We start from the raw sequence: 61,348 nt of genomic DNA, 5'->3' as shown, positions 1-61,348 counted from the left end.
CATTTCCCTATCTCTCTTACCTCTTTCTCCAGGGGTAGGGAGCTAGGCGTTGGTATCCTCCAAGGATCTTTAGGTTCAGGTTGAAATCGATCTGGTTCTTACTTTGCAAGTTTAATGGCGGATGCAGATTTTAAATTATAAAAAAGAAAAGAACAGAACGTTTCTCTCACTCTTACAAAGTCAAATTTTAACAAATCTATGGTATATTAAGGCATTACCTGAGAGGGGGCTCTGTAATAGCTTTCGTATCCTGCATGCTTTTTAAAAAATTATCATTAGCATACATTTACGGCTAATCTCGACCTGAGGGAGAAATCACTTTTTGTAGAAAATTCCAGAAAATATCCAAAACTGTTAGAGGAATCATTCTAAATGTACACTGTTACCCCAAACTCCCCCCCACCCCACAGTACAATATGCAAGACAACACTTTAAAAAGTAAATACTCAAAACTCTTTCGGCAGTATGAAGGGAGAACCACTTTGAAATTGCTCGATTACTGGCCACTCTGCCCCCCCCCCACGCAAATTTTAAAAAGCTTAAAATGTGCAGTATCCTAGAAATTGTTCCGGTAGTGTGGAAAGGGGCATATTCGGTCTGCGCCGTTATTAAATACGAAAATTAGCTTGCGCAGTGCGCACACCTGATGTTTAAAATATGCGATATGTTTGTCTTCATTAGAAGAATCTTTGGTTAACAAAATATCTCTATAAAGGCCGTCGCGCACATACACGCGGCGCTTTTTTCGCGCAGTTTTTGAAATAGGACACTCACTTGAGCCAAGCGCGGCGTATTAAAATCAATGTGAGCGAAAAAAGCAGTTCGCGACGCCGCGTGTGGGTGTGCGACGACCTTAAATAAGTTGACATTGCGCATGCGCACATCTCACTTTTACAATATGCGATATGCTTGTCTTTACCAAAGCATCTGTGGTTACAACTTCAACCCTGCCCAAACCTGTTTCTGCTATCCCTCCACTCCCCAAGTTTTGGGTATTTCTAGTGACTTCCCCCTTGGCTCAGTAGCTCCGCGGAACTTACCTGTGATCCTAAATAGTTGGGGTAATCCTCTGGAAGCGTTGCCCGTCTAAGCTCGCTGTAGCTCGAGCTGACCGGGGATGGGGGCGGCGGTAGGTCGTCGGGTGGGGGCGGCAGGTTGGTGTTAACTGTACATGGTGCGTAATCGTTCATGACCTCCAGAGGTGGGGGTGGTGGAGGTAAATCGTCGGCTGTCAAAAGTGACGAGCTGAGTGCACTTGTAGCGTCTCGGCGAATACTTACTTCCATTCGTGTAGACGTTGCTGTAGACTGTCTCACGAGTCGAGTGAGGCAAGTTGTTGTAGATGAGGTTGTCGTTGTTCCGCGGCGCCACCTGAATGTTGCTGTAGAGCACGTGCTGGTCCGGTTTCGTGTACGCTTTCGGAACGAAATTTGAGCTAATCGGAATGGTCGAGTTGGTCAGGGGTTCGTTTATGGTATTCGGGACGTTCGCGTACGTATTGTAGTTCTGTCCCATCGGCAAAGTCGACGCGTTAAAGTAGGAGTGCGACGGCGGGGGCACATTAGAGTACAAGAGTGAGGAATTTGCACTCGGCAACCTGGAGGAGTACAGCGGCTCGGCTGCTTGTTTGACTGTGTGCGAGTAGGGTACCTGCGGTTGAGGTTTTTTGGGCTTGGGTGGGACCGCGGGGCCGATTTTCTTTCCAAAGTTCGGATTGGGTAACAAATCGGCATTGTTCATCAGCTGGAGCTCCGCCAATTGTTTATCGAGATCGTCCATTGTTTCCTACAAAAAAAAGGTAAGGTTAGATTACGCCAAAATCATAACAAAGCCTTATTTTACCTGACTGACGGAATTCCTGGGGGATTATTTTGATGTAGACGAATGATATTCAGCGGGACAAAAGGAAGTATGAGTAAAGGACATTGCGGTATGACAAATAGGACAATCGTCCAAGTGAATAATCGATTAAATACATTGGAAACTGCGCGCTCACCTTCACGACTTGTTTGGACTACTCGTCTCGCCCATTTCTTCTTATCCCAGTGGCGTACGCCCTCGTACTGGATAAAGAGTAATTTTATGTACAAAATATTACCATTGGTATCCCAATCAGAGTCTCTTAAGTGCTTTGTACAAACTCCCTAGGTCGTATTTAGTTAGTCTAATTACTCTAAACAATTAGAAAGGGTTTAAAAAGCATCTTTTCTAGCGCCTTCCAGAACCTCTTAAGTGTGGTAGGGAAAATACTACAAGTGGAAAGATTTATTAATTGCTATTGAAAGCCATTTACAGCTTTTCAAAATGATTGATCGAATCCAGAGACATGATGTCTCTGATCGAATCCCATCTAAATGGACGGACAGACAAACGAATTCAGGTCCGTAGCTAGGGGGTGGCTAGGTGGGGCCCACCTAGAACCTGGTTTTGCTCCCACTGGAAATTACGGTTAGTGGTTCCTTTACCAACTCGGCGCATTACATATACAAATTATAGGGGAGGTTTTTACCAAAAAGCTCTTAAACTCCGCACTCAGAAGAATACCGGCCACCCCTTCTACTTCATTCTGGTTACGGGCCTGCGAACGATAAAATATAAACTTAATAAGTTTGGTGAACTGAAATTCTACCCAAAAAAATTTTTAATTTCGAAAATTGGGGGGGGAGAGTACTAAGTGAATATTTCCGTAGGCGCTCATGCTGGGCCCAATTTCTAATTAACATGGAAACATCGAAATTTGCTAATTGACTTAACTTGAGCGTTTATTAAGTGGATGACGTCACGCTTTACATTTTTACAATAAATTAATCAACGACTCGTGTAAACAAGCGGATTTATTACTAAAATTAAGTACAGGCGAAATTAATACGCAGCCTCTACGTGTAGATTTTCATATCTGGATTGCAGTGATAATTATCGACAGGTGGAGGAGTGGGGGGGTAGAAAAATTCTCCAATTCCGTAAGGGACCTTTAGAATGTGTTCGTAAATTCGCACGTGCAAAAGGGGCCTACTTACGTAATCCGTCGTTCCCGCCTTTTTGTGCGCTATACAAAACGTGCACAGCCTATTCGAATCGGAAAATCTCAGGCAGGGCTGCGCCATTGGCCCTAAAATTGAAGGTGCGTCGAAATTATGAGTCGTGCCCAAATCGACGTTTTACCTGCGACTAGCTGCGTGCCCAAATGCGAAATGTAACTCGACGCAAGCCTCAGCGTCTCGATCTTGCTCAATTTGCGATCCTTCGGCTCTGTCGGGATTAAGGTGCGTAACGTTACGAACGCGGTGTTCACGCTGAAAAACGCGCTCAGGTAAGTTTATTACGCGAGGTTTCCGCTCGAGCGTCACCTGTGAGTGCGATCCCGTTCACGTGCGTTCGCCTGATACCGCTGCCGGATCGGCTGAGGTGCTTCCTTTCTTCTTTTGCACTGCTTCGGTTGTAAAAACTCCATACTTTAAACGTTATAAAATCAAACTGAAACAAGTGTCAAAGTGAACTAATTTCTCGATGCTCGAAACATGTGTGCGAGGCTCGGCTAATGGGACCACACACGAACAGATGGCCGCATTTCCTGCAAAATCTTCGCCAACTACCCAAAGCATTCGTCGTGCGAATTAAAGCAAAATTAATCCGAACTTATAATAGCCTTTGGGTGCCAAGACCCTTGCGTTTACGCGACTTGCTTTTGCGTGGATTTGCGCTTGTACGTCGATGAACCCATTTAAACGGAAGTCGTTAAAATTTCCCTTAGCAGCTAATTTACGCACTCTCGAGGATTTGCACCTTTTGCTTTGTTGGCGTAGGGCGGGTGGGACCTTTTCAAATCGTCCAATTTTTCGAAAACTGGCCGGCTTTTGCCGCCAGATGTTCTAATTACTTCAACAGATACACGTTTGTGATCCATTTTAATGTCTTTAACAGATCCTTCCCTTGTGAAATGACAATTTACGATTATAATTTTACGATTTCAAATCGGTTTTCAAGGAATTCTATTTCCCAGATCCCTCCATGGCTTCAGACTATCATTTCTTTAGTACTAACGCGATACCTGGATTTTCTAAAAAACCTTCGGAGCGTTTTCTAGACTTATTCATATAAATCCCATGATGGTAAAGAGGACAGTATAGGAACCAACATCCCCCCTCCCTTTACACTTTATGACGTCACACGTACTACGCTGTGATTGGCTGTGCTATTTTGTGGCGGAAAATTTGAATTTGTGTGAGAGATTTGAATTTCTGAATTGTCGTATGTCTGTCATTGTGTGTCGATTTCTTTTACACCTTGTATATTTAAAGTGACCCAGTCAATTACAGTACAGTGTGATTGCAAAATGGCCTCAGGAACAGAATCGACGCAAATTGGGAGAAAGTTCAAAAATTTAAATCTCCCGCACAAATACAAATTTACAGCACCAAAGTCGCTCACATTCTGTAATTTAAATCTCAAATTTACCGCCACCAAATGGCAGAGCCAATCACAGCGCAGTACGTATTACGTCATAAATGTAGAGGGGATGGCAAATTGGAACGAAAGAGATATGTGTGACCGGATAAATTGTCCTCAACTACCATCCCCATTTTCGACCCGGAACGTGCAACCGGAATGTCCTAGCATTGAATGGAACCTTCGTCTGTGCTTCAGCGACTCTGACCGGGCACGGCAGTTGGATAGACGTCGGCCGGGGGCTTGGCTTCACCGCCCGGACCGTGATGATAATAAAAAAAAAACAAGGGAACGGAATATAAGACTACACCACAGTGCTGAGGAGGAGGGTTATTAGATTGGCATGTCTCGGGGCGGGGGATACAACAAAGTGATGTATAGATCTAAGGCGCTTTGTGTCTATGGGTTAAGTGGAAACACCTGGTGGAGATGTTGCCCCTAGGTGAACTTCGCCCTTTAGATTTACAGCTAATAAAGACGTTATTATTATTATTATAGAAGAGTTCCACTGGCTCACAAAAAAAAAGACTTAATTAGAGATTCTAGCGTCTTTCCAGAAGTGTCTCGGTCCATTAATTGTAAAAGCGTTCCAGGCACTTTAGAGGCTCTAGAAAGCACTTGATAACCATTTTAAATACGTTACAGTTGTGCGCATTCCTGAGCACAATCTAAGTTTCTAGGCCTTCTCTCTCCTTCCTAGATCTTCTCAGGCCCTAGCCAGAACTGTTGAGGTCTTTTACCTATGCTAGAATTTTCTAGGCGTTGACCAAGGCTTTTTGTGTAATTTCAAGAGGTCATCCACTTCATATGGTAGATACCTTGCTAGCATTCAAGACCTTTTTCATACTAGCTCTCGTAAATATGCAAAGAGTCTAATGGTCTTCAAAGCCTTTTAAACAAATTGAAGCCCGCAAGACCTTTTTCAGATGTTTTTCCATTTCCTACAAGAGCCTCTTCACAGAGCTCTAAAGGAAGTAATAAATATGGGCTTACTCTCTTTTAATCTACATAATTTTATTAAAAAATAAATGAAAAAACAATCATTTTACAAGTAGCTAATTTAAGCATTTCTGCTATATAAAATTTGTAAAAAACGAATCAAACTTTTGAGGTACAGTCTATCAATCACTTTCGTCCGACGTCATATACTCGTCGAGGTTTCTGGCCGGATATTTCGTCTGCTTGGCATCGTTTCCGTCGTTCGCGCTAACCTTGTAGCCGTCTCTTATAAAACTTATCTCCTTCGATGACAAATTGTACAGCGGATTTGCAATATTCGGAATCATCTGTTTTCTGAAATGTTCTTTCATACTCTGCCAAGTTCTTTCGCCTGGCAAACTTTCCTCCATCTGCACCCAAAATTTACGACCCCGTAACTGGTAATATCCTTGATGCTTAATGATGTAGTTTAGAATTAGCTTCTCCTCTTTTATCGTGTATGGGGGGCGGTATCCTGACATCGTGGATGTTGAATAAAATCTGCGACAGAAAGAAGCATGTACTATAAGACCTTTGAAACGATTATTTCTAGGTCCATTTGCGGCCAAGCCAGAAATTGAACACGAAGACTTAGTGATGTAACAACCGTCAAACACTCGCGGGAACAAACAAATGATCTGAGGGTTTAGTGTCCCGATATAGTAGAAGTTAAGGTTACCTTTTATCTTTGAGATGTTGCTCTTAAACAGAGCACTCACAGCTCATCTATTTATTTAGGAAACAGATAACAACTGGAGGAAAAGACGCAAAAGTAAATATGTGGGTCACTTACCTCTTAGTAACTTGCCAGCATCGGAAATGAAGCAGAAATGAAAGAATTTATGCGTGGGATTGGGTAGGGAACAGTGAAATTGTCGAGATTGCAAAAAAAACGCCTTGGCGCCTTCGAATAAAGAACCCTTTGTGGAGGACAAATTCAAAATTGAATTGAGGTTATGTCAAACTGACAGCAGTGGATAATGTACCGGCGAGTGCTCGTTTCTGATTGGTGGAATTCATTTTCAAACTGCAAGGTGCAACGGTCAAGCAAACGGTTTCTGAAATTTTTTCCGTAAAATGGGCCCTACTCCTTCGCATTAGTTTTTTGATTGAGTGCCACAACTGAAAGCCAAAATGGAGGACTTTGTCAGAATGGAAAAGATCGGGGAAGGCACCTACGGTGTCGTTTACAAGGCTCGCAATAAGAAGACCGGCAAGCTCGTTGCCATGAAGAAAGTTCGGTAAGTTCACCAGCAACGTCAGTTCCTCCCCAATACACTTTCGTCGTGCAGACTCGAAGGCGAAGACAACGGCGTACCCTCGACGTCGATTCGCGAGATTTCGCTCTTGCAAGAGCTGCGCCATCCCAACATTGTGGCCCTGGACGACTTTGTCATGGACGAGGCGCGTATTTATCTAATATTCGAGTTTCTATCGATGGACCTGAAGAAGTACCTCGACAAACTGCAGAACGACCTGATGGAACCAAAGCTCGTTCAGAGTTACCTGTACCAAATTAACGAGGCGATCTTATTCTGTCACCAAAGGCGGGTGTTGCATCGCGACTTAAAGCCGCAAAACTTGCTCATTGGCGTTGACGGGTCGATTAAGGTAAGACGATCGTTTAAGGGTACTTGTAAGAGAGGAAAAATACTTGTAGGTGGCCGATTTTGGACTGGGTCGCGCCTTCGGCGTGCCCGTACGCGTTTACACGCACGAGGTGGTCACGTTGTGGTACCGCGCGCCCGAAATACTGCTCGGATCTGCGCGCTACTCGTGCCCGATCGACGTCTGGTCGTTGGGGTGCATCTTCGCGGAGATGGCGACGAGACGTCCGCTCTTCCAGGGCGACTCCGAGATCGATCAGCTGTTTAGAATCTTTCGCGTGCTGAAGACGCCAACGGAGGAGCTGTGGCCCGGCGTTTCCGCCCTGCCCGATTACAAGGCCACCTTTCCGACCTGGACGAACTACGGCCTGGAGGGTCAAGTCAAGTGCATGTCGCCGAGCGGAATCGATCTGTTGAAGCAGATGCTGATTTACGATCCGGCGAAACGGATTACGGCCAAACAAATGGTTTCGCATCCGTACTTTGCCGATTTAGATTTGTCTGTTAAACCGCAGATTCCAAAGTAATTGCGACTGTGCCGCTATTCTTGAAGTCTGGCAGTCAATTTCGTTTTTAAGTGTAGATATTGTATAGATTTTATTGTTGTCGACTTTATCCTCCCCTAGGATATGACTTGCAGTCCAGTTTTTAATTTATACCATCACAGATCTGGTTATCATAATTGTTCACGCCCATTATTGATATTTCTCCGACATACAGGGTCTTTTAGGTAACTGGCAGGTGAATAAGAACATCCTATAGATGAATCTTTAATAGTAAAATTAGATAAATTTTTTAGATAATACAATTTCAATTGTTGTTTTTTATGTAGTATTATTTATTACAAAATATACATTTCTAATGTGCATAAACGTCATTTTTGTAGATTCAAATGCAACATTTCAATTCACTTTAATCACTAGAATGCAGTGTTGCATTTTTAAAACCTTTTGTTTCATGTCACTATCAAATATAATATCAGAAATTTGTAGGGGTGAATACTACCCAGGAAAGTAGGGTTCCATGGTTCTTTATTACCAAAAGTCCTTTAGCTGAACATGTTTACTAAAAAATGTAGCACTGGGTACAGTGCAGAAATTATTGATAGTAGGGAGAACGTGGCATCAGTTGTTCTGGGGGTAGGATTTCTTTCTCCCCTATGAGTTGGGCTTTGATATTTATATTGTGTGTGTCTCTGTATCTTACTCCCAAAGAGAGCTACTGTAGAAAAATCTGAGCATACTCTCCGGCTGCAATTCCCTGATCTGCTGGCGGGGTGCTATTGCAGAATTTTACCCAGGTCTTGTAATCTCTGTTTGATGACAGCAGCTGGTGCGTTCCACTGTCTCTTCTTCCTTGAAGCAGAGGTGACATGTGTTGTCCTCATCTACCCCAATTTTGTTGATATGATCTTTCAAGGGGCCTTTATAAGAGCCTGATCCATATGCGCCTACAAACGTATTCATAGGTAAGCATTTATGATTGTTTAAATTCGCTCTTAGATACTGTTTAATACACGTCTGGAGGAACCTCGGAAGGGGGGGGGTTAGGGGATACCTTTAAAGTTTCAAGCTTTTTTGTGAGTGTATGAGCACTTTTAAACCTCGAACAGTTTCCAAATCTTTCAGTGCTATCTGTGGCTATTATTTCGCTAGGCTGTTTTTGAAATGCGTACCTATTGTTTAAGGGCTGAACCTAGTTTTTATAAGATGCTGTAGCTAATATTCGCCCAAGGAGTCTCTTGCGAACATTCAAGAGATATTATGAGCCTTTAAATGTGTCCCCAAGAAGTTTTTTTTAAACTAATTTATGGTTTTTGGGGATCCTTTTACGTTACGTTATTGGTTTCTTTAGCGTCTGTAATTTTTTAGGTCTTGAAAGTCCACAAAAGGTATTAGATAATGAATAGACTATCGCGGCGCCTTTTTTTAGAGACTTCATTTTTGAAAACATTATACAGGGTGCAACATAAGTGTTACAAACTGATGTTCCGAAATCTCAATAATTCTTTCTGAAAATGCCTGCACTGTTTTCACTTTGTTTAATTTGGTGTGCGTTCCGCTGTCCAGTCCGACCTGGAGACGGTCCACGCTACGCCGGTAGCATCGATTGAAAGTTTATGGAACGCACGCAAACCGTCGAAAGGTGCGCGCCATTTCTAGACGATAATAAAATTAGTAACGAGGTCGGCGAGTGGACGAAAAATTAAGAAGGTCATTTCGTCCAAAAGTTTCCGTCGCGGGGGTGGTGTCCTCTGGCCGGGCGAACGACGACAACGACGACGACGCACCGTGTGCGCGCCGGTTTTTAAAATAGCATGCTTTGAAAAGGCGCTAGTCGTGAAAACAAAATCGCGCTAATTTCGATCAAAAAAACGTCACCGAAGAATATTTCCCTTTTCCCGTAAAACTAGGAGGTTTTTTTTCCCCGGATCGTAAGAGAGTTGCGCGCGCGCAGCTGACGTCACACGAGCCAGGCGTGCGAAAGAGTGAAAAGGACGGGAGAGCTGTAGTAGGGTTGTGTTTCACGTCGCGGCGGCCATATTGTTAATAGTTCGTAAAAGGGATTTTTCGTGGTGGTGTTTGAAGTGTCGTGTGTTTTTCCATTTATCAAATAAGCGCAATGTCCGAAAGGGAGGATAACGTTTACAAGGCGAAGCTCGCGGAGCAGGCTGAGCGGTACGACGGTAAGTGTCTCCTTTATCGATTCGCCGAAACCTCGGCGTTTTTGTGGCCGAAATTCTGACGCCACCACCACCGCGGTCCTTCACGTCCTCGCTCCTCATCGGTGGTGGCGGCGGCGGCTTCTTGCTGTGAGGTGCGGGCGAGATTCTCGATTGATTTTTTCATCTCCAATCGGGCCCTCATCTTTTATTAATGAAATTCCCATTGTCCGCACATAACCTGTACAAGTTTTTTTTTAGCAGGTCAGGCGAATTATTTAATAATTCCCACTGCTGGTATGAGTCATACAGGTGGTTATCTAACTAAAAATGCCTTGACCTCTTTTGGGGGTGGTTGTGTGAATGTTGTGAAAACGGGGGAGGTTGGTGGGGAAACACTGGATCAATATCTTCGCCCCGCGCGCGTTTTTGAAATCTGGCGCCTTGTAAACGTTTTCAACTTGCAGAGATGGTCGAGGCCATGAAGAAGGTGGCCAAGCTGGATTTGGAGCTGACGGTCGAGGAACGCAATCTCCTCTCGGTCGCGTACAAGAACGTGATCGGGGCACGACGCGCCTCGTGGCGAATCATCTCGTCCATCGAGCAGAAGGAGGAGAACAAGGGAACGGACGACAAACTGGAAATGATCCGGCAGTACCGCGGGCAAGTCGAGAAGGAGCTGCGCGACATATGCTCCGACATCCTAACCGTACTCGACAAGCACTTAATTCCGGCGGCGAACACGGGCGAGTCCAAAGTGTTCTACTACAAAATGAAGGGCGACTACCACCGGTATCTCGCCGAGTTCGCGACGGGCAACGATCGCAAGGAGGCCGCCGAGCACTCGCTCGTCGCCTACAAGGCGGCCAGCGACATCGCGATGACCGAGCTACCGCCCACGCATCCGATCCGATTGGGACTCGCGCTTAACTTCTCAGTGTTCTACTACGAGATCCTCAACAGTCCGGACCGAGCGTGTCGGCTCGCGAAGGCGGCGTTCGACGACGCGATCGCCGAGCTCGACACCCTCTCGGAGGAGAGCTACAAGGACAGCACGCTCATCATGCAGCTCCTGCGGGACAATCTCACGCTGTGGACGAGCGACATGCAGGGTGACGGTAAGTCGAAACGATGGGCCGTTGTACTGTGCGCGCCCAATTTTATTATATTTTTTTGTCGTTATCAGGCGGAACTGCAAATGACGGTGTTGCTTTGGCAGGTGAGGCGGAACCAAAGGAGCAGCTGCAGGATGTCGAGGACCAGGACGTCTCGTAACTGCGCGACGAGAGGAACGGGTCGTGTCGTAAGAACTCGAGTGTTGTGCAGTGCTGCTTGGGCATCGCCCACGGACCTCAAAGAGGTGCAGTGTTGTATCACTCCCAGTACATAATGTATTATTATTATTATTAATTATTACCGACTAATATTATCTATAGCTGTAAACTTTACTTCTGTATTTACGTGCGCAAGGAGTGCCTGGGTGAATGTTCTTCGGGGACACAAGTTGTAGTAATCGTTTCGGTTCAGTTTGCATATTCCGCTGATAATAATACGGGGGCGTTTTTACAGAATTTCCAACAAAAGAAAATGAAAGTATATATATCACAATTTTCGTAGGTGTCGTTTGCATTCCTATTCCCAGTACTTAAAAAGAAAACTGTAGAAGAAAATTAGAGACGCTTTGTCCGAGTTCCGTTTTTATGTAGTCTATATAGCAATAAGTTCGGAAAAGCACATTGTATTTGCCGTCGCCAGTTTGTGTTTTAATAAAAAAAAAAGAAAAAATAATCGCAGCAACTACTCTCATTAATTGATGCATTACTATGACCAAGCTTTAGGGAGTTTTCCGAATGGAACTTCGGCGCGCCGCCGGCAGAGGCCGCCAAAGTTTCATTCTCCGCTCGGTTTGGCTGTTAGAGACATATTTTATGTATGTACTTTTTGCATTTTTATTACTCGTGCGTTTGATTGTAAAATGTGTAGAATGGATTAACAAGAAAAAGGATTTAATTGTAAAATTACCATAAAAATTATAAAAACTGCGATACCTCTTTTTATTTCCCTCATCTATCCAACCTAATTAATCGGAAAGATTTTTCTGTTGTAGTGACCTGGGCCAACTTGGAATTTGCGCTCAAGGGCAGAAACTAAATGGGTTTCCTTTTGGTGTTCAAATTCGCGTGAAGATAGGGTCAATGAAAAACACTGTAAAATATTAATTAAAAAATTTCTATTAAACAAATACACCTTTAGTTTATGCAATCCTGTTACATTAATTTTTTTCTATTTGTAGCTTTTTGTTTTGCACTTACATTTAGAAGTATCAGGAGATCATATAATCATTTCTGGCAGAATTTAGAATGGGAAAGTGTCAATTCAAAGTAATTAATTGGAAAGAATGTTGTGTTTAAGAGACCTGGACCAGCACCATACAAGCCTTTGGTGTTTATTGGACCACGAAAATAGGGTCGGTGAAAAGCACTGTAAAATGTTATTGATTAAACAATGTACAAGTTTTACAGAAAGAAAAATTGTACATGAACTTTTTGTGCACCTGGTGACCCTAATAACCTTCAAAAACCAAGAGACTAACATTACTCGAAAATTTGTTACAATTTTGTTTTTGTTCTTCTTCTTGTTACCAGGAGAACATGATATAGGGAGTTTTTCACCTACATCTTGCATTTCTGTGATCCTGATTCGAAGATTTGTACCGGGAGAACATGAAAGATGTGCGGTTATTAACTTTTTCCTACATATACCTCTAGTTCCCTGTGGTCTTTATGTATGATGCTTGCACTGGCGCATTTAATTTTTCACTCCTAGAGTTCCCAAGATGACATTTAACAAATTAGGACGATTGAATATTCTTGGGAAATTCTGGAATGTGCAGAAAGAACTGTTGGGGTAAATTTACCAGTGAACAAATGACGGACTGGTCCTCCTTGCATTTACGAAAAATCTAATCTCCACCTCCGAGTATGATACTAAATGCTGCACCTGTTTTTTTTAATAAACATTATTTATTTGAATCAAACTACACATATCATCCCCTAACAACCCTCTCCAATTTTTTAATGTTTTACGTATTTTATGGTGGGGTTATACAATATTAATTACCATTAGGAAATAGCCAATAGAAACAAAGGTACGCTTTTGTTTGTTAGCGACGCATAATAAATCTTTTGTTTCTATTGGTTTTTTCTTAATGATTTAATATGATTGTAGAAAGTCGTGAGCCGGGATGTGTGCGCAAGTGGCCACCAAAGGCAACTTGTAGGCATCTGATATCATCCAAGAACTCGTCCCGCAGGATTCTTCAGTTATACGTTCCCTAGCATAGCAGAGGAAGCAAGTTTTCCTTTTGGAAATGGGAAGAACACTGCAGAGGAAGAGAAAAAGAATTTAATTGAAGAATTACTAAACGCTTCAATTCCAAATAGCCCAAAAGATATTTGTGTTTTAGGAACGTGGACCGATTTAGAATTGCAACAGCGAAAATAATTTGAACAAGGACACACTGCCTCTTATTTTAATTCAATTCAGCATGAGAAACATGCACTAATAGAATGTTATTGATTAAAAAAAATTATAATATTCTACAATTAGCAGGTTTATTTTAATTTCCAACCCGAATTTACCTATCCTGTTTGATTTTGGGTGACGCCAGAAAATGGTTCTGATTTTATTTCGTACCGCCTTTGGGAAATCTTGTTTTCTTTACATGGGACATGCGCTCGGCGACTGCGCCGTCCCACCTCGCCCCCGGCAAACTATATAATCACATAAGGGAAATTTTTTTCTTTTGAAAAATTCCTCGTAGGCACCTTTAAGCGCTACTAGATGGTGCCCACAGATTTTCACTGCGACGTTTCGTCTTTGCGAGAAACCATCATCAACTTAATAGTTTTATATGGCCCGTAAAAAGTACATACTTTATTGGGTAGGATGTTTCTCCCAATCGGGCGATCCCTGGCTCGCTCGTTCGTGAATTGGCAATGTAGGCCGAAAAATAAGGAAGCCCCTTTTGACATCTCGGTTAGTTATGAACCGAATTGCATGGAATTCAAACTGGGCATAGCTTTAGCGATATAATACGCAATGACAAAAGTTGGGCCTAATTAATTCAACATTCACATTGCCTTTTTGCAAATTTATTTATCGGCGTCCATGAATTTTTGTTGCAATATAGCGAACACTTATGTCGATTCAGGTGCCGGATAAAAGGGGGGGGGGCAAGTGCCCCAGGCGGCAATTTGGGAAGAATGGCGGCAAAATACCAAATTTGCCCCCGTGCTAAAAACTTCTACCTAGATCCGGCACTGTATCGATTGTAGGATGATTCGCCCCCGGCGATTCCGCTCCCGTAGGATTAGCCCCATAAGATTTATTAATCCTCGGAGGTAACAGGGCCAGCAGTTTATAAAATGAATTTTGTTTAATTCTTATTTGTTTAATATGTTACCAAACCAACCTATTACTTGCGAGGGTTAATAAATGTTATGGGGCGAATTTTTCGGAAGAGAATTTGTTGGGGGCGAAGGGATCAGGCAATTCTACATCATATAGCATCCTTGATTTAAAGGAACCAACAATGAATTAAATTGACATTTTATTAACGCCTACTAAAAATTTAATGACAAGTTTTTTTTTACTTGTATAATAAACAATTTTTAACATTTTGGTGTAGGAGGCGTTGACAAAATAATTCAATGATGGTTCCATTAAATGACATACCTAATAAAGAATCATATTGTGCCATTCAACATTGTATTCCTAGGTAATAAAGAATGCTACTCAATACTTTTTTTGTTGATGATGGTTTCTCAAAGACGAAACGTCGCCGTGAAAATTTACGAACACCATCTTTTAGAGCCGATGAGGAAATGTTATTTGTAAAGAAAAACCAATGTTTTGTTTGCAAGAATCTTCGGAACTGATTGGACACACGTGGTGGGACGCCATACGTCCCCCCTCTCCAACCAACACATCCATATTACATTTTTGCGTTGGGTTGAAAATAAAGGCGCCAGATGGCACTTTGTAAATGGTCGATATCATTTTGGAAAGAAACCCACCAGACATTCCCTAATTTATTATTTAATATTTACATTTATTTAGATAACCGGGTACTCGCTCACAATACAAATTCTACAAACTGTAAACTAAAAACATGTAAAAAATGTACAAAAAATTACCGTTAAGAAAGATCACATACGGTGCCATTTTAAACTAAATCTCTTTGTTCTAACGCATATACGAAGAGGTAAATATACAAAAGTATACAAATTAATACAAACCGATTTTGAAAAAATAGAGCTTACGAGAAATACTGGATAGTTCAACTTATTACGAGACAGTCTTAAAGTACGTGTCATGTAACTCTTACATAAATAATTTCGTACAATCAACAATTAATTCTGCCGTGTAAGAATAAATCGTCAACAAAGGGCACTTTGTCCTTACGTGCACATTTGACACACGAAATACGCTTACAAACTATATCACACTTCTAAATGTTTGGATGTAGCTAATGACTTGAACGGTTCCGACCACATTCTTCTTAAATCGCCCTGAGAAAGAGAGCAAACGTTATTCGACTGCCGTACTCGCGTCCACTCACCTTCAGATAAGCCATGACGAGGAGCGGTAACAGCGTAAAAGGTACAAGATAGAGTAGTGCAGGTTGAGCCGCCTTAAATACTTCGGAACTAATCGTAGCGGTAAGCAGCCCCAAAAAATACCCCAGCAACGAACAGTGAAAATAGGTCAGACGCGAGCCCGCGAATCCCTGCGCCTTTTTATACGCGTCGTAGCGTAAGACGAAGCACAGCAGTAGACCGGGCATCACGATGTCACCTAGACCTGCAATTTAACGGGATTAGCTCACGGAACTCGTGGAGTTTCTTCCAGACCACTCTCACTTTTAACGAGGCGCTTAAGTGCCCCTTTAACTCTTTAAGACCTTTTTTCAGTAGACTTCAGTCTTTTAACAGGGTTTAAGGGTCCTGATATACCTGTTTGAAGTGAGCAGCCAAATTGCCGAAGAACACCCTTCTTTGGTCAAAAATATACATCTTCATGTTTTGAGAAGCATGAGAATTTGAATCCTTTTTTGCGTGGGGGTTAAACGAATTTTTTTGGACGTTAAGGGCAGATTTCACCCCCTTAGACGGTCGCTAAATGAATGCAAATTTTTTGGGGGGTAGGAAACATGAATTTTATTGTTTTGGGAAACATGAGAATTTGAATCCTTTTTTGCGTGGGGGTTAAACGAATTTTTTGTACCTTAAGGGTAGATTTCACACCTTCAGACGGTCGCTAAATGAATGCCAATTTTTTGGGGGGTAGGAAACATGAATTTTATTGTTTTGCGAAACCTGAGAATTTGAATCCTTTTTGCGTGAGGGTTAAACGAATTTTTTTCTACGTTAAGAGCAGATTTCACCCCCTTTGACAGTCGCTAAATGAATGCCAATTTTTTGGGGGGTAGGAAACATGAATTTTATTGTTTTGGAAAGCATGAGAATTTGAATCCTTTTTTGCGTGAGGGTTAAACGAATTTTTATGTAAGTTAAGGGCAGATTTCACACCCTCAGACGGTCGCTAAATGAATGCCAATTTTTTGGGGGGGGTAGGAAACATGAATTTTATTGATTTGGGAAGCATGAGAATTTGAATCCTTTTTTGCGTGGGGGGTTAAACGAATTTTTTTGTACGTTAAGGGCAGATTACACACCCTCAGACGGTCGCTAGATGAATGCCAATTTTTTGGGGGGTAGGAAACATTAATTTTATTGTTTTAGGAAGCATGAGAATTTGAATCCTTTTTTTCGTGGGGGTTAAACGAATTGTTTGTACGTTAAGGGCGGATTTCACCCCCTCAGACGGTCGCTAAATTAATGCCAATTTTTTGGGGGGTAGGAAACATGAATTTTATTGTTTTGGGAAGCATGAGAATTTGAATCCTTTTTTGCGTGGGGGTTAAACGAATTTTTTTGTACGTTAAGGGCAGATTTCACACCCTCACACGGTCGCTAAATTAATGCCAATTTTTTGGGGGGTAGGAAACATGAATTTTATTATTTTGGGAAGCATGAGAATTTGAATCCTTTTTTGCGTGGGGGTTAAACGAATTTTTTTGTACGTTAAGGGCAGATTTCACACCCTCACACGGTCGCTAAATTAATGCCAATTTTTTGGGGGGTAGGAAACATGAATTTTATTATTTTGGGAAGCATGAGAATTTGAATCCTTTTTTGCGTGGGGGTTAAACGAATTTTTTTGTACGTTAAGGGCAGATTTCACACCCTCACACGGTCGCTAAATTAATGCCAATTTTTTGGGGGGTAGGAAACATGAATTTTATTATTTTGGGAAGCATGAGAATTTGAATCCTTTTTTGCGTGGGGGTTAAACGAATTTTTTTGTACGTTAAGGGTGGATTTCATCCCCTCAAATGGTCGCCAATTTGTTGGGAGGTAGGAAATATGATCTTGGATTTTGAAACCATTTTTGTGTGGGAGACGAATTTTTTTAGTACATTAGGGGCGGATTCCACCCTCAGACTGTCACTAAGTGAATAGCTATATATATCCTTCTAGTAATTACAGCCATGGCTGCCACACTGGTCATTTTTTGAATATTTCTATTTAAATTAGGTCACTGGACATTTGGGGGAGGGGGGGGGGGGGTCTATGGCAATTTGGCTGCTAACTTCACACAGGTGTCTCCAAGTTCATTTAAGAGTCTTCAAAGGTTTTTGATCCAAGGGACTTCTACTTTATGAAGACTTAGATTTTTAACAGCAGATGAACTCATTTTTTCGGTACCCTACCCTAAAGGGGGCCCTCTCACCTAGCATACTGAAGTGTCCCGTATTGTGGATGCTGGGGAATACCAATTTGCCGGGCAAACTCAGCTTGGGTGCCTCTTTCACGACACCCCCCAGGTGAAGCTTTCTCGCAACCATACCCACCGGGTTGTCGGCGGGCCGTGTCGCCACCTATAACCACAGTTTAATAATCGGAGAACTACACGCGTCAACTCACCTTCACCATGACGTTCGTACTAAAAATATAAGAGGAGAAGAACACCCAAAATACGTCGTAGATCAGCAGCCCGGTCAGCAGCAGAGTCGACACCTTCAGGCTGGGAAGCCGCACGAACGCTATAAACGCGACGCACAGTCCCATACCCATCGCGTCCATCAGCAGCCAGTGACCTGCAACAATTCGTTTAGCCGATCGCCATCGGGCGCGAGCACTCACCCGTCAGCACCCAAATGCAAACAATAAACACCGACAGGGAGAACGAGAGAATTTCCGCGCCCGTAAACCTACCGCACATCCCGAACGAGATCTTATTTCCGTCGGAGCACGGTCTCGTGATGTACTGACACATCGGCAGGAGGAGAAACGCGAGGGCGACGGTCGCGATGATCGCCGTGCAGATCGCGAAGAGCATCTGCATCGAGTCGAAGAAGAAGAACATCACCAGCAACGAAATGCTCGCGCCCAACGGTAGACAGAGCGCCTGCATCGTGTCCAACGTCTGCACGTTATTGTCGGGCTGACCTTGCGCTCCCGGGTGCAGCAGACAGTTCGTACTGCCGCTGGCCCGATCGCGCGCCTCTTGCTCCATGTTAAGGCTCCGAAACGACCCGTATACGATCAGCAGCATCGAGATCAGGAAGGTCGAGACCCGACTCGAGTCCATTATCGAGTATGCCCACTGGTACTCGACCGTTTGCGTTTGGCTGTCGGTCATTTTTTAGCGAAGGAGTATCTAAACGTTAGGGTTCCATGACCTCAAATCAGTTGAGCTAAAAAAAAACTTAAAGCCCAGGCCTCCTCTCACCTTCTGAAAGGTTTCGTGGATTTACGAAGGGACGAGCTCGCTGTATAACGAAACATTACAGAAATTTCGCGGACGACGATTTTGAAAATGTTATTTTTATGGCCCGCATGAACGGTTATGTATACTTCATGTCGCCATATTGAAATTGAGGAGAAAGCCTTTCCCTTGTATCATTTAGAAATGTAACAACCTCCTTAGAAGCAAAACCGTTCAAAGCATCGTTAACGGGTTTAATTAATGAATCGACTTTAATGGGCGAACCCACGATCTCCACGGTTTTAATTATTGCAATTGAATGATTCAAAAACGCCTGAATGGTAGACAACTTAACATACACGCTTGCACTGCAGAGATCTTATGATCTAGTTCACAAGAAGAGGGCTCTGACCCTATTGGCTTCTGCCTGCCTGCAATGTCCGAATGCTCCAGGTCAAAGCAGATGTGAAAACGGTCGAAGAATGAGTCAAGAAAACTTGAAGAAGGCGCTCGAAGCGGACGCCAAAAGGATGAGGAAGCAAACAGCTCAAAAAGGTGTCAAAAAAGTTCAAAGAGGGAGCTCTGAAGGCGAAAAGCAGGCGTTGACAAATACAAACAAAAAAGTCTTAGGAACGCTTAGAAAGGTCGGAACGAGGCATGAAGACCGCTCAAAGGAGGCGTAGGACGAGAAAACTTGAAGGTCTAAGTGGGGTGAAAGGGACCCTCAAAAAGAAAAGAAAAAGGTGCCGGCTTTTGGGTTTTGATGGGTTCCCCCCTCTAGCGTTAGACTTGAAGCACCTTAGCGAGGGTTCGTTCACAGTCATCATTAGATGAACAAGGGCAACCTTTTGCTCTTTCTTCAACACTCTCCATTCCTTACTGTTGAAGCAGGACTCGCTTCGTGCTCCTGAGCTTACCAAAATGAATGCGTTCTGTATGCTTCTAAAATCGCCCTTTGAGCATCCCAGGAACATGGGGGTACTTTTTCTAACTTTAGACAGTTATCAAAAGGAAGGTGTGATTTTCCTCTGGGCTGCCGACACTTTTTGCTTCAAGAAAAACTTCGTTCACCGTATCTTTTTATTAAACAATTAAATACCCCCCAAACTATAATATCATACATCTATCACCCCTACTTTGACAAAATTCTAATCACACCCTCGACATCCCCATTTAAATGCTCGAGCAGCTTCCTCACGAATGCGGGGTCATCCTTAAATCCCATCTCCTGCAGCCTCTTGAGTCCCTCCTCAACCTTTTGCTCGGCCGACTGGGCTTGGGAGCAACCGGCTTCATTGCCGCCTGCGGCGTTTTGTTGTTTACCTAAAAACCCCGCGGCCAGGTTGCGTATAGTCTCGGCGACCTGCTCGCCCTGCGGTGACGCCATGAGGGGCTCCCTAAAAAATTCAACCATTAACAGAGCGATCGATTGGCGACGACCCCACGTACAGATACTGCCGCGCCAAAGCGTGCAAACTTTTCAAGTCGAAGGTCCCGGAATAGGGACAGCCATTCGCGCTTTGATTAGGCTCGCTGTCTACGTACAGCACCTTCGTGTTGCCCATTTCGGTAAAGGCGGTAATTAAATCCTCATCGCCAGTAATTCGAACGTAATCGCCATCGGTATCTGGGGAAAACGCGGGGAGTAGGAGCTTTATTTCTGGGTCAATGTACGTACCTTTCCATGTCAGCTTGAAATTGGCACCGCGAAGATTGGGGAAGATCGTCTGGATCTTCTCGTTGATGAAGAAGTAGTTGCTGCACACCGACTCATCGACGGACAATCGACGCGTCTCGTTTACACTTCTATTAAACACCTTCAAACTTACTTGCGCCATTGCGAAATCTACAAAGAAACGTCTTCGAGAGCAAAAGAAATTTGCTTATCTTTCGTTTGCACTTTGCAACAAACCTGAACTGATGAGGAATTGAATTCTCGCGCCGCTTTTATACGCGATATCCCAAGGAAATGTCGTCCTGAAACCCGAACTTTTGCCTTTAAAAGTGAAATTTCGTTGTTGAACACGACCTTTTTGGCTTTTCATACAGAATTTTGACTCTCAACAGGAAAAATTGTACGTTCCCAAGGAAATGTCGTCCTGAAACCCGACCTTTTGCCTTTAAAAGTGTAATTTCGTTGTTGAACACGACCTTTTTGGCATTTCATACAGAATTTTGACTCTCAGCAGGAAAAATTGAACATTCCCAAGGAAATGTCGTCCTGAAACCCGAACTTTTGCCTTTAAAAGTGAAATTTCGTTGTTGAACACGATCTTTTTGGCTTTTCATACAGAATTTTGACTCTCAGCAGGAAAAATTGAACATTCTCAAGGAAATGTGGTCCTGAAACCCAAAGTTTTGCCTTTAAAAGTAAAATTTCGTTGTTGAACACGACCTTTTTGGCTTTTCATACAGAATTTTGACTCTCAACAGGAAAAATTGTACGTTCCCAAGGAAATGTCGCCCTGAAACCCGAATTTTTGCCTTTAAAAGTAAAATTTCGTTGTTGAATACGACATTTTTGGCTTTTCATACAGAATTTTGACTCTCAGCAGGAAAAATTGAACATTCCCAAGGAAATGTCGTCCTGAAACCCGAATTTTTGCCTTTAAAAGTAAAATTTCGTTGTTGAATACGACATTTTTGGCTTTTCATACAGAATTTTGACTCTCAGCAGGAAAAATTGAACATTCTCAAGGAAATGTGGTCCTGAAACCCAAAGTTTTGCCTTTAAAAGTAAAATTTCGTTGTTGAACACGACCTTTTTGGCATTTCATACAGAATTTTGACTCTCAGCAGGAAAAATTGAACATTCCCAAGGAAATGTCGTCCTGAAACCCGAACTTTTGCCTTTAAAAGTGAAATTTCGTTGTTGAACACGACCTTTTTGGCTTTTCATACAGAATTTTGACTCTCAACAGGAAAAATTGTACGTTCCCAAGGAAATGTCGCCCTGAAACCCGAATTTTTGCCTGTAAAAGTAAAATTTCGTTGTTGAACACGACATTTTTGGCTTTTCATACAGAATTTTGACTCTCAGCAGGAAAAATTGAACATTCCCAAGGAAATGTCGTCCTGAAACCCAAAGTTTTGCCTTTAAAAGTAAAATTTCGTTGTTGAACACGACCTTTTTGGCATTTCATACAGAATTTTGACTCTCAGCAGGAAAAATTGAACATTCTCAAGGAAATGTCGTCCTGAAACCCGAACTTTTGCCTTTAAAAGTGAAATTTCGTTGTTGAATACGACCTTTTTGGCTTTTCATACAGAATTTTGACTCTCAGCAGGAAAAATTGAACACTCCCAAGGAAATGTCGTCCTGAAACCCGAACTTTTGCCTTTAAAAGTGAAATTTCGTTGTTGAACACGACCTTTTTGGCTTTTCATACAGAATTTTGACTCTCAACAGGAAAAATTGAACATTCCCAAGGAAATGTCGTCCTGAAACCCGAACTTTTGCCTTTAAAAGTGAAATTTCGTTGTTGAACACGACCTTTTTGGCTTTTCATACAGAATTTTGACTCTCAACAGGAAAAATTGTACGTTCCCAAGGAAATGTCGTCCTGAAACCCGAATTTTTGCCTTTAAAAGTAAAATTTCGTTGTTGAACACGACCTTTTTGGCTTTTCATGCAGAAATTATTTTGACTCTCAGCAGGAAAAATTGAACATTCCCAAGGAAATGTCGTCCTGAAACCCGAATTTTTGCCTTTAAAAGTAAAATTTCGTTGTTGAACACGACATTTTTGGCTTTTCATACAGAATTTTGACTTTCAGCAGGAAAAATTGAACATTCTCAAGGAAATGTGGTCCTGAAACCCAAAGTTTTGCCTTTAAAAGTAAAATTTCGTTGTTGAACACGACCTTTTTGGCTTTTCATACAGAATTTTGACTCTCAGCAGGAAAAATTGAACATTCCCAAGGAAATGTCGTCCTGAAACCCGAACTTTTGCCTTTAAAAGTAAAATTTCGTTGTTGAACACGACCTTTTTGGCTTTTCATGCAGAAAAGAATTTTGACTCTCAGCAGGAAAAATTGTACGTTCCCAAGGAAATGTCGTCCTGAAACCCGAATTTTTGCCTTTAAAAGTAAAATTTCGTTGTTGAACACGACCTTTTTGGCTTTTCATGCAGAAATTATTTTGACTCTCAGCAGGAAAAATTGAACATTCCCAAGGAAATGTCGTCCTGAAACCCGAACTTTTGCCTTTAAAAGTGAAATTTCGTTGTTGAACACGACCTTTTTGGCTTTTCATACAGAATTTTGACTCTCAGCAGGAAAAATTGAACATTCCCAAGGAAATGTCGTCCTGAAACCCGAACTTTTGCCTTTAAAAGTGAAATTTCGTTGTTGAACACGACCTTTTTGGCTTTTCATACAGAATTTTGACTCTCAGCAGGAAAAATTGAACATTCCCAAGGAAATGTCGTCCTGAAACCCGAACTTTTGCCTTTAAAAGTAAAATTTCGTTGTTGAACACGACCTTTTTGGCTTTTCATACAGAATTTTGACTCTCAGCAGGAAAAATTGAACATTCCCAAGGAAATGTCGTCCTGAAACCCGAACTTTTGCCTTTAAAAGTGAAATTTCGTTGTTGAACACGACATTTTTGGCTTTTCATACAGAATTTTGACTCTCAGCAGGAAAAATTGAACATTCCCAAGGAAATGTCGTCCTGAAACCCGAACTTTTGCCTTTAAAAGTGAAATTTCGTTGTTGAACACGACTTTTTGGCTTTTCATACAGAATTTTGACTCTCAGCAGGAAAAATTGAACATTCCCAAGGAAATGTCGTCCTGAAACCCGAACTTTTGCCTTTAAAATTGAAATTTCGTTGTTGAACACGACCTTTTTGGCTTTTCATACAGAATTTTGACTCTCAGCAGGAAAAATTGTACGTTCCCAAGGAAATGTCGTCCTGAAACCCGAATTTTTGCCTTTAAAAGTAAAATTTCGTTGTTGAACACGACCTTTTTGGCTTTTCATACAGAATTTTGACTCTCAGCAGGAGAAATTGTACGTTCCCAAGGAAATGTCGTCCTGAAACCCGAACTTTTGCCTTTAAAATTGAAATTTCGTTGTTGAACACGACCTTTTTGGCTTTTCATACAGAATTTTGACTCTCAGCAGGAAAAATTGTACGTTCCCAAGGAAATGTCGTCCTGAAACCCGAACTTTTGTCCTTAAAAGTGAAATTTCGTTGTTGAACACCGATACACTGCCTTTTTTTGAGCCCCGAAAAAAAAATTGTCTCAGATCGACCCGGAAAAAAAATTTTCTTATAGAATGTGGCCTGTAGAATCCATAATTTCAAACAGTTTCGAGATTGGGCTACTAGTTCAAAAGTTACAGCCCTTTGAATTTTTTTTCGAAATTCGTTTCTAGTCTATAACTTTTGATTGAGCACATACTTATAAATTTCCAACGGGCCATTATGATCTACAGGCCAGGTTGCAATCGCCACCCCCTCCCCCCCCCGTGCCAGTCCGCCCCTGTTTTCCAGAACCGTATCCCGTTTTAAACTTTTAAAAAACTTGTACCAGAAGAATATAATTAACGAGGGAGTGTTTCAGCTCCTAAAACAGTAGGAGAGCGCAAAAAAAGGTAACAAAGGGCAAGAAAGAGCAAGAGAAAGGAAGAATCCTGCAGAAAACTTATTTGGGGGGAGATATAAGGAGACCAGGAGATGATGGAAGAAGAAAGAAATAAAGCATGGAACATGGGGACGGTTGAGAGCATGACAGGGCGCGGAAGAGTAAGAGATGATTGAAGCGAGGGAGGGACAGGATAGTGCAATATGGGAGTGTGAGGCGGAAGATTAAGTTAGAAATCCGGCCGCTACCTCATTCCCGTTGTATTCGTATTACAATTAAACTGAGCAATAGGAATATTAGCGACCATGCGCCTAACGATAGGAATCCCACGTAGACCTCCGGCCTGAAGAAGTCCCAATTCCTGTGCAAAATGTTGCGTAAACTATCCGTCGGCAGCGTGAGCGGAAAATACGGCGAGAACTTCTTCAGCAGCGGATGCATGCCCTGGATCGGCCAGACGATTCCGCAGGTGAACACCATGATGAAGTAGGTGCCGGTCGTGACGAGCGCGATGGCGATTTGCGACTTGAACGCGCACGACAGGAACATGCCTGAAAATACGCGGCGATTAGCAAGCAAAGTATCGGCTGGGATTCTCAGCACCGTAGCAGATTCCGAGGATGCCGGCCAGGTAGAGGAGGATCGCCGTGAGCACCACCGAGCCCTTGATCGTCATGTTAAAGACGAGAAACGCGAACACCATCATGAAGACGATCTGCGGAAGCAGCGCGACTGCTTCGACGATGATGTGCGAGAGTATCAGCTCAATTTTGTTGATGCCGGCGACGAGGATGCGCTCGAGACCGGCCTCGTTTCGCTCCACGTACATCGCCAGAGCTGTCAGTAGTATGGATATGGTGAAGACGATTCTGAAAGGCAAAGCGATAAAGGGCCACGTTTTCAAAATGGGGACGTCATCTTACAAGGGTAAAGCTCCGGGAATTGTGAAGTCGGTGAAGTCGGTATCCATCCACTCGTACAACGAGCCCCACTGTCGGAGAAAAGACGATAATAATAATCAGCTGGTCAGCAATGTATTAGGATATCATAATATGCAAGAAAGTGGGGTTTACGAAACCTTCTTTCGTTTATGCGGCCCTGATTGACCGTTTCTGTACTCCTGGTCCTTCAAACATAAATTTGTAGCGAGACAGGACTCGGACCATGAGTTTTGTACACTTTTGCGCTTCTGATATCCTAATACAACCATATAAGTTTGTATCAGGAGATATTTACCCGCAATGGTACTTTAACGAGATCCTTTCTGAGACCGCAACTTTGCGCGTACTCATAAAGGAAGGTTTCGAATGTCTGATACAGCATCACCTGCATGTATAGCGACATGTAGCTATCTGAAAGCAACGATTACAGTCAAATTCCTTGAGCGAAACGGGTAACATACTCGAAACGTCCCTAAATACGTCAATGGTGGCGCCATCTATCTGCGCGTCAGTTGCTCGGTTCCAATCGGAAACGCGTTCGGCTATAGCCTTCGAGTAGTTGGCCTTGATCGTAAGGGACGCGTACGATTCGCCCTTCTGCACGGTTTCCATGGCGACATCCTCACTGGCGTAAAACTTCATGACCAACTTCCGTCGAGATAGCACGTTCAGGAACGCGCAGCTTAGTTGCGGGTCGTCGCAGCGCAACTCATGCTCGCTGCAGTTCCGCGGCCCCGTCTCCAGGTTGACGACGGAAATGGGAAACTCGACGGGATTGTGCCCGATGGCCGCGCAGTAAATCGAGAGCATCACGACCGGAAGCACCAACGCCCTGGCGAACGTTCGCCAGTTCTTGCGAAACCAGATGGCGTTCTTCCAGATCAGCGCCCTCATGTGACTGCCCCTGAGCGACCAGCCACGCTGCGCCTTGTCGATTTTACTGGCGAACCGCGAACCGAGGGGCTCAACGACCCGTTCCGAAGTCCTCCTCTGCGCTTGGTTCTGCAGGACGCTCAGTTTGAGGAAGACCATTTCGAGCGAGGAGGCCTCGTGCTCGCGAAGTAACCGTTTCGGAGTGTCCTCCGCGATCAGGCAACCTTTGCGCATTATTCCCACCAGGTTGGCCTGGAGGGTCTCTTCGATGTAGTGCGTCGTGATAATGACCGTGACGGTTCCGTTGTGGACAAGGTCGAGGAAGTGGTCCCAGATCAGTTGCCTGAGGACGGTGTCGACGCCGACCGTCGGCTCGTCGAGGATTAGGAGTTCGGGCTCGTGCAGGAAGGCGACGGCTAGGGAAACGCGACGCTGCTGCCCGCCGCTCATGTGCTTCAGTCGCACGTTGCGCCGGCGCAGGTCCAGAAGCTCGGTCAGGTACTCCGTCCTTTCCTTGATCTTGGCGTCTTTCATTTCAATGACGCGCCCGAAGAAGAGCAAGGTCTCCTCGACTGTCAGATCGCCGTATAGACCAATTTTCTAAAATTTCCATCAGCAAAAGATGCAAGTTTGTGGAGGCTCACCTGGGGCATGTAACCGATGCGTTGCTCGTTTTGGGCGTCGGGAATTTTTTGACCCAGCACGTAGATGTCGCCCGAATTCAGACGTTTGCGCCCGATTAGGCACTCCAGCAGCGTCGTCTTGCCGCAACCGCTCGCCCCTAGCAAACCATATCTGAAAGCATCTCCTGGTAAGTTGCGCAAGAAGGTAGGCACAATACGTACATTCCTCCTCTTGGTACGGTCATATTGAAATCCCTCAGCACCTTAAAGCTTCCATAACTCTTGAAGGCCCCTCGGACCACCACCGCGTTCGAGGCAAGGTCCACGTCCGGTTCGATCTCGATGGCGTTTTTGGGCTGCTAAAACCAGATGACGCTCGGAATTCCAATAGGGGTTAACTTACCTCGTCGAGCCGAGTCAATGCCGAATCGGCAGGCATGGTGCACTTGTTTGTGTCGCGAAACCAAATCAAACAGATCGTGAATTGAACCGTTTTGTATCGTCATTTCTTAATGGCATCGTTACGAATAGCTAATTGGTTATTCCTAATGATTTCAGTAGTTACGTGGAAATGTACAGTTTCCCAAATAAAATGCGTGTGCGTGCGTGGTCTGCGGCAAGTAAAATTTTTCCCTCCCAAAGGACTACTGAGTACACTCCTGAATTTTTTTGCGGAGGAATTGGATTAAGAGAAAATTATACGCAAAAGGAGTGAAAATATACCCCCCCCCCCAAATGAGAAAAAAATTGCAGAAGAATTTGCTTAGGGTTACTGAGTACAAAATCGCAACCCTTTGAGTCGTTTCCAACAAAATGTGGAGCTAAATTCAGATTTTCTGACGTAAGAAGTGAATTAAGAGCAGAGGAGGCGAAAATATACCCCCCCCCCCCCAATGGCCGAAAAAGGCCGTACCTTATTTTCTCTACTGTCGTTATCGATTAGACCTTTTAGCTATAGCGCAAAATTAGATGCGAAAGACCTTCAATCTTGACTATTCGGTGATTACCATAAAAATTCCAAATGGGTTTTATAGGTGTTTCCGGCATAATTACCCTCATCAAGGTTGGTTTTTTAAATTAAATGTCAAAATGCGGCGCGTGCAGTTGAATTTTTACACAATCGGCGAGAAATCCAGAAATCCACTGAAAATGCCTCCCAAGTTCTTAAAGTGTTCATCGAACGTACGCCCAATAACAATAACGTCGTCTAGGTACACCAAACAAGCTTCCCATGACATTCTTCTAAGTATTACTACCATTAGGCGCTCAAGGGGGCATTGCATAGCCCAAACGGCATGATCTTAAACTGCCATAACCCCGAACCAACGCTGAACGCTTCTCTCGATGTTCAGGTTCCAGTCAAACTCGCCAGGAACCACTCTTCATATCCAACATTGAAAACCATTTAGTTTCGGTAAGAGTGTCATCGATTCTTGGTATTGTCCATAATATCCGCAAAATCGTGTGGACCCATCTTTACCACAGGTGACGTTCACGGACTGGTAAACCGTTCAATAATGCGCCATATCTTTTATGATCTTCTCAGCTTCTTCCCGTTTAATCCATGGTAGCCTTCTCGGGTTTCGTTTAATCGATTGTGCAGCTCCAATGTTGATCTTATGGGTGACGAAGTTTTACCCCTTAGTCCTTTTTTCTCAAGCAAACACGTCATCTTGATGCACGATCACCAGTTATGGCTATGACTGGTAGAGATTAATTCCTTTCGTGGAGACCTTTCATTAGAGTACCATGAAGGATAAAATCAGTTCCACTCCCCCCCCCCCCCCCATCCCCTTCTTTATAAGGAGTGAGAAAATAGAGGGGGTAGTTGGTAGAAAAACTTTCCTTTTCTTAAAGCTTTTAATTGGAATAATATGAAAGATAAAATTAATATCTACCCCCTCCCTCCTCCCCCCAGTCATCTACTAATATCGGAAAGGAGTCGCGCAGGAAAGTTATAGTTTGTACAAACCAATTCATTTTGGTGAGACCTCTCATTAGAATACCATGAAGGGTAGAACATGTGTCCATCCCCACCTCCGGTTTTCAAAAATTTGACTTGGCCCCACTAAACGCATACGCATGTAAATTATTCTGAGAACCCATTGGTTGTCGCATGTAAAGGTTATGCACGTTTTACATTCAAAAACAGTAATTCCGAGCGTTTTCAAGGCGAATTCGGTGTCAGCCAATACCAAAAGCGCGACTTTCTTTGTTTTACAGTGTACTCCTAGGAGGAAACAAGTTTGATTTATGTTGAAACGACCTCCTGGATGTGTTAAATTAATATTTATACCAAAGCCGAAATACCAAAAGCGCGACTTTCTTTGTTTTACAGTGTACTCCTAGGAGGAAACAAGTTTGGAAAACTATGTGCCAACTCCGACGTTTTCAAGGCGAAGTAAGCAATACAAAAGCGCAACTTTCTTTGATTTAAAGTGTACTCCTAGGAGGAAACAAGTTTGATATGTTGAAACGACCTCCTGGATGTGTTAATTAATATTTATACCAACTCCGAGTGTTTTCAAGGCGAATCGGTGTAAGCCAATACCAAAAGCGCGACTTTCTTTGATTTAAAGTGTACTCCTAGGAGGAAACAAGTTTGATTTATGTTGAATTGACCTCCTGGATGTGTTAAATTAATATTTATACCACCTACGAGCGTTTTCAAGGCGAATCGGTGTAAGCCAATACCAAAAGCGCGACTTTCTTTGATTTAAAGTGTACTCCTAGGAGGAAACAAGTTTGATTATGTTGAAACGACCTCCTGGATGTGTTAAATTAATATTTATACCAACTCCGAGCGTTTTCAAGGCGAATCGGCGTAAGCGAATACTAAAAGCGCGACTTTCTTTGATTTAAAGTGTACTCCTAGGAGGAAACAAGTTTGATTTATGTTGAAACGACCTCCTGGATGTGTTAAATTAATATTTATACCAACTCCGAGCGTTTTCAAGGCGAATCGGCGTAAGCGAATACTAAAAGCGCGGCTTTCTTTGATTTAAAGTGTACTCCTAGGAGGAAACAAGTTTGATTTATGTTGAAACGACCTCCTGGATGTGTTAAATTAATATTTATACCAACTCCGAGCATTTTCAAGGCGCATTCGGTGTAAGCCAATACCAAAAGCGCGACTTTCTATGATTTAAAGTGTACTCCTAGGAGGAAACAAGTTTGATCTATGTTGAAACGACCCCCTGGATGTGTTAAATTAATATTTATACCACCTCCGAGCGTTTTCAAGACGAATTCGGTATAAGCCAATACCAAATGCGCGACTTTCTTTGTTTTAAAGTGGCCTCCTAGGAGGAAATAGCTTTAACTTATGTTGAAATGACCTCCTGGAAGTGTTAAATTAAAATGTGTACCAATTCCGAGCGTTTTCAAGGCCAATTCGGTGTCAGCCAATACCAAAAGCGCGAGTTTTTTTGATTTAAAGTGTACTCCTAGGAGGAAATAGGTTTGATTTATGTTGAATTGACCTCCTGGATGTGTTAAATTAATATTTATACCAACTCCGAGCATTTTCAAGGCGCATTCGGTGTAAGCCAATACCAAAAGCGCGACTTTCTTTATTGTAAAGTGTACTCCTGTTGAATTGACCTCCTGGATGTGTTTATACCATCTATGAACGTTTTCGAGGCGAATTCGGCGTGAGTTAGAGAAAGTATCAGGAGAGAAGAGAGATGTATTTAAGGGTAGTCAATCAATTTATGTTCTTTATTGTAAAAATTCCAAGTGTAAGGAGCACAAACCTACCGTCTCCAGGCCAACGGATTCCTGGAGGGAAGTTTGGCAACGTGGTATACACCAGTTAGCCTTTTTGATACCTGAACAAGCAGAAGGTAAAGAACAAAATCATCATCGACCATATGCACACAGATAACAGTCCATCGTAAACTTCTATCTTCGAGAGGCTCCAGTTCCGATGCATGACGTTTCTCAGGCTTTGCGTCAGCCGCACGAAGGGAAACACTCGAGCCGTCCACCGCAGAAGCCAGTGCATGGCTTCGATCGGCCACAACATCCCGGACGTACACAGCATGGTGAAGTACAGGCAGCTGGTTATCAGCGAAATTTCCAGAATTGATTTCATGTTGCTGGCCAAGAATATACCTAAAACATCAGCGTTTATTTAGTGCCTTAAGCGTCCCATTTTGGTTATTATTGCACCGAAGCAAAGGCCAAAAAATCCAGTGAGGTACAGAAAAACGAACGTAAGCGCAATGGGGCCTTTATTTGTCAGGCCAAATGCGAATATGGGAACCGCCATGGTGAGAACGATCTGAGGCAACAGCATCACACTCACGACGAAGAGATGGGATATCGTCAGCTCCAGATTGTTGATTCCTATTACGAACATCCGCTCCAGGCCGACTTCGCTACGTTCTGCATTAACCGCTAGAGCACTTAGTAGTATTGCCGTAGTGATGACTATCCTGAAAGTAGGCTAGCAAAGACGTAACTAACGTAAACAACGTGGCCTTACATAGTTAGCACCCCAGGAATAGTAAAGTCCGTGAAATTCGTACCCATCCACTCGTACAGTATGTCCCACTACGACCAACTATCAATAACGTCATTCCAAGACCGGCACGTACCTTAATCGGAATCCTGGCCCCACGCGGGCTCACCCCGCAGCTTTCGGCGAACGCGTAGTAGAAGCTCTCCAAGGTCTCGTAGAGCATTACCTGCGTGTACAACGCCACGGGTTTATCTGCAAGCGGCGTTAATCACGAGCTCGTGACGCCCACATTTGCTTACCCGTGACATCCCTAACGACGTCCACGGTGGAGGCGCTCGCGTCCGATGCGCTCATACGTCGCGGATCGTTAACGCGCGCGCGCATGGCGTCGGAATAGTTTGGCTTAATCGTAATCGACGCGTAGGACGCACCTCTCTCGACGGAATCGAGCGCCTCTTGCTCGGTACTGTACAGCTTCTGCAAAGGAAATAGAATTGGGTTATGCAGAATCCAGAAGTACAGTTCAACACAAATAAAAACTGTTGCCTCCAAGGAGTACACTTTAAAACTCGGAAAATCGCATTGTTGGTATTGGATTATGCCGAATTCGCCTTGAAAACGCTTGGAGTTAGTATAAGTATTAATTTAAAGCATCCAGAAGGCCAATTCAACATAGATCAAGCCTGTTTCCTCCAAGGAGTTCACTTTAAAACAAAGGAAGTCGCACTGTTAGCATTGACTTATGCCGTATTCGCCTTGAAAACACTCCGAGTTAGAATACGTATTAATTCAATGCATCCAGGAAGTCAGTGAACACAAGTATGGTCTGTTTCTTCCAAGGAACACACTTTAAAACTAAGAAAATCGAACTGTTGGTGTTGGCATATGCCGGATTTGTCTTGGAAAAACTCTGAGTTAGAATACGTATTAATTCAATGCATCCAGGAGGCCAATGGACACAAGTATAGTCTGTTTCTTCCAAGGAGTACACTTTAAAACTAAGAAAATCGAACTGTTGGTGTTGGCACATGCCGGATTTGCCTTGGAAAAACTCGGAGTTAGAATAAGTATTAGTTCAATGCATCCAGGAGGCCAATGAACACAAGTATAGTCTGTTTCTTCCAAGGAGTACACTTTAAAACTAAAAAAATAGAACTGTTGGTATTGGCTTACGCCGAATTCGCCTGAAAAACGCTCGGAGTTGGTATAAATATTAATTTAAAACATCCAGGAAGTCAGAACAACATGCATCAAACTTGTTTCCTCCAAGGAGTAGACTTTAAAACTAAGAAAATCGAACTGTTGGTGTTGGCACATGCCGGATTTGCCTTGGAAAAACTCGGAGTTAGAATAAGTATTAATTCAATGCATCCAGGAGGCCAATGAACACAAGTATAGTCTGTTTCTTCCAAGGAGTACACTTTAAAACTAAAAAAATAGAACTGTTGGTATTGGCTTACGCCGAATTCGCCTGAAAAACGCTCGGAGTTGGTATAAATATTAATTTAAAACATCCAGGAAGTCAGAACAACATGCATCAAACTTGTTTCCTCCAAGGAGTAGACTTTAAAACTAAGAAAATCGAACTGTTGGTTTTGGCATATGCCGGATTTGCCTTGGAAAAACTTGGAGTTAGAATAAGTATTAATTCAATGCATCCAGGAGGCCAATGGACACAAGTATAGTCTGTTTCTTCCAAGGAGTACACTTTAAAACTAAAAAAATAGAACTGTTGGTATTGGCTTATGCCGAATTCGCCTGAAAAACCCTCGGAGTTGGTATAAATATTAATTTAAAACATCCAGGAAGTCACAAGAACATACGTTAAACCTGTGTCCTCCAGGGAGTAGACTTTAAAACTAAGAAAATAGAACTGTTGGTATTGGTTTACGCCGAATTTGCCTTGAAAACGCTAGTATAGTTAAAATCAAGTCCGTGTCCTCCGAGATGTACACATTTAAACAAACAGTATCACCAGGAAAAGGCGACTTACCACTATTAAGTGTTGCTTGGAGAGTTCCTTCAGGAACAAGCAACCTAACTCGGTGCTGTTGCAGTGAAGCGCCGACGCGTTACAATTCCGCGACCCCGTCTCCAAATTCGCCACCGAAACGACAAAGTCCACCGGGTTGTGCCCGATCGCGACGCAGTAGATAAACAACGTGAAAACCGGAAGTAGCGTGATGACGAAGGTCATCGCCCAGTTCTTGACGAACCACGCGAAGTGCTTCCAAATCAGCGCCTTCATGTGACTGTGCCTCAGTCTGAAACTCTGCTTGATCTTCAACGGCTCCTTAACGTCGGGATGCTCGCACGAGGCGCGACTTTCATTCTGCGTGGCGCTGAGTTTTAGGAACACCTCCTCGAGGGACGACGCGCGATGGTCCCGCAGCAGCCGCCTGGGATTCTTCTCGGCTATGAGGCGACCGTTGCGCAGTATTCCGACCTGAAATACGTTCAGATCACGACGGATGAGGCGAGAACGGATGCCTACCACGTCGGCTTGCAGCACCTCCTCGATGTAGTGCGTCGTGATCAAGATGGTGACGCGCTTACTTTCAACAAGACTAATAAAATGGTCCCAGATCGACTGTCTCAAGATGGAGTCGGCGCCAACCGTCGGTTCGTCCAAAATTAACAGTTCCGGCTCGTGCAAAATGGCGATCGCCAAGGAGACGCGTCGTTGCTGTCCGCCGCTGATGCTGCTCAGTTGGAGATTTTTATCGGGGAGATCCAGCAGGCCGGTCAAGTAAGCCACCCTCTCCTTTACCTTGAGTTCTTTTATACCAATCGCGCGCCCGAAGAAGAGGAAGGTCTCCCCAATGGTCAAGTCGCCGCTTAAACACGTGCTCTAGGTGAATTATTTGACAGCTAGCAAAGAGCGCATACTCACTTGGGGCATGTAACCGATCCGCAACTCGTTGTCCGCATGCGGAAGCTTTTGGCCGAGAACGTACACCTCTCCATGGTTCAAACCCCGCCTCCCGATGAGGCACTCCAGCATTGTCGTTTTGCCGCAACCGCTGGCACCCAGCAAACCGTAACTGCGCAACGCGCAATTGAAAGGGTCAAGTTAATGGAGCGAAGCACTTACATGGTTCCTGTGGGAACGGTCATGCTGAATCCCTCCAGCACGTTAACCTTGCCGAAACTCCTGTAGGCGTCCCTGACCTCGACCGCGTTGAGCGTTGGGCACTGTGGAAGCGGAACGTTTTACTTGAAATCGGCCTTTTTACTTACAGTCCAATCGGAAATGTGCGCTTCTGATCTTGGACGATACATCACCTCCGGATGGAAAAAACTAGGTCAAAATACAAAACTTGACAGTCGTTTTCTGTGCAAAATTAAAATTTTCCTCACTATTTGCCTGGTATTCACGTAATGCTGCATGTGTGCCTCGTCAAATAATGTCTATTGTATTGTTATGAGAACTCCATGAATATTTACTTGAGAAGACCGTAACATTTTCAATAGAATTTCACAATTTCCGATAAAAGTACACGCGTCAGGGGTAATGACAATGATGCGTCACGGCGGAGGCCAAATGGGTGTTACTCAATTTTTATTCTGTATGGTGATAGTAGCCAAAGCTGGCACGACAGCATTTTCGTTAAATTACGTCACTGCAGATCGCTGATGTTCTCCTGGTACCAGCACCTCCACCTTTTTCTTTTTATGTTCACTTGATCTAGGCCATCCATAAAGTTTACCAGAAGCGCCTTAGATTTTCCTTATCTCAATACATTTGCAGATAGTAGCAGGATTATTCACGAACTGCACGAGAAAACCCTAACCCCTGATACCTAAACCTCCTCAAAAACACCTCCTGATACTAAAATCACCTCGCCAAACCATTTCGCCACCGAATAATGAAATATTGAAGCTTGGATAAACAAGTACCTTATAAAAACCTCTCAAAAATCTTTGTATCAGGATCGTAGAAGACGCACACCAAAGACGTTTTTAAATTAGGAGCGTAGAGAGATGTACGTTACCTAGCTTGTTCTCCTGATTCTTTCTTCGAAACATTATATCAGACCAAAAGCTTGGTATTAGGCGCACATGATACACAGTAAATAAAAGAATTATGTCCTCCTGACTATGACTACCCCACTGTTCGCATGAAAATGCCCGATAGAGGCGTTAAAAGGTCTGAGGGACGGAGAGGATAAGTTAGGAGGAGACAACGGAAGATAGAAGAGGAAAGATGATGACAGGAAAAGATAGGACATGGCACAGGAGTGGGCTTCATCAGGCAGAAGGTAACAGGAGAGCATATGAAAAGATTTTGTAAAAACCCAAAACTTACCAGTCTTTTGGGCAAAAACGTTGTAAAAACTAGAATTAATTGTAATTGGCGGAAATTTTCTGGTGTGATTATGAAACGCAACAACAAACAGGAACGCATGTAGTTATCATATAATTTTCACGGTGAGTGGGATATAGAAATAAACATTTTGATAAATCGATAACAAAGTAGTATCGAAAAACTGCTAAATCTGAATGTTTAAAGTATAAAAGCGGCGATTAAAGAATACCTCATTGGCCTAAGAAGAGATAATTGATTCCTTCCTTGTGCTGGGAAGTATTCCAACTATTACGGGGGGTCGTTGGGGGTGAACATTTTGAGAGAAAATTTAGCACCGGGGGGTCTGGGGGGTTTGGAATACCCCCAGCCATTCTTTCTAGCGTACGAAAGTCTCGTGATAGTTATAGGACAAGGAATATCAAATCTTTCAATTCCCAGAGCTACGTTCTTCCCAACATATTCTACAACATAATTTATTTAATGTTCCCTTATGAAAAACTATTACGGGGGGTTGTTGGGGGTGAACACTTTGAAAGAGAATGCACCACCGGGGGGTCTGGGGGGGATGGAATACCCCCCAGCCATTCTCTCTAAAGCACGAAAGTCTCATGATAGTTATAGGACAAGGAATGCCAAATCTTTCAATTCCTGGGGGGTATTCTATACCCCCCAGACCCCCCGGTGCTACATTCTTCCCAAAATATTCTACAATATAATTTATTTAACGTTCCCTTATGAAAAACTATTACGGGGGGTCGTTGGGGGTGAGCATTTTGAGAGAGAATGCACCACCGGGGGGTATGGAATACCCCCCAGCTATTCTCTCTAAAGCACGAACGTCTCATGATAGTTATAGGACAAGGAATGTCAAATCTTTCAATTCCTGGGGGGTATTCCATACCCCCCAGACCCCCCGGTGGTGCATTCTTCCCAAAATATTCTACAACATAATTTATTTAATGTTCCCTTATAAAAAACTATTACGGGGGGTCGTTGGGGGTGAAAATTTTGAAAGAAAATGTAGCTCTGGGGGGTATGGAATACCCCCCAGCCATCCTCTCTAAAGCACGAACGTCTCATGATAGTTATAGGACAAGGAATGTAAAATCTTTCAATTCCTGGGGGGTATTCCATACCCCCCAGACCCCCCGGTGGTGCATTCTTCCCAAAATATTCTACAACATAATTTTTTTTAATGTTCCCTTATAAAAAACTATTACGGGGGGTCGTTGGGGGTGAACACTTTGAAAAGAGAATGCACCACCGGGGGTCTGGGGGGTATGGAATACCCCCCAGCCATTCTCTCTAAAGCACGAAAGTCTCATGATAGTTATAGGACAAGGAATGTCAAATCTTTCAATTCCTGGGGGGTATTCCATACCCCCCAGACCCCCATGTACTGCACCTGTAACACTGTACGAGTAATATGTAAATTGTTTTGTCGTATCGAATTATGATTGGTTCTTTAGGCGAGTTTGTTACCTTTTCCAATCAGTTCATTTTTCCTTTCGAGCATGTTGGTGACGCCAAAATTTAAGCGGAGTGTATTGGATTAATTGCAAATTTTAAAGTATAAGTTAACCTGCATTTTTTTAACTTCTCGAATTGATGTTTGACCGAGCCTCTACATTTTCTCTCATTTTTGGAGGCTATAAAATTGGATTCATTCGATACGTAAGTGGCCGCCATTTGCTGAATTATTCAATCTCATACAATTGCCCTCGCTTTATACGCAGTTTGAACTAGATATTTTTATAAGCTTTTAAGAGGATTTATTACTCTGTGAAATTGTTTGAAGGTTTTCAGGGATCATTAAACGTTTTCAAGGGTTTTTTATGGTGCGGAGGGTTTTTAAACACTGTCAGAGTCGGTAGTCTGTGAGGGTCTTTCACTCCTGAAGAACATTTACTAGTATTAAGGCTATCTAATTGCGTTTAGGCGTAATCACTAAGAGTTTTCAAAGACATAGAAAAGTTTTCGGAAGAGTGAGGGCACAAAAGGGCGAGGCATTAAAGGGATGGGCATGAAAAAAAAGGCGAGAGTGCAGAATTTAGTATTAGAGGGCACATGGGATAAGAGATGATAGGAAGGGAGATAGAGAATATGTTGATGTATGTGAGGGCATATGAAGGTAAGATAAGACAGGACAGGAATAAGTTAGAATAAGGGAGGAAAGAACATACAAATGTAATCTTTATTAACATGCATGAACGCAAATTCAATTCGTGTACTCAGTTCTTGATCTTCATGTTGAGTTGACCGAGGAGAGTAAGGCCGAGTGGTTAATGTTAAACGCGTTTAAATCGGATAAGGATGAAGCAGAGTGCCAGTGGTAAGGCAGCCCATAGGACTATGGTAAAGAACCCGACATAGACATCTGCCCTTAAGAAATTCCAGTCCTTGTGCAAAATGTTTCTTATGCTGCGCGTTTGCATAGTAAGTGGAAAGAATGGAGCCAACGGTTTCAGGAGCCGGTGCATCGCCTCAACGGGCCACAAAGTCCCGCTCGCAAAGAATACAGTGAACGTGGTGCCTATGCCGATGAGGCAGACGCCAACTTCCGAATGCGTAATGCACGATATAAGCATTCCTGGAACGAATATTATTAGTGTCGCCAAATTCACGGGGACCATCACCGTAGCACACCCCGGCGAATCCGCCGAGAAACGTGAGAATTGCCGCTAGAATTAGAGATCCCTTCATTGTCGTATCGAACACAGCGAAGACGATCACCATGCTGAAGAAGGTTTGGAAAAATAGCACGACGCTGTTTGTCATCACGTACGACAATATCAGTTCGGTTCGATTGACGCCGGTCACCAGAAGTCGTTCCATGATCGTTTCGCTTTGCTCCGAGTGCATGGACAGAGAGGTGCCGATTATGGCGGAGGCGAAAATGGATCTGCTGGAACAATGAGCGACCCTGATCAAGATGATTCTGGGATACTTACAATGTTAGCACTCCGGGCATAGCGAAATCGTTAAAATCAGTGTTCATCCACTCGTAAATTGCGTCCCACTACGAATACTGGTTAAAATCTGTCGTTTGGTTAAGAACACTCACCGTCATAGGTACCTTCACCACGTTCTTGTTGATACCGCAACTCTCCACGAAGTTGTTAACGAAATCTTGTAGTATTTGGTAGAGCATTCTTTGCAGGTAAAGTGACATGGGTTTTACTATAAACCAGGTGACAAGTCGCAGTGGTGTTGTTTAAAAATTCTTACCCGTGGTATCCCTGAAGACGCTAATGGTCGAGTGCTCTAAGTCGTACGAGTTCGAACCGAACCAATCATAGGCGCGTGACCGCAACGCTCTGGAGAAATTGACGTTAATCGCTATCGAAGCGTAAGACCTTCCCGACCGTACGGACTGAATGGCTTCAAATTCGCTACTGTAAAATGTCTACAAAATTGGCGTATCCATTTCCGCCCGGTCTTACCATCAATAACTGCTTATTCGATAGGTAGTTGAGAAAGGTGCAGCTCAACTGCTCACTTTTGCAATGAATCGGTTCGAGCCTACATGACTTGGGTTCAACCTCCAGGTTCACGACGGAGATTACGAAGTCGGTGGGATTGTGACCAAACGTGAGGCCAAAACTGCTGAGTATCACCACTGGAAGTAACAGCGCGATCATGGTCGTTATCCAATTTTTACGCAACCATTGGAAGTTTTTCAAGACCAGCGCCTTCAGATGGTGGTGTTTCACTGTCATTCCCTCCTTAATTTTACCGGCTGATCTAGGAGAATTTGCCGACTTAGCGATTTGGCTTTGATTTTGCGCTACGCAGAACTTGAGGAGAACGTCTTCGAGCCTCGGTAGCTGGTGCAGCTTGAGGAGGTTCTTCGGGTCGTCTTCCGCCATCAAGCAGCCACCGCGCATCAGGCCGACCTGTGGTAAAACTCGAACACTATCCCCACCGAAAGATCGGGCTTACCAAGTTGGCCGTGAGGGTTTCCTCGATGTAGTGCGTTGTTATAATTATGGTGACCTCGCCGCTCGCGGTCAGGCTTCTGAAGTGATCCCAAATTAACTGCCTCAGAACTGAATCCATACCAACGGTGGGTTCGTCCAGAATCAGCAGTTCGGGCTCGTGCTGGAGCGCGACCGCCAAGGACAACCGGCGCTGTTGCCCTCCACTCATATCGCTCAGTCGTTGGTTTGGGTCGGGAATCATCAGCAATTCAATCAAATACTTCGACCTCTCCTCAATCTTGCCTTCCTTCATACCAATCAAGCGGCCAAAAAAGAGTAGGGTTTCCCCAACCGTCAGATCCGCGTAGAGCGATGTTGCCTAATCACAAAGCCTCAGTGAAGGTCCCTCACTTTAAGGCATACCTGAGGCATGTAGCCGATCTTGGTCTCATTGCGCGGCCCAGGCATTTCTTGACCAAGAACGCTGATTGTGCCATAGCTCAACCCCTTTCTTCCATTGAGGCATTCCAACAGCGTAGTTTTTCCGCAACCACTCGCCCCAAGTAATCCATAACTGCAAACCACCAAAAATCCTTGGAAGTGCCGAAATCGCTTACTTACATGGCGCCTTTCGGGACGGTCATATTGAAATCTTCGAGCACTTTAAGCGACCCATAATTCATGAAAGCGCCCTTTACCACAACCGCGTTCGACGCAAGGCTCGGCGCAGTAAACTTCGAATCCAGCTCGATTTCCGGCAGACACCTTGAAGGCTCGAACAGCTGGAAACACCCATCAACCCTTAGTGATCATATCGGTGAGTGACTTACCCGTTTTTTAAGGGCCACGATCCTTTGGAAGAACCCCTGCTTCGCGTTCGTCTCGGCCAAATCACCGAACATGTTCCCGTGTGCCATATTGTCCTAAATGACGAACGCGCACTCACTTATCGAACAGACGCGATAACCTCACCAAGCATCGCTATATGAACAAATATTGCTCAACACAATAAGTGCATTTTTGCATAGATCACCAAAACTGCCATTTATCTTACTACAAAACTAGAACTAGTCAAAGTCCTTTGAGACTGGGTCGGTTAGAACACAAACAGGTCTGTCGTGTTTACTACATCGTTTTGACAAAAAAAAAATGTACCAATTACGTAACAAAGATGTTAACGAGTGCCAAGGTCGTGTGGAAATGGTTTTAAATTACACTTTAGTCGTAAATCTGCACCAATCCTAGGCTTTAACTTTTTAGGGAACCCAGAACACCAGTCGCAACGTTCCCAATTTCTCTGGTTTTCAAAATGGTAGTAGATCCGCGTTTAAAAGGGAACGTCACTTCCATACCATTGTCTCACAAAACCCCAAACACTCTCATGATAACTTTCGGAAAAGCGCAATTGAATTTTTTTCCTGGGGGGTGTTACTCCTCGCGCCCAGATTATCGTATCGTGGACTATGATTTGGAGATGGGGTTTGGTTACAACATACCCCTAAGTACATTAAAGTTTGGGTACATCTCCACTTACATACGCTACCATGAGTCTTCCTATGTTGAGGGTACTCTCTCTGATAGGTACTTTCTGGATTACGACAGGGACCTCAAATTCGGGCCCTTTGTATCTACTACCTCCCTGACTGGAGTATGCCCCTATCTTCCCTAAAAAGTTTAGTGTTAGTTACAGTTACGTTTTGGAGGAAAATAGAGTGCAGGTGACCTAATACCCCCCCCAGCCCAGCAAAGGAGGCTTTGATGACCCCATGCCGGCAGTAACTGTGGTTTTCGGAAGCAGCACTGGAGGGTATACCTAACCCCCCAAACGCCGGTACCCCCCCCCCCCCACACTATGTTTAGGAAAGTGAGTATACTCTTGATTTTACTGGATAATTCTAAGAGCTAAACATTTTGGAGGGTAATGTAGTACTTGGGAACAAACACCCCCCAACCCAGCAAAGGATGCCTTGCAAAATACAAAGTTTCGAGGGTAAGTAATGATTTCTCTTATGAAAAAAATAAAAGAGTTTAGCTACCATGTACAGGGTGACCGCATTTCTTTCAAAGTGTCGCTTTACTTACTATCTTGTAGAAAAAATATAATATGGTGTAACTACCGTATACAAAGGATGTTCAAATAACTCAAAAACGCCCTTGTATGGGAGTTTTAACAAAATTAGAAATTGCCCAATGGCAGCATGGCCGCATTTATTCACGAAAGTGCCCTTTACTTACTATTGTGTAGGAAAAATATAGTATAGGTCTATCCACCGTATACACAGGGTGTTCAAAAATTCAAAAACGCCCTTGTATGGGACTTTTAACAAAATTAGAAATTGCCCAATGGCGGCTTTTTCACGAAAGTACCCTTTACTTACTATTGTGTAGGAAAAATATATTATGGGTCTATCCACCGTATACACAGGATGTTCTAAAATTCAAAATCGCCCTTGTATGGGACTTTTAACAAAATTAGAAATTGCCCAATGGCAGCATGGCCGCATTTATTCACGAAAGTGCCCTTTAGTTACTATTGTGTAGGAAAAAATAGTATGGGTCTATCCACCGTATACACAGGGTGTTCAAAAATTCAAAAACGCCCTTGTATGGGACTTTTAACAAAATTAGAAATTGCCCAATGGCAGCATGGCCGCATTTATTCACGAAAGTGCCCTTTAGTTACTATTTTGTAGGAAAAATATAGTATGGGTCTATCCACCCTATACACAGGGTGTTCAGAAATTCAAAATCGCCCTTGTATGGGACTTTTAACAAAATTAGAAATTGCCCAATGGCGGCTTTTTCACGAAAGTACCCTTTACTTACTATTGTGTAGGAAAAATATAGTATGGGTCTATCCACCGTATACACAGGGTGTTCAACAATTCAAAATCGCCCCTGTATGGGACTTTTCACAGAATTAGAAATTGCCCAATGGCGGCTTTTTCACGAAAGTACCCTTTATTTACTATTGCGTACGAAAAATATAGTATGGGTCTATCCACCGTATACACAGGGTGTTCAACAATTCAAAATCGCCCCTGTATGGGACTTTTAACAAATTTAGAATTTGCCCAATGGCAGCATGGCCGCATTTATTCACGAAAGTGCCCTTTAGTTACTATTGTGTAGGAAAAATATAGTATGGGTCTATCCACCGTATACACAGGGTGTTCAAAAATTCAAAAATGCCCTATTATGGGACTTTTAACAAAATTAGAGATTGCCCAATGGCTGCATGGCTGCTTTTTTCACCAAAGTGCCCTTTACTTACAACTGTGTAGGAAAAATATAGTATGGGTCGATCCACCGTATACACAGGGTGTTCAAAAATTCAAAATCGCCTTTGTATGGGACTTTTAACAAATTTAGAAATTGCTCAATGGCAGCATGGCCGCATTTTTTCACGAAAGTGCCCTTTAGTTACTATTGTGTAGGAAAAAATATAGTATGGGTCTATCCACCGTATACACAGGGTGTTCAAAAATTCAAAATCGTCCATGTATGGGACTTTTCACAGAATTAGAAATTGCCCAATGGCGGCTTTTTCACGAAAGTACCCTTTATTTACTATTGCGTACGAAAAATATAGTATGGGTCTATCCACCGTATACACAGGGTGTTCAAAAATTCAAAAACGCCCTTGTATGGGACTTTTAACAAAATTAGAAATTGCCCAATGGCAGCATGGCCGCATTTATTCACGAAAGTGCCCTTTAGTTACTATTTTGTAGGAAAAATATAGTATGGGTCTATCCACCCTATACACAGGGTGTTCAGAAATTCAAAATCGCCCTTGTATGGGACTTTTAACAAAATTAGAAATTGCCCAATGGCGGCTTTTTCACGAAAGTACCCTTTACTTACTATTGTGTAGGAAAAATATAGTATGGGTCTATCCACCGTATACACAGGGTGTTCAACAATTCAAAATCGCCCCTGTATGGGACTTTTAACAAATTTAGAATTTGCCCAATGGCAGCATGGCCGCATTTATTCACGAAAGTGCCCTTTAGTTACTATTGTGTAGGAAAAATATAGTATGGGTCGATCCACCGTATACACAGGGTGTTCAAAAATTCAAAATCGCCTTTGTATGGGACTTTTAACAAATTTAGAAATTGCTCAATGGCAGCATGGCCGCATTTTTTCACGAAAGTGCCCTTTAGTTACTATTGTGTAGGAAAAATATAGTATGGGTCTATCCACCGTATACACAGGGTGTTCAAAAATTCAAAATCGTCCTTGTATGGGACTTTTAACAAAATTAGAAATTGCCCAAAGGCTTGGCCGCATTTTAACACCAAAGTGTCTCTTTACTGACTGTCTTGTAGGAGATATATAGTATGATCTATCTACTGTATACAAAGGGTGTTCAAAAATTCCAAAACGGTCTTGGTTTTTTCCTGGGATTTTTTACAAAATTCCAAATGAATTACAAGGAGTTTCACTAAAAAATCCTCCACAAAATGGTACTCATTTTTTGGGTCTTTCCTTTGATATATGCCGCCATCCGTGGATCAGTGTCAAAGAGTAAAACCTCGAAGAACCTGTAAGAGCATTCTCCAACAATCTCAAAGGGTGCTCCCTAGATTATACTAGAGCCTTAGTGATACTTGTTCGATACGAGCACCATAATAAAGCGATGGCATCAGAGGTCAGTACAGAGCTGGAAAAAGACAAGAAACGGTAGTGGAAGATTAGAAAAGACAAGAAAAGAATAGCAACGGAAAGGGAATTGGGACAAGGCAAGCGAGGCCAGGAGAGGAAAGAAGATAGCGGGAGGAAGGGCGCAGAAGTGATCACGAGATAGCAATAGCCGGTGCGAGAGAGAAAACATGAGAAGGCAAGGGATGGTATAGAGAACATAAAAAAGACAGATTAGAGCAGCAGAGTGCAGTACAACATGTAACGGCACAAGATGATAGAAGACGAGAGTTAACGGCAGAGAACAAGAGGGCAGAAGAAGACAAACCGGAAAGAGGTACGAGAAAAAATAAGTAGAAAAAAGAGGGAAACAAGGAAGTGGGTTAAAAAAAGTATTAGGGCATAAAAGGGCGAGGAATTGCAGAGAAGAAAAGAAAGAGGAAGATGCAGATGATAGTACGAGATAGAACAAGGAAATGAGGTGATGGGACAGAAGAAAAGCAAGGGTAAAATGAGTCATCAAGAATGGTAAAGACAGGGTACTGTCGGAGGGGTCAGGATCGGGAGTGGAACAGAACAGGGCAAAGGGAGGCAGGAGAGAGCAAGCGAAGGCAAGATGGCAAACAGGTCACCAAAGCCCAAGGGATGGTAGAGGCAAAGGTTAGGATAAGACATGAAAATGCAATCTATTTATCGATCTAATTTATTAACATGCGAGAACTCAAATTCAATTCGTGTAGGTACTCATCTCTTGATCTTCACTTTGTGTTAAGCGCGTTTAAATCGGATAAGGAAGAAGCAGAGCAACAGCAGTACGGCAGCCCATAGGACTATGGTAAAGAACCCAACGTAGACATCTGCCCTTAAGAAATTCCAGTCCCTGTGCATAATACTTTTCATGCTGCGTGTTGGCATAGTAAGGGGGAAGAATGGGGCCAACGGTTTCAGGAGCCAGTGCATCGCCTCCACGGGCCACAGGGTTCCGCTCACAAACATTATAGCGAACGATGTACCTATCCCTATTAGGAAAATGCCTATTTCCGAATGTGTAAGGCACGATATAAACATCCCTGGAACGAATATTATTAGTGATCGCTAAATTCACGGGGACCATCACCGTAGCACACTCCGGCGAAGCCGCAGAGAAACGCGAGGAATGTGACTAGCACCAGAGATCCCTTCGTTGTCGCTCCGAACACGGCGAAGACGGTCACCATGCTGAAGAAGGTTTGGAAAAACAGCACGACGCTGTTTGCCATCACGTACGACAACATCAGTTCGGTTCGATTGACGCCGGTCGCCAGAAGTCGTTCCATGATCGTTTCGCTTTGCTCGGAGTGCATGGACAGAGCGGTGTAGAGTATGGCGGCGATGAAAATGATTCTGCTGGCACAATTGATGATTTTGATCAAGATGATTCTGGGATACTTACAATATTAGCACGCCCGGAAGTGCAAAATCGTTAAAATCTGTGTTCATCAACTCATAAATTGCGTCCCACTAGGAATACTGATCAAAATCTGTCGTTTGGCCAAGAGCACTCACCTTCATAGGTACCTTCACCACGTTCTTGTTGATACCGCAACTCTCCACGAAGTTGTTAACGAAATCTTGTAGTATTTGGTAGAGCATTCTTTGCAGGTAAAGTGACATGGGTTTTACTATAAACCAGGTGACAAGTCGCAGTGGTGTTGTTTAAAAATTCTTACCCGTGGTATCCCTGAAGACGCTAATGGTCGAGTGCTCTAAGTCGTACGAGTTCGAACCGAACCAATCGTAGGCGCGTGACCGCAACGCTCTGGAGAAATTGACGTTAATCGCTATCGAAGCGTAAGACCTTCCCGACCGTACGGACTGCATGGCGTCGAATTCGCTACTGTAAAAAGTCTACAAAATTGGCGCGTGCACTTCGGTCCGATCTTACCATCATCAACTGCCTACTCCCTAGGTAACTGAGGAAGGTGCAGCTCAACTGTTCACTTTCGCAATGGATCGGTTCGAACCTACATGACTTGGGTTCAACTTCCAGGTTCACAACGGAGATTGCGAAGTTAGTGGGATTGTGACCAATCGCGAGGCAAAAACTGCAAAGGATCACCACTGGTAGTAGCAGCGCGATCAAGGTCGATCCCCAATTTTTATACATCCACTGGAAGTTTTTCAAGACCAGCGCCTTCAGATGGTGGTGTTTCACTGTCATTCCCTCCTTAATTTTACCGGTTGATCTAGGAGAATTTGCCGACCTAGCGATTTGGCTTTGATTTTGCGCTACGCAGAACTTGAGGAAAACGTCTTCGAGCCTCGGTAGCTGGTGCAGCTTGAGGAGGTTCTTCGGGTCGTCTTCCGCCATCAAGCAACCACCGCGCATCAGGCCGACCTGTGGTAAAACTCGAACACTATCCCCACCGAAAGATCGGGCTTACCAAGTTGGCCTTGAGGGCTTCCTCGATGTAGTGCGTTGTTATAATTATGGTGACCTCGCCGCTCGCGGTCAGGCTCCTGAAGTGATCCCAAATTAACTGCCTCAGAACTGAGTCCATGCCAACGGTGGGTTCGTCCAGAATCAGCAGTTCGGGCTCGTGCTGGAGCGCGACCGCCAAGGACAACCGGCGCTGTTGCCCTCCACTCATATCGCTCAGTCGTTGGTTTGGGTCGGGAATCATCAGCAATTCAATCAAATACTTCGACCTCTCCTCAATCTTGCCTTCCTTCATACCAATCAAGCGGCCAAAAAAGAGTAGGGTTTCCCGAACCGTCAGATCCGCGTAGAGCGATGTTGCCTAATCACAAAGCCTCAGTGAAGGTCCCTCACTTTAAGGCATACCTGAGGCATGTAGCCGATCTTGGTTTCATTGCGCGGCCCAGGCACTTTTTGACCAAGAACGCTGATTGTGCCATAGCTCAACACCTTTCTTCCATTGAGGCATTCCAACAGCGTAGTTTTTCCGCAACCACTCGCCCCAAGTAATCCATAACTGCAAACCACCAAAAATCCTTTGAAGTGCCGAAATCGCTTACTTACATGGCGCCTTTCGGGACGGTCATATTGAAATCTTCGAGCACTTTAAGCGACCCATAATTCTTGAAAGCGCCCTTCACCACAACCGCGTTCGACGCAAGACTCGGCCCAATGAACCTTGAATCCAGCTCGATTTCCGGCAGGCATTTCGAACGCTTGAACAGCTACAAACCGCATCATTAACCTTTGGCGATGGTTTCGGTCAGTGACTTACCCGTTTTTTAAGGGCCACGATCCTTTGGAAGAACCCCTGCTTCGCGTTCGTCTCGCCCAAATCACCGAACATGTTTTCGTGCACCATTTGCTAACAATTTCGAACTTGGTACTCACTTATCGAACAGACGCAGACGCGATAACCTCTCCAGAACAGTTATTGGCCTACATAGTGGGTAAATTAGTGCGTAGGCCACCAACTCTACCACTTACCTTTTACCCTACAAAACTAGGATCAATCAAAGTCCATTGAGACTGTTTTAGCAGATGTGATTAAGGCAGGTCAGTCCAGAACAAAAACAGGTCAGTCGTGTTTACTGTTGCTTTAACATGAAATTGATCTAATTACGCATGAAAACTGTTGACAAATACCAAGGCCGAAGATTAATTTACAATTTGGTCGCAAATATCTGCCGAAGACCTTCAGTTTTGAAGGAGCCCAGAACGCAAGAAACATTCAACGTTGCTGATTATTCTAGTGTCCAAGTTTCCAAAGTTTAAAAAACTCGATTTTTGTCAGCTACTAGCTTTGCAATAAGCGAGAGTTTCAAATGTGGAACCTTTAAAGCTGAAATTCGCGACCTTAAGGCTTTTAACATAATTTTTTGCAACCTCAAACGGTCGCAAGGAGTTTTTGTATGAGTGCTAACAGTAAGACCGGCGATCCTGGGGGATCCACCTAGCAGAGCCTTAAGGTCTAAAAAAATCTCATTTCGAATTTTCAAAACGTACCAAGTCAACAACCACTATATTTGGTTGATAATTTTGTTGGCAAGTGCAGAAGTGGTTCTCACCCGTCGCACAATCAATAAACAAAACTGTACTTCTTCTTCTAAACCTGTTCAGTGTGCAGGGGGTGCCAAACTAAATCACTCTCTAAAATGGTACCAAGATTGTACTATCTGCGTGAGATACATTGTATGGAAACTGTTGTGAACAAGGTTAAAGAACTTCAGACTTTCTCATAAAACATCCTGTTATGCGTCTTAGTTGTAATCAATTAAATATATGTGCGACTTTCGGAGAACATCAATGGATAGACTTTGTGATCGAGTACCTTCTGCGTTCCTAGGACCATAGTACCTTCCGAAACTTGTTTAGATGGAGATGGACTATAACCCCACTGACTCTAGTCCGCGTGGAGTGCCACAAGGCTCAAACCTTGGACCTCTTTCATGCTCTCGAAGGTAGAAAGAGAGGAGAATTTATTTTAAAGGAACTTAATGCCACTCAAGTACAACATGAACTATAATCAAATAGACACTAACTACGACCACACTGGTGAGCATAATTGGAAAGCCAACCCTAAAAATGCACAAAAAGTAGTTCACTGCAGCAGTTCAGTTCATACTCACTTCATAAACTGCATGAAGGTAAATCGGTAGCCGTGCTGCTCGGCAACGCCGGCGCAAACGATATTTGACGAAGAACCAAATAAAGTACCATTGCCTGAAAGAAAAACGTTGACTGAGGGGTAACGGCGATGGCAGACCTACCCCCGAAGCAGGCGCCAAACGACAGCGCCCAAACTAGCGGCTGTAACGGCAGCTGAAGCTCCGCGTCGTCGGCCAACACCGTGGCGACCTTAATCATCATGGTGGTCAGCGGGATGTTGTCGACGAACGCCGAGGCGAGCGCCGAAACCCAAAGAATGAGCATAATGGCGACGGCCAGTCGCGACTCCTGCCCGACGGACATGATCACCTGCTGCGTTTGCTTCCCGATCCACTCGATGAGACCGAGCTTCGCCATCGCCTCCATGATCACGAAGAGGGCGCCGAAAAACAGAAGCGTCGACCACTCGACGCGCGAGAAGACCGACTCGATGTCGCCGCGATCGTAGAGCAGCAGTAAAAGTAACGCGCCGAGCAGCGAAGTCCACCCCAAGCCCAGGCGACCTAAAAATCTCACCCTACTTTGAAAAAGGCCACAGAGCGTCAGCTACCTATCTCCGGGTTCGAGTGTAAGAAGAACAGGACGACCACGAAGATTAGCGTGAGGCCCGATTTGATCAGCAGGGGTTTGTCTCGGATGGGGTACTGAAAGTGGAACACCTGATGAATTCGCAAAATTGTCGCTGGGCTCACCTTCTTTTGCAAGTCTTCCAGGTTGCCTTCGTAGTTTTCGGCTTGCGACATGTGGATGCGGGTCTTCGTGTTCAGTTTGCCGATGAGCCGAGACGACCGCTTCTTCAAAGTCTCCTTGACCACCTCCTCGTCCTTGCTGTAGCTGCTCATGCACGCCGCCGCCCTTTGCCACACGGCAATTTCGCGCTTTAACTCTGTAATAAACGGTGAGACTTTGTTGGGTGAATCCACCTCCTCACCTAGAACCTCCCGTGGCTCGTTGTACCTCAAGTCGCGCACGTTACGGTAGAGAAACCTGAGGTGGAGGTAGGTGAACACCGAGACTAGTAGCACTCCAACTCCCATATGCAAGATGAACGTGGTGAAGTTCACCCCCTGCAAGCACTTGCTAAGGCATCGCCACAGGCCTGGTGACTTACCGATTTCACTACGTCGGGGTTCGAGGCGATTATAACATTGGGCGGGTCGCCGATTGGGGTAATGGCGCCGCCAATATTCGAGAAGATGATCATGCTGATTAACACTGGAATTGGATCGAGCTTGGTTACCTCGCACAGCCTGCAAGATGATCGTTTAAAGCGAGCATAGAAAGAGCACCCCTCTAACCGAATGGTGATGGGTGTCATAAGAAGACCGGTGGTGACGTTGTCCAAAAAGCACGAGAGGATCGCGGTCAAAAGGCACAAGCTGTTGATTAGCGGCCATTCCCGTCCATTGGTCCACTGCAATTGGTGCCGTAGCAAAAGGTGGCGAGAGCAAACTGCCTTACCTTGTAGGCCAACACGGCCGTGTAATCGAAAATCCCGGTCTCGCTGAAGATGCTAACCAGCGTCATCATGGAGAAAAGCAGGAGGAGCGTTTCAATGTCGATCCAGGAGACGACCTCGTCCAGACCGGGACGCGCGTTGTTCGCGGCCAGAATCGCAATGGACAGCGTGCTTATTAACATCGCCGCTAGAGTGCGATGGATCACTTCGAAGATGATCAAGACGTAGAGAAGCACCAACACCAGCGCCGCGTAGATCACCCCATCGTCCACGTTGATGGGGTGCACGTTGTAAGACAATGATAAAGGTAGATTCGTCTTCAAGTTGGTCTTCATGTTCACCCTCACAATGCAGCTGCTAAACGGAGCCTCGGTAAAATTGGTCAGCTTAAACTCGTGCTTCTGCTTCACCTCGGGGACGACACCGATCAAATTCTCGGTGACCAGCGGCACCGTCCAAACACTCGAAACGTTTTGCACGAACAGTATGCTTGATTCTTTGATTTTCGTGCGGTTTTTCAAAGGGTTCAGCAGAACAACGAACTGAACCCAAACGCGTAGAGAATGGGTGGATAGGTTGCTGTAGTACGGTGGCAGAAGTGCTCCGCCCAGTCTCACCCATAATTTACCATGGCGTGGTATTTCCGTAATGATATACCCTGAAAGTTCAGTTACAGGCAGAAGATTAACGCGCGCAAACGACCTTTATTGGTATTCTTCGGCACGCTAACCTGGTGGACCTCCTCCACGGTGACGTGCTTCGCCATTAACACGCAACTGCACCCGATCCAAATCGCAATTAATACCGCCACCTTGGCGTACTTCACGTACTTTTTCCATTTCCGTTTCGCCTTCGGCAGATGGATGTTGTTCCTATACCCAGCCGCACTCAATAACGAAAAATTCCAAAATAACACTTACAATTTTTGCTGCTCTTTGAAGATGTCGACCTCCTGCAGGTCGACAATTTGCGCATCCTCTCCGAGCGGCGGTATCACCAATATCTTCACGTGCGTTCCGTTCGGGCAATGGATCTGCTCGGAGTTTTCCAGTTTCGTGCTGCAATCGAAAACGATCATTTCGAGCAGAAATGAACCGGAGGGATGCCGTACCTTTGTGGGGTATCGTGCAGATTTTCGGCGGAGGTTTTCGTTTTGGAGCACGTCGCACTCATTCTATCAATTTATTGTTCATGTCCAGGCGAATGTGGAGAGATAAACTTATCGGAACCGGGCACCTGTCGGTTACGGGGACGAGTTTTGCGCGCGCACCAAAATTTGAATTAGATTATGACTTCCACCACCTGAAGATTTAATTCCTAATCAATTCGTACTTTTTCGATCAGGCTTCTCAATCAAAAGTTATAGACCAATTTCGAAAAAAAATTCAAGGGGCTGTAACTTTTGAACCAGTAGCCTAATCTTGGAACTGTTTGAAATTATGTATTCTACAGGCCACGTTCTATAAGAAAATTTTTTTTCCGGGTCGATCTGAGACAAAGTTTTTTTCGGGGCTCAAAAAAAGGCAGTGTATTGGAAAAGACTTCCTCGTCTATCGTGTTCCCCTGGTGGCCAGAGAAATTTTATTAGAATTTTCTAACGGCCACTCCGCCGCCTCACGCGTTATATTTTCCTGTTAAAAAATAGTAAACATTTCGGGCAAAGTGAGGTGTTGAAATCATGTGCTCCTGGTAGCCAGAGAAATTTGACAAAAGTTTGATAACGCAAATATTCAGACACTAATACTCAGTGTATTAGAAACAGGAACATCTCGCACATTATATTCGCCTGATACAAGAGCAGAAAGACCTCCTCGAGTCTTATATTTCTGACACAAGGTGGATTTATACAAATTTAAGCCAGAGTAGGGTGTTGCTGTTGAAGTAATTGCTAATGGAAACAGACCTCCTCGACCATCACGTTCTCCTGGTAGCCAAAGAAATTTTGTAAGAATCTTCTAAGTAATACTCTGTGTATTAGGAGCGAAAACACCTCCCCTTACATTATAATCGCCTGATACAAGATTTGTGTTGAAAATATTTCTTTTGAGATAGAAGAACCCCTCCCCACCATCATGCTTTCCTGGTAGAGGGAGTTTCTCTGCACATTAGCAGCAGAAATACTTTCTGGTACCTTATGTTCTTCTGATACAAGTCTATAAAAGTTTAGCTAGAGTGAGGCCTTTTATTAATGGCACGAGACCTCCTCTTTTAGCCACTGCCGTTTATTTTTGCTCTATCCTGCTACACTGTTGTTTTCTTGTCTCTTCGCAAATCCTCACCTCTGCACTCCTCTCCCTCCCACCATCTTCTGTCTCCTGTTACATCCTACCTTCTCTTTCCTGTCCCATGCTGCATTCTCCTGTCTCTTCCTATACTTCAATCATCTCTTGCTCTTCCGTGCCCTACCATGCTCTCTATTGCCCTCTCTTTACTTCACCTCTTCCATTGTTCTATCACCTTCTAGTATTTCCTGATCTCTCCCTCTAGTAACTTTTATGCAGGATTCCCCTCTCTCTTTTTCTTGCTCTTTCTTGCCTGTCGTTTAGCTCGTTCCTAACCAATACCTTGTGCCTTTGGGAGCACCCTCGTCCATTATATTCTCCCGGTACAAAACTTAAAAGTTTAAGAGGAGGTACGGTGTCTTTTGATGTTGGAAAGAGACCTCCTCATCCATCATATGTTCCCCTGGTGGGAAGAGGAACTTTATTAGAATTCCCTAACTGCCTTTTCGTGTATTAGGAGTAGAAACACTTCCCCATGCATTATCTTTTCCTGTTAAAAGTTTAGGGCAAGATAAGGTGTTGAGATGGATAAACACCTTCTTTACATCCTGTTCTTCTGGTAGACAAGGGTTTTATCATTGATCCTCCGTGTATTAGGAGCAGGAATATCATCTCGCTTTTCATGTCTACATCATGCTCTCCTGCAATGTTTAGCGCATCAAATTTCGCTGTCATGGGGGGGGGGGGGGGGGGAGCATGAATTATTTCGTGAGATGCTGTTCCTGAAACCGACAACCAAATGGTCTTAGTGTTTGCATTTGTATGCCCGTAGTGTTTTATTCGAGCGAGATCAGTGGGTGATGGCTCAGAGAGGGGGGGTGGGGGTGGTAGACATTAATTTTATCATTCATGGTATTCTAATTAAAAGTCTCAACGAAAGGACCCGTTTTCTGCCAACTACCGCCTTTCTTTCTGACCCCTAATGAAAAGAGGGGGATTGGGGGGGGGGGGGGGAACTGGTTTTATCCTTCATGGTACTCTAATGAAAGGTCTCAACGAAAGGAATTGATTTCTACCAACCAAAGTCCTCCCCCTCGACCCCTTGTCGTATTATGCCTGGTAAAGCCTAACCAGTCAATTTTGAAATCCTTAGGGCACTAGAATTTTCCATTATAAAAGAACCAAATACCGTTTCAGACAACCCCGTACTGAAGCACCTAATATATAAGACACGACCCCTAAGTTCAAGGGTACTATCATCAAGCCAATGAAAATGAAACACGCGTGGTTTGGGGTTATTTATGTGCTAGCCAAAGGTGTATACGCAACCGGTACACTATAATTATAACAAATGCTTAAAACTGATTCGTCTTTTGACCTTTGGCCCGCCGGCTTGAGTGACCTGAAGGCAAAACCGTAAGAACACCTTACACTTCGATATTCCATAATTCATTCTTCAAGTTTAAAGTTCAAAGGTGGTTCTCTAAAGCTGAAGGTCTTATTTACGTTGTTTATTTACTAGACTCGCCATTTGGAAGCTGAGGGATGAAGTGGTGAAGGCGACATGATCAATTCTTTTGAAATTTAATCAGAACCACACTGAATGACAGCAAAACCAAGCTCCAAGTAATGACGGAGAGGAACCCGACGTAAACGTCCCCATCGAACAATCCCCAGCCTTTGTGCATGATGTGTCTTAGGCTTTCCGTCGACTTCGTCAGAGGGAAGAACAGCGCGAACGGTTTCAGGAGCCAGTGCATCGCCTCGATCGGCCAGATTAGTCCGCCCGTTAGAACTATCGCGAAGTAGCTTCCCATGGCCGCCAGGGCGATGATGATCGGCGAGTTTGACACGCACGATATGACGAGGCCTGAAAGTGTTCGGTCAACGCGTCGTCAGTCTACGTGTCGTACGTACCGTAGGAGATGCCGCAGAAACCCGCGAGCATGAGCAGTAAGGTGGATAACAAAAGAGAGCCTTCGATGGTCATTCCAAACACTAAAAATGCGCAGAGCATTGCTAGTACTATTTGCGTGCTCATTATGGCGTATTCTATGACGATGTGGGCGGTAAGTAGTTCCACTTTAGTCACGCCCATTGCTAGTGTACGTTCCAAGCTGGCTTCGTTGCGCTCTATAAGCATGGCGTAGGCGGTTAGAATGACCCCTATGATGAAGATGATCCTGAAACGGAAGCGTGAGTGATCTACACCTTGGTTGGTACTTACGAGAGTAGGACGCCCGGTATAGAAAAGTCGGTAAAGTTCGGATTCATGCTTCCATAAACGGCCTCCCACTGAAAAACCGACCTAGAGCAACTGTCTAAAGCGCCCCGATCCATACCTGTACTGGCACCTTCATGGCTTCCCAGCGTCGTCCACAACTTTCGATGTAGTCGTAGAAAAACTGCTGGAAAGTCTGGTAGAGGGTGATCTGAAGGTGAATTGCTAGGTGTTTATCTGAAACGACAGTGAAATCCTTTGATGAGAAAGTTCCAGGGGCATACTCGAGAGGTCCCTGAAGACATCTATGGAGGAGCCGGCCAATTCGCTCACGCTTAATCCTTGCCAGTCGTAAGCACGGACGTGCAAGCCACGGGAGTAGTTTCTCCTTATGACAATCGACGCGTAGGTCTCACCTTTCATTACCGACGCAATTGCGTCACCCTCACTCTCGAAGTAACGCTGAAACCCTTCGCTTACAGCCCGACGGCAAGATCGTGCGGACTTACCATCACCAAACCTCGTTCCTCTAAGTACCCGAGGAACGCGCAACTAGCCTCCTCACTTCCGCAAACCAGAGTCGAGTTGCAGTTCCGGAACCCCACCTCCTGGTTAACTACGGCGACCGTCAGGTCAAAGGGGGAATGTCCGATCGCGAGGCAAAATACTGAGACCATAACGACGGGAAGCAGCGTGACGACCGCGAGGACCGTGAGATTTTTACGCAACCACAAGGCGTTCTTCCACACCAACGCCTTCATGTGGCCGCGTTCGATGGGCCACCTTCCGGTAGCTTTAGGCCGATCCGCCCGCGCGGCGATCCCTACGGTGCGCTTCGCCTGGTTCTGTTCCACGCTCAGCGCCAAGAAGACCCTTTCGAGCGTCTCCGCTTGGTGCCGCTTCATCAGTACGGCGGGTGCCGATTCGGCCATCAGGCAACCGCCTCTCATTATACCGACCTGAAATAGTCATTAGCCTTAAATTGAGGTTCAGTACGGTTGAAATTCTACACAGTGTTGTTTTCATAATGGTTTCCGACAAAATACTAGACCGTCGAGGACAACTCAATTAAGCGTGCCGGTGTCGTATTTTTTTCCTACAAAGAACTATTGTTTACAATTAGTGTTTTCGTTGGTAATCAAGCGAACTCTTTAAACGGCAGACCTCGAACAAGGGGTTGGGTACCTTTCTCGCGGGGATAGAAAACGATTCAAACTTACACGATTTGCTTGCCGCGCCTCCTCAATGTAATGCGTCGTAATGATAATGGTAACTCCGCCGTTCCCCGTAAGGCTCTTGAAGTGTTCCCAAATTAGCTCCCTCAACGTGCAATCCACCCCGACCGTCGGCTCGTCCAGAATTAACAGTTCGGGTTCGTGCAAAAGCGCCACCGCCAGCGACACGCGTCTCTGCTGTCCGCCGCTCAAGTTCGCCACCGAGCCCTCGTGCGGTGGCAGCGCGAGCAGATCGACGAGGTACCTCGACCTCTCGTCGATTTTGGCCTCGTCCATTCCAATAACCCTCCCGAAGAACCTTAGGGTTTCCGTAACGGTGAACTCGCCGTACAAACCCGTCGCCTAAGGTTTGAAGATGAGGTTACGCGAGACGGTTCCGTAGCTTACCTGGGGCATGTACCCGATCCGCGACTCGTTTCGCCCTCCCGCCCTTTCCCCGAAGACGTACACGTTCCCAGAATCGAGCCGCTTGATGCCGACGATGCAGCCCAAAAGTGTCGTCTTCCCGCACCCACTCGCACCTAGCAGGCCGTATCTACGAAGAACACTTTTGAACCCTCATTTTTGCCGGGGATACATACATGGATCCTTTGGGCACGTCCATTGAGAGGTCGTGCAGTACCTGAACGCGACCATATCTTTTAAAAGCGCCTTCGACCGCCACCGCGCTGCCAACGCCGTGACTGACATCAATTTCGTTTCCGCCATTATTCGTCTGTAAACTCCAATCACGTACCTTGTTCACCAATGCAGAAAACACCCCCTCGGTGGTGGAATTCTCGAGTAAATCACCGAACATTGAAGTTTAACTGAACGCTACGCTGTTTCGCGATGAATTGACGTAATGTTCTGATATAGTAACCTTTCGAACTTTTTTTAGTTCTTATCTGCTTATCGTGGTATTTTCGGATCAGTTCGTTAACTGTTTCTATTGCTCCGAGTTCACCTAATTATTTCTGGTCGATTTTTTCGCTTTTCAGGACTCACACAACAGAACGTGATTAAACGTGGCCGTTAAAACTGTGCTCCTGATAACTTCAGAAATGTTTAAATGTCACGAGAACGAAAACATTTCGTGCAGAACCACTCATTCACAATGTCGCGCACGTGAACGAATGTTTTACTGCAGCTCTTGTAGCAGGAGGTCATAAAATGCGCGGTATACTACTTCTATGATCCTGATAATACAATAAAATCATCCTAGTATCAGAAGAAATAAATTCACAAGTAGCTCCTGATAGATTTAAGTACGTTTTACGTTTGTTGTCGTATTAGGTGATCATGTACCATACAACTTACTTAATGCTGTGCTCCTGATAATCTCTTAAAAATATCAAAATGTTTTGATATCAGAAGGAATATACGTTTGTTTGGTCTTAACAAAGATTATTACGCTTACAGCAGTTTTTACGAATCTGTGCTCCTGATAATGCATCAAAAATCGTTGGAAAGGGTTTCGATTTTAGTTTGAACTATGTGTTTTTGCTACAGTTTCCGTAGCAGGAGATCTTCAAGTTCAGGGAGTATCCGGACATACAATTTTGTATCTCTGTGCGCCTGATAATCTAAGAAAGTCGTCGAAAAAGCTTTGGTATGGGGCGGACATGTAAGGAATCTCGAATTTCAACTGTAGGCTTGGAATTCCCGCACGAGGGACAAACTTACCCGTCTCAGGGGCGAGATCCTGCTAACACAAAACTCTTCGTGATTTATATTTATATATATTTATTTTAATGCAACTAATACAAGTACAGGACAAAATTTCGATCTTTACAATTCCCCCCTCAAAACCATATTCCTAATCTCCCTCCTTCTCATTTTACCGGCGTCCGACAGCGGAATCGCATCGACAATCTTGACGCCGCCCCTCAACCTTTTCCTGTCGTCCACCCTCTCCTCGACGTACCTCTCGATCTCCTTCGCCTCGACGTTCGCCGCCCGATCCTTTAACACCACCAAAGCCATCAGATGGTTTTCGTCGAGGTCGTGAGGCAGCCCGATCACCAACGATCCGGCGATCTGCGGGTGGGCGGCGAGGACGTCTTCGATCCACGCGGGGGGCACGTGAAAGCCCCGAAACTTGAGGAACTCGCTCAGACGGTCCACGACGTAGAAGCAGCGGTCGTCGTCGTAGTAAACCACGTCGCCGGTCTTGTACCATCCGTCTTCGTCGAGTAAGTGGGAGGAGTCCATCTTGTAGTAGCCGCTCAGGTGGAATTTCGTTTTCAGTCGTAGCTCCCCCTGCTGGTTGGGGCCTAGAAGTTCTTGCGTTTGTAGATCTACAATCTGATCAAAGTGTAAGGTTGGGAGGGGGTGCCGAAGCTGGTTTACCTTATAGGAAATACCGGGACAACCAGTACCGCAGGAGGTGGGTTTCTTCCGAATGAGTTCGCGATCTCTGGGGCTGTTCGGTTTGAACACTGTGATAGTGACTGCCATTTCGGTTTGTCCATACCCTGTGTAGAGTTCACTGTCCGGGAACGCTTTCCGGATGGTTTTAAGCTGCGACTCGATTAGGGCGGCTCCGCCCACTAATATATGTACCAAGCTGCTTGTGTCGACATCTATTGGCCTGGCGTTGCTTACGGACACCAGGTGAAATGGTACCGCGGCGATCAAGGTGGGCTGCAGTTGGCACTGAAATTACGGACTAGTTTCTTGTGACTCACCTTGTATTTATCTATCGCATTCCATACGGCCTCGACACTGAATCTCGGGATAAAAAGGCGCGTTTTGCCCCCCAGCACAACTGAGCAGATGCACGACGCCACAGACACCCAGTAGAGAGAGGAGAAGACGAAGTAAACATCCTGCACGAAGCCGCAATCCCTGGAAGAAGTCCAACGTTAGGAAACTCGCACCGGAGTAAATCCCACGTACAGAAAGAGCTTCCACTGGCACATGAAGCCGTAGTGGTGCGTGCAAATGCACTTCGGCAATCCCGACGTTCCGCTACTGAAGAATATTATGCAGGTTTCCTTCAGGTCCTTCGCCTCGTAGGGCCTAAACCGATCTTCGTCTTCGATCGGTGCCAGGAGCTCGTCAAAGTCCGGTCCGAAGGTGATTACCTTGGTGTCGCTTCCGCTTCGAGCGAGCGATTCGCGGAACGGCGTCCTAAGCTCGGGCGCCACGAACGCCAACTTCGGATTGGCCAGGCGGAGAAGGTGGGCCGTGTCGGTTACGCTCAAGCTGGGATCGAGACCGCTCACTTTCGCCCCCAGGAACATACCGGCCAGGTACGGCACGCACGCGTTGAGGTGGTTGTGGGTGTAGATCGTCACGACGTCCTCGTCGGTTACGCCCATCGCTCGCATCCTGTGGGCGACCCGTGTGCATTTTTGCAGTAGAGAACGGTAGGTGTCTGTTTCTCCGGTAACGCCGTCAATCTGTAACGGACACGAAGGTTTAGTGATGGGGGAAGGAGGGAGGGGTGGAGGGGTCTACCTGAGCAATTGTGTCCAGGTGCTTTTTCATGGAGGCGTGTAGGACGAATCCCAGGCCTCTCGGATCGGGGGTGTAATCCAAATCGGGCATACGCACGATCCTGTCATCGTCACTGGAATCTTAAGTTAATAGGTGTATCAGGATCACAGAAACGCGCTATGGTAAAAAAAACTGACAGATCAAACACCTTTCCGTGCCACGCTTTCCTTATACGTGGTCTCCTGATCTATAAAGTTCTATTCAATTCTAACCGGAAAGCAGAAATCCGACAAGGTAACAATTGCGGCTGAGAGACAATGAGGAAACATCTTCCGTAAAATGTTCTCCTGATATTTCTTGTTGTATTAGGATCACAGAAACAAAGAAGCGCAAAATTTATTGAGCTTCACACGTAATTTGAGAAACGGTAGAATTGAGATCGCCCAAGTGGCATGAATCCACCTTGAGATCGCCCATTAATGTTTGCTGTCAAAAACCATCCAGCGTATTATGTTCTCCCGATACAAATCACAATTTAATATAAAAAAAAATTGTGTCAGGATTACAAACACAGTCAAGTTTATCGGGCAATGCCTCCCCGCTGATTATCTTGTTGCGATACAAGCCTTTATTGTTGCCAAACTTCTCCTGATACAAAATTCTGTATCAGGATTACAGAATGTAAGCGTATAAGAATCCGAAACACACAATTACATTTCTCGAATTTCTTACCTTGTAAACCACTCATCTTGCTTGCACTCAACAATTGTAGTGTTTGGGTGACTAACGGCAGCGGATCTGATCCGTATTATCATTGCGATAAGAAATTATCAATAATTACGCTGTAATATTTCCATTAGAGGTATAAGAAAACATGGACTCTAGACTGTCTACCTTTTTTTAGATTAGATACCAGCTTTCTTTTAGGTGCCTAAGAAAATGATGCCCACCTGTAGATGCTGGGCATCATCTTCATAGGTTTGCCTTTTAATTTAATATTGGTTGCATAAAATCAATTTTGAATGGAAGAGTATGACAAAGAGGTGCGTGTGACCTACCCAAAGCACCACGTCACCTAGTATCTCCGAAGTTAGGCCACCGACTCAGTTGCAAATGCAATGGGTATAACGATTTCGTACAAAATATTGATCACTTTCCGCGCGAAAAGGTGTGACTTGATGTACTGACATTGAAAACGCTTTCGTGGCATGCGACCTATAAAACCCCCCAGAGAAATTTCAGCCTTTCAGTTAAAACTCCGCCACGCCCGCGCGCGGGTTTGGAAATGTCTAACGGCTCGCTCGACTTGTACGCCGAGGAGTCCATCGATAGCGAGGTGACGAATTCGGTCGGCTACTGTAAGTTTATCGATTCCTTTCGGATCTTTCAAGGCATTTTTCTAGCGAAGAGCTTCGCGACGCCCTTCGGCCCGTTACACTACATGGGTGAGTGGGGGGGAGGGCGCGCGTTTTCCTCAGCTTGATCTGCCCGTTTCAGTGGGAGTCGCCGGAGTGTCGCTGGTGCTGTTTATCATCTACGTGGTGTACCAGCAGGCGAAGTTCTCGCAGAACCAACACCAGGAGCAGGCGCCGAGAGAGACTGGTGGTGGATGCGAGCACAGATTCTGTGCAAGGGTCCAGCTCACGAACTCTTCGTGCTCTTGCCTCTTGGACACTTTGGCCAGAAATCCGATGGTCACCGAGCGAGTCGGCGCACGACCGTTGAGGAACGCTCGAGTCACGGGCTACTCTTCAGCTTACCCGCAGGATCTACCGCCATCTTACGTCAGCTCGGTACGTTACGATTGCCCGCCGAGCTATGAAGAGGCGATTACTTTCAATTTTAATATAAGCCAACACATTTAAACATTGTTTATACAATAAATAATTACCTACCAACATTTGTGTTGAACTGGTCGCGATCCATACTGAATGAGGGAAAACGGAGCGCTTAAGTCCCCCAGAGTATTCTGGAGCAGCAATTCGATGACTCTCTCTGACTGTACCAAGGTACAATTATCGTAGCAGTGCTAACAGTAGACTTTTTGGGTGAAAACATCGCACCGGGGGGTCTGGGGGGTGTGGAATACTCCCAGCAGCACCCTCAGCAAAAGAGAACCCGTTACCTCTTTTTATATTGGTGACTTTTGGAAAAAGATATTCAAACCTTCGTCTGCTGGGGGGTATGGACCCCCCGGTCCTGATTTCATTTATGATCGTGTTCAATTTTCAAGGCTGTCATCACAGCTTTTAGAAAAGGACA

The 61,348-nt window shown here is 44.5% G+C and overlaps 14 protein-coding genes and 1 long non-coding RNA gene across 22 annotated transcripts in view; 3 read left to right on the top strand and 12 right to left on the bottom strand.

The window, feature by feature from the left end:
• Positions 1 to 1,993, bottom strand: part of LOC116161530 (lipoma-preferred partner homolog) — a 3,686-nt gene extending 1,693 nt beyond the window's left edge. Inside the window, exons 1-3 of the mRNA XM_031474910.1 lie at positions 1,843 to 1,993; positions 1,281 to 1,785; positions 1,041 to 1,228 (exon numbers count right to left, since the gene is read on the bottom strand). Of these exons, the coding sequence (XP_031330770.1) occupies positions 1,041 to 1,228; positions 1,281 to 1,779 (687 nt within the window). The 5' untranslated portion in view covers positions 1,780 to 1,785; positions 1,843 to 1,993. The remainder of the gene's footprint in view (positions 1 to 1,040; positions 1,229 to 1,280; positions 1,786 to 1,842) is intronic.
• An 823-nt stretch (positions 1,994 to 2,816) lies between these two features.
• LOC116161536 (transcription factor 15-like) lies at positions 2,817 to 3,484 on the bottom strand. Its single transcript, XM_031474916.1, has 4 exons — positions 3,348 to 3,484; positions 3,163 to 3,293; positions 3,018 to 3,109; positions 2,817 to 2,969 (listed from the first exon to the last, which is right to left on the bottom strand). Exons 1-4 carry the CDS (start codon positions 3,449 to 3,451, stop codon positions 2,877 to 2,879), a joined length of 420 nt encoding a protein of 139 aa, XP_031330776.1. The 5' UTR covers positions 3,452 to 3,484; the 3' UTR covers positions 2,817 to 2,876.
• Positions 3,485 to 5,439: 1,955 nt separating this feature from the next.
• Positions 5,440 to 6,357, bottom strand: LOC116161538. The gene is made up of 2 exons (XR_004143403.1): positions 6,218 to 6,357; positions 5,440 to 5,925 (listed from the first exon to the last, which is right to left on the bottom strand). It is a non-coding gene; the product is annotated as an uncharacterized LOC116161538 (long non-coding RNA).
• A 166-nt stretch (positions 6,358 to 6,523) lies between these two features.
• On the top strand, positions 6,524 to 7,583 carry LOC116161533 (cyclin-dependent kinase 1-like). The gene is made up of 3 exons (XM_031474913.1): positions 6,524 to 6,665; positions 6,717 to 7,035; positions 7,085 to 7,583. Exons 1-3 carry the CDS (start codon positions 6,559 to 6,561, stop codon positions 7,556 to 7,558), a joined length of 900 nt encoding a protein of 299 aa, XP_031330773.1. The 5' UTR covers positions 6,524 to 6,558; the 3' UTR covers positions 7,559 to 7,583.
• Positions 7,584 to 9,277: 1,694 nt separating this feature from the next.
• LOC116161534 (14-3-3 protein epsilon) lies at positions 9,278 to 11,736 on the top strand. 2 transcript variants are annotated; one of them, XM_031474914.1, is made up of 3 exons: positions 9,278 to 9,717; positions 10,161 to 10,811; positions 10,880 to 11,736. In XM_031474914.1, exons 1-3 carry the CDS (start codon positions 9,654 to 9,656, stop codon positions 10,966 to 10,968), a joined length of 804 nt encoding a protein of 267 aa, XP_031330774.1. In that variant the 5' UTR covers positions 9,278 to 9,653; the 3' UTR covers positions 10,969 to 11,736. The 2 variants fall into 2 exon arrangements, with proteins under 2 accessions (XP_031330774.1, XP_031330775.1); XM_031474915.1 differs by having other exon boundaries at positions 9,282 to 9,717; positions 10,913 to 11,736.
• Positions 11,737 to 14,773: 3,037 nt separating this feature from the next.
• On the bottom strand, positions 14,774 to 18,828 carry LOC116162003 (signal peptide peptidase-like 3). Of its 2 annotated transcripts, XM_031475511.1 has the most exons (6): positions 18,553 to 18,828; positions 17,964 to 18,502; positions 17,745 to 17,917; positions 17,551 to 17,698; positions 15,317 to 15,558; positions 14,774 to 15,266 (listed from the first exon to the last, which is right to left on the bottom strand). In XM_031475511.1, the coding sequence occupies exons 2-6, from the start codon at positions 18,460 to 18,462 to the stop codon at positions 15,198 to 15,200; spliced, it is 1,131 nt and encodes a 376-aa protein (XP_031331371.1). In that variant the 5' UTR covers positions 18,463 to 18,502; positions 18,553 to 18,828; the 3' UTR covers positions 14,774 to 15,197. The 2 variants fall into 2 exon arrangements, with proteins under 2 accessions (XP_031331371.1, XP_031331370.1); XM_031475510.1 differs by having other exon boundaries at positions 17,964 to 18,827.
• Positions 18,829 to 19,594: 766 nt separating this feature from the next.
• LOC116161582 lies at positions 19,595 to 20,494 on the bottom strand. The gene is made up of 4 exons (XM_031474974.1): positions 20,441 to 20,494; positions 20,207 to 20,388; positions 19,978 to 20,155; positions 19,595 to 19,925 (listed from the first exon to the last, which is right to left on the bottom strand). The coding sequence occupies exons 2-4, from the start codon at positions 20,364 to 20,366 to the stop codon at positions 19,661 to 19,663; spliced, it is 603 nt and encodes a 200-aa protein (XP_031330834.1). The 5' UTR covers positions 20,367 to 20,388; positions 20,441 to 20,494; the 3' UTR covers positions 19,595 to 19,660.
• A 3,700-nt stretch (positions 20,495 to 24,194) lies between these two features.
• On the bottom strand, positions 24,195 to 27,110 carry LOC116162146 (ABC transporter G family member 23-like). Of its 2 annotated transcripts, none has more exons than XM_031475686.1 (8): positions 26,962 to 27,100; positions 26,781 to 26,917; positions 26,580 to 26,730; positions 25,524 to 26,535; positions 25,358 to 25,473; positions 25,045 to 25,112; positions 24,725 to 24,990; positions 24,195 to 24,672 (listed from the first exon to the last, which is right to left on the bottom strand). In XM_031475686.1, exons 1-8 carry the CDS (start codon positions 26,995 to 26,997, stop codon positions 24,371 to 24,373), a joined length of 2,088 nt encoding a protein of 695 aa, XP_031331546.1. In that variant the 5' UTR covers positions 26,998 to 27,100; the 3' UTR covers positions 24,195 to 24,370. The 2 variants fall into 2 exon arrangements, with proteins under 2 accessions (XP_031331546.1, XP_031331547.1); XM_031475687.1 differs by having other exon boundaries at positions 24,196 to 24,672; positions 26,781 to 26,914; positions 26,962 to 27,110.
• A 3,154-nt stretch (positions 27,111 to 30,264) lies between these two features.
• LOC116160876 (ABC transporter G family member 23-like) lies at positions 30,265 to 35,345 on the bottom strand. Of its 3 annotated transcripts, XM_031474017.1 has the most exons (11): positions 35,333 to 35,345; positions 34,264 to 34,324; positions 34,118 to 34,218; positions 33,917 to 34,067; positions 33,518 to 33,874; positions 33,017 to 33,469; positions 31,323 to 31,500; positions 31,160 to 31,275; positions 31,048 to 31,115; positions 30,732 to 30,997; positions 30,265 to 30,674 (listed from the first exon to the last, which is right to left on the bottom strand). In XM_031474017.1, the coding sequence occupies exons 2-11, from the start codon at positions 34,303 to 34,305 to the stop codon at positions 30,373 to 30,375; spliced, it is 2,034 nt and encodes a 677-aa protein (XP_031329877.1). In that variant the 5' UTR covers positions 34,306 to 34,324; positions 35,333 to 35,345; the 3' UTR covers positions 30,265 to 30,372. The 3 variants fall into 3 exon arrangements, with proteins under 3 accessions (XP_031329877.1, XP_031329878.1, XP_031329879.1); XM_031474018.1 differs by lacking the exon at positions 35,333 to 35,345 and having other exon boundaries at positions 33,518 to 33,860; positions 34,118 to 35,299; XM_031474019.1 differs by lacking the exons at positions 30,265 to 30,674; positions 35,333 to 35,345 and having other exon boundaries at positions 30,877 to 31,008; positions 34,264 to 35,299.
• A 2,163-nt stretch (positions 35,346 to 37,508) lies between these two features.
• On the bottom strand, positions 37,509 to 40,393 carry LOC116162084 (ABC transporter G family member 23-like). 2 transcript variants are annotated; one of them, XM_031475616.1, is made up of 10 exons: positions 40,083 to 40,392; positions 39,874 to 40,034; positions 39,676 to 39,826; positions 39,275 to 39,631; positions 38,776 to 39,228; positions 38,561 to 38,738; positions 38,397 to 38,512; positions 38,284 to 38,351; positions 37,969 to 38,234; positions 37,509 to 37,922 (listed from the first exon to the last, which is right to left on the bottom strand). In XM_031475616.1, exons 1-10 carry the CDS (start codon positions 40,167 to 40,169, stop codon positions 37,621 to 37,623), a joined length of 2,139 nt encoding a protein of 712 aa, XP_031331476.1. In that variant the 5' UTR covers positions 40,170 to 40,392; the 3' UTR covers positions 37,509 to 37,620. The 2 variants fall into 2 exon arrangements, with proteins under 2 accessions (XP_031331476.1, XP_031331477.1); XM_031475617.1 differs by having other exon boundaries at positions 37,728 to 37,922; positions 37,979 to 38,234; positions 40,083 to 40,393.
• Positions 40,394 to 44,586: 4,193 nt separating this feature from the next.
• Positions 44,587 to 47,687, bottom strand: LOC116160995 (ABC transporter G family member 23-like). The gene is made up of 11 exons (XM_031474161.1): positions 47,345 to 47,687; positions 47,133 to 47,296; positions 46,922 to 47,082; positions 46,724 to 46,874; positions 46,323 to 46,679; positions 45,824 to 46,276; positions 45,609 to 45,786; positions 45,445 to 45,560; positions 45,332 to 45,399; positions 45,017 to 45,282; positions 44,587 to 44,969 (listed from the first exon to the last, which is right to left on the bottom strand). Exons 2-11 carry the CDS (start codon positions 47,217 to 47,219, stop codon positions 44,668 to 44,670), a joined length of 2,139 nt encoding a protein of 712 aa, XP_031330021.1. The 5' UTR covers positions 47,220 to 47,296; positions 47,345 to 47,687; the 3' UTR covers positions 44,587 to 44,667.
• A 547-nt stretch (positions 47,688 to 48,234) lies between these two features.
• On the bottom strand, positions 48,235 to 51,336 carry LOC116160994 (P protein). Its single transcript, XM_031474159.1, has 12 exons — positions 51,097 to 51,336; positions 50,906 to 51,043; positions 50,688 to 50,857; positions 49,988 to 50,643; positions 49,825 to 49,940; positions 49,638 to 49,776; positions 49,458 to 49,593; positions 49,219 to 49,412; positions 49,077 to 49,170; positions 48,628 to 49,029; positions 48,487 to 48,580; positions 48,235 to 48,436 (listed from the first exon to the last, which is right to left on the bottom strand). The coding sequence occupies exons 1-12, from the start codon at positions 51,156 to 51,158 to the stop codon at positions 48,352 to 48,354; spliced, it is 2,286 nt and encodes a 761-aa protein (XP_031330019.1). The 5' UTR covers positions 51,159 to 51,336; the 3' UTR covers positions 48,235 to 48,351.
• A 2,154-nt stretch (positions 51,337 to 53,490) lies between these two features.
• LOC116160996 (ABC transporter G family member 23-like) lies at positions 53,491 to 56,577 on the bottom strand. Of its 2 annotated transcripts, none has more exons than XM_031474162.1 (9): positions 56,245 to 56,577; positions 56,051 to 56,198; positions 55,649 to 56,005; positions 54,938 to 55,387; positions 54,713 to 54,890; positions 54,550 to 54,665; positions 54,435 to 54,502; positions 54,125 to 54,390; positions 53,491 to 54,077 (listed from the first exon to the last, which is right to left on the bottom strand). In XM_031474162.1, exons 1-9 carry the CDS (start codon positions 56,460 to 56,462, stop codon positions 53,776 to 53,778), a joined length of 2,103 nt encoding a protein of 700 aa, XP_031330022.1. In that variant the 5' UTR covers positions 56,463 to 56,577; the 3' UTR covers positions 53,491 to 53,775. The 2 variants fall into 2 exon arrangements, with proteins under 2 accessions (XP_031330022.1, XP_031330023.1); XM_031474163.1 differs by having other exon boundaries at positions 56,400 to 56,489.
• Positions 56,578 to 57,380: 803 nt separating this feature from the next.
• Positions 57,381 to 59,935, bottom strand: LOC116160992 (4-coumarate--CoA ligase 1-like). Its single transcript, XM_031474157.1, has 6 exons — positions 59,819 to 59,935; positions 59,108 to 59,226; positions 58,544 to 59,049; positions 58,333 to 58,492; positions 57,995 to 58,288; positions 57,381 to 57,949 (listed from the first exon to the last, which is right to left on the bottom strand). The coding sequence occupies exons 1-6, from the start codon at positions 59,832 to 59,834 to the stop codon at positions 57,434 to 57,436; spliced, it is 1,611 nt and encodes a 536-aa protein (XP_031330017.1). The 5' UTR covers positions 59,835 to 59,935; the 3' UTR covers positions 57,381 to 57,433.
• A 99-nt stretch (positions 59,936 to 60,034) lies between these two features.
• LOC116160993 lies at positions 60,035 to 60,976 on the top strand. The gene is made up of 3 exons (XM_031474158.1): positions 60,035 to 60,444; positions 60,490 to 60,531; positions 60,584 to 60,976. Exons 1-3 carry the CDS (start codon positions 60,372 to 60,374, stop codon positions 60,949 to 60,951), a joined length of 483 nt encoding a protein of 160 aa, XP_031330018.1. The 5' UTR covers positions 60,035 to 60,371; the 3' UTR covers positions 60,952 to 60,976.
• Positions 60,977 to 61,348: the final 372 nt, after the last annotated feature.

The sequence above is a fragment of the Photinus pyralis genome, unplaced genomic scaffold, assembly GCF_008802855.1.
Source record: "Photinus pyralis isolate 1611_PpyrPB1 unplaced genomic scaffold, Ppyr1.3 Ppyr1.4_LG10, whole genome shotgun sequence".
NCBI classification, from domain to species: Eukaryota; Metazoa; Arthropoda; class Insecta; order Coleoptera; family Lampyridae; genus Photinus; species Photinus pyralis.
The sequence above is the reverse complement of the archived record's forward strand: the minus strand, read 5'-3'. Positions and strand labels throughout refer to the sequence as shown.

What these genes read in the sequence shown, in the direction of transcription:
- LOC116161534 (XM_031474914.1), top strand. Translation starts at nt 9,654, where the DNA reads ATGTCCGAAAGGGAGGATAACGTTTACAAGGCGAAGCTCGCGGAGCAG. An exon ending in GCAGGCTGAGCGGTACGACG is followed by an intron (nt 9,718 to 10,160) that starts GTAAGTGTCTCC and finishes TTCAACTTGCAG; the next exon opens with AGATGGTCGAGGCCATGAAG. An exon ending in GAGCGACATGCAGGGTGACG is followed by an intron (nt 10,812 to 10,879) that starts GTAAGTCGAAAC and finishes TGTCGTTATCAG; the next exon opens with GCGGAACTGCAAATGACGGT.
- LOC116161536 (XM_031474916.1), bottom strand. Translation starts at nt 3,451, where the DNA reads ATGGAGTTTTTACAACCGAAGCAGTGCAAAAGAAGAAAGGAAGCACCT. An exon ending in GAACGGGATCGCACTCACAG is followed by an intron (nt 3,294 to 3,347) that starts GTGACGCTCGAG and finishes CGCGTTTTTCAG; the next exon opens with CGTGAACACCGCGTTCGTAA. An exon ending in AGGCGGGAACGACGGATTAC is followed by an intron (nt 2,970 to 3,017) that starts GTAAGTAGGCCC and finishes CACATTCTAAAG; the next exon opens with GTCCCTTACGGAATTGGAGA.
- LOC116160992 (XM_031474157.1), bottom strand. An exon ending in ACCTGGACACAATTGCTCAG is followed by an intron (nt 59,050 to 59,107) that starts GTAGACCCCTCC and finishes TGTCCGTTACAG; the next exon opens with ATTGACGGCGTTACCGGAGA. An exon ending in ATGCGATAGATAAATACAAG is followed by an intron (nt 58,289 to 58,332) that starts GTGAGTCACAAG and finishes TGCCAACTGCAG; the next exon opens with CCCACCTTGATCGCCGCGGT.
- LOC116162003 (XM_031475511.1), bottom strand. Translation starts at nt 18,462, where the DNA reads ATGACCGACAGCCAAACGCAAACGGTCGAGTACCAGTGGGCATACTCG. An exon ending in TTGCATTTGGGTGCTGACGG is followed by an intron (nt 17,918 to 17,963) that starts GTGAGTGCTCGC and finishes GAATTGTTGCAG; the next exon opens with GTCACTGGCTGCTGATGGAC. An exon ending in GGGACACTTCAGTATGCTAG is followed by an intron (nt 15,559 to 17,550) that starts GTGAGAGGGCCC and finishes GTTAAATTGCAG; the next exon opens with GTCTAGGTGACATCGTGATG.
- LOC116160876 (XM_031474017.1), bottom strand. Translation starts at nt 34,305, where the DNA reads ATGTATCGTCCAAGATCAGAAGCGCACATTTCCGATTGGACT. An exon ending in ATTCCTGGGGTGCTAACTAT is followed by an intron (nt 30,998 to 31,047) that starts GTAAGGCCACGT and finishes GCCTACTTTCAG; the next exon opens with GATAGTCATCACTACGGCAA. An exon ending in ATTTTTTGGCCTTTGCTTCG is followed by an intron (nt 30,675 to 30,731) that starts GTGCAATAATAA and finishes CTGATGTTTTAG; the next exon opens with GTATATTCTTGGCCAGCAAC.
- LOC116161533 (XM_031474913.1), top strand. Translation starts at nt 6,559, where the DNA reads ATGGAGGACTTTGTCAGAATGGAAAAGATCGGGGAAGGCACCTACGGT. An exon ending in GTTGCCATGAAGAAAGTTCG is followed by an intron (nt 6,666 to 6,716) that starts GTAAGTTCACCA and finishes TTCGTCGTGCAG; the next exon opens with ACTCGAAGGCGAAGACAACG. An exon ending in GCGTTGACGGGTCGATTAAG is followed by an intron (nt 7,036 to 7,084) that starts GTAAGACGATCG and finishes AAATACTTGTAG; the next exon opens with GTGGCCGATTTTGGACTGGG.
- LOC116162084 (XM_031475616.1), bottom strand. Translation starts at nt 40,169, where the DNA reads ATGGCACACGGGAACATGTTCGGTGATTTGGCCGAGACGAACGCGAAG. An exon ending in AAACCCTCACGGCCAACTTG is followed by an intron (nt 39,229 to 39,274) that starts GTAAGCCCGATC and finishes GTTTTACCACAG; the next exon opens with GTCGGCCTGATGCGCGGTGG. An exon ending in CGTCTTCAGGGATACCACGG is followed by an intron (nt 38,513 to 38,560) that starts GTAAGAATTTTT and finishes CCTGGTTTATAG; the next exon opens with TAAAACCCATGTCACTTTAC.
- LOC116160995 (XM_031474161.1), bottom strand. Translation starts at nt 47,219, where the DNA reads ATGGTGCACGAAAACATGTTCGGTGATTTGGGCGAGACGAACGCGAAG. An exon ending in TCGTGGCCCTTAAAAAACGG is followed by an intron (nt 47,083 to 47,132) that starts GTAAGTCACTGA and finishes TGCGGTTTGTAG; the next exon opens with CTGTTCAAGCGTTCGAAATG. An exon ending in CTTCGCCGGAGTGTGCTACG is followed by an intron (nt 44,970 to 45,016) that starts GTGATGGTCCCC and finishes TATTCGTTCCAG; the next exon opens with GGATGTTTATATCGTGCCTT.
- LOC116160993 (XM_031474158.1), top strand. Translation starts at nt 60,372, where the DNA reads ATGTCTAACGGCTCGCTCGACTTGTACGCCGAGGAGTCCATCGATAGC. An exon ending in GACGAATTCGGTCGGCTACT is followed by an intron (nt 60,445 to 60,489) that starts GTAAGTTTATCG and finishes GCATTTTTCTAG; the next exon opens with CGAAGAGCTTCGCGACGCCC. An exon ending in CGGCCCGTTACACTACATGG is followed by an intron (nt 60,532 to 60,583) that starts GTGAGTGGGGGG and finishes TGCCCGTTTCAG; the next exon opens with TGGGAGTCGCCGGAGTGTCG.
- LOC116160994 (XM_031474159.1), bottom strand. Translation starts at nt 51,158, where the DNA reads ATGAGTGCGACGTGCTCCAAAACGAAAACCTCCGCCGAAAATCTGCAC. An exon ending in ACCCCGACGTAGTGAAATCG is followed by an intron (nt 49,594 to 49,637) that starts GTAAGTCACCAG and finishes AAGTGCTTGCAG; the next exon opens with GGGGTGAACTTCACCACGTT. An exon ending in GTTTGGCGCCTGCTTCGGGG is followed by an intron (nt 48,581 to 48,627) that starts GTAGGTCTGCCA and finishes TTTTTCTTTCAG; the next exon opens with GCAATGGTACTTTATTTGGT.
- LOC116161582 (XM_031474974.1), bottom strand. Translation starts at nt 20,366, where the DNA reads ATGGCGCAAGTAAGTTTGAAGGTGTTTAATAGAAGTGTAAACGAGACG. An exon ending in TTTCAAGCTGACATGGAAAG is followed by an intron (nt 20,156 to 20,206) that starts GTACGTACATTG and finishes CGTTTTCCCCAG; the next exon opens with ATACCGATGGCGATTACGTT. An exon ending in GCTTTGGCGCGGCAGTATCT is followed by an intron (nt 19,926 to 19,977) that starts GTACGTGGGGTC and finishes TGAATTTTTTAG; the next exon opens with GGAGCCCCTCATGGCGTCAC.
- LOC116160996 (XM_031474162.1), bottom strand. Translation starts at nt 56,462, where the DNA reads ATGTTCGGTGATTTACTCGAGAATTCCACCACCGAGGGGGTGTTTTCT. An exon ending in AGGCGCGGCAAGCAAATCGT is followed by an intron (nt 55,388 to 55,648) that starts GTAAGTTTGAAT and finishes TGACTATTTCAG; the next exon opens with GTCGGTATAATGAGAGGCGG. An exon ending in AGGAACGAGGTTTGGTGATG is followed by an intron (nt 54,891 to 54,937) that starts GTAAGTCCGCAC and finishes GAAGGGTTTCAG; the next exon opens with CGTTACTTCGAGAGTGAGGG.
- LOC116162146 (XM_031475686.1), bottom strand. Translation starts at nt 26,997, where the DNA reads ATGCCTGCCGATTCGGCATTGACTCGGCTCGACGAG. An exon ending in GCATCGGTTACATGCCCCAG is followed by an intron (nt 26,536 to 26,579) that starts GTGAGCCTCCAC and finishes TGGAAATTTTAG; the next exon opens with AAAATTGGTCTATACGGCGA. An exon ending in ATTCCCGGAGCTTTACCCTT is followed by an intron (nt 24,991 to 25,044) that starts GTAAGATGACGT and finishes TTTGCCTTTCAG; the next exon opens with AATCGTCTTCACCATATCCA.